The following is a 70999-nucleotide window of genomic DNA, read 5'->3' as shown; positions in this document are numbered from 1 at the left end:
AAGGAAGGAAGGAAGGAAGGAAGGAAGGAAGGAAGGAAGGAAGGAAGGAAGAGTCTTAGCTCCTCCACAAATTGGCAGTCCAAGAAGAACTCACCAGTGAGAAGGGAAGGGACAGGCCTTGAGGCCTTGTTCAGGTTACCCATGGGGAATGGGCCAAAGGGATGGGAGATTATTCCAGGGCTTTTGATCCAAGAGCAGGAGTCTTTGCAGGGTCCTTATGGGGGTTTCTCATACTTGCCTAGGAAGGTCCTCTTCTATATGTTTGCTTAGACTCATAGGATTCTAGGTTTGGAGCTGGGATGGGTCTTATGGGGTCACTGAGTCCAGCCACCCAAGATAAGACAATAGAGGCCTCCACAGCTGCAGGAATTTTCCTAAGACTTCAGGAGTTATAGAGAGCAGAGCCAGACTCCAAAGTATGTCTTCTATTCTATATGCTACCTCAAAGAAGGGAGACCATGACAGAGAGGCAAGGTGCAGCAAATGTGGACTCTCACACATCTGACTTTCACTTTGTCATTATCTGCCTGGGCATATCTATAGGGGATACAAAATGGCACTTTTATGAAGAGTCAAGAGAATGAATCCTATTGTGCTAGAAGGCCTTTCTGGCCAACACAGCCTAGCTTGGTAGGAAGAGCATAGGACTTGAATTGGAAAGTTCTGGCTTCAAATCCTGCTTCAGACCCATAACAGCTATGTAATCCCAGGCAAGTCAAAATCTCTCAGAGCCTCAGTTCCTTTCTCTGTAAAATGGGGATGACAAAATGTTTCTGACTGTTTGGGGGTAGTTGTGGGGCTCGAACAGGCAGGAGGAAGCACTTTACAGACCTGAAGGTGTCATACATGCCAGCTCTGATGCCTTGTTACCATCATCTCCTTTTGCTTCTCTTTTTAGATGGAGGCTATGCAGGACTGGTCCCAGGCCAATCCCTCCCCTGCTAGTATCCTTTAATATTTCATGTTCTGCAGAGTACCGCCTGGGTGGAAAAAAATGAGTGCTTTTTACAAGTGGATAAAGAAGAACAGGAAAAGAAAAATTATTACTATCTATCAGTCACCCTTTGGCCATTTTATGGAGAAAGGAACTGAGTCTGGAAAGATGAAGAGACTTGCCTAGAGTCACACAGCCTGCAGCTTAAGAGATCATCAGAGCCATAATAAACAGGGGAGACAATCTCCATCTTCCTGTTTCCACCCTGGTTAGGACAGGAAGGAGCAGCCCAGTGCCCTGGGGGAACCTGGGTCATGTTCCCATTTTACCCAGGGACAAAGACTGGGGCTGAATGATCCCTACAGATTAAGTGTTCCTTGTTGTGAAAAGCTGGCCTGAAGCCAAGAACAGAGAGCCAGAGAAGGAAGGATGGGGCTGCTCGGGCTCAGAGGCTCCATGCAGCCAGCATGCCCACCAAAAGCCCAGGAGGAGATTCATGGGAGGATGACATTTCTGTTGAACCACATCTGGCCCAGGACCACAAGGAGGCCGGAGAAAGAAGCCAAGGGGCTGTCTATCCAGGGAAGAAGAGTTGGTATCGCCAGCCCTTACCCACCTGCCTGGCCCACCTGCCCAGCCTGCTGAGGAGGGTTTGGGCCCCATGAGCCTCTGCCTTTGTTTGCCCTGAAAAATTAGAGAAGAAAAGTAGGTGGGGAGGAGAGTGTGCTGAGAACACTTAATCCCCCACCCGAGGCCTCCATATGGCACTTCCAGGCCTCAGCAGGCTCATAGATAATTCATGTGAGCTACCTGGAAAGGGCTGCCCATCTTTTCCAGCCAGATGCTGCCCTGCTGGATTTTCCATGAAAGGCTAACAGTTAAGTGGGTGACTGGGTGCTGGGTGCTCTGCATCAATGCTACCCAGGGATGGAGCAGAGCCCCGAGAGGGGACAGTCCTTCAGGCTGATGCTGGCCTAAGGCAGCCTCATCCAAAGACCAGGGCCGGAGCCCAGCTCCGTGCCATGGGGCAGGCACTGCCCCTCGGGAGGTCTGCAGAGGACCAACAAGGCCTCAGTGTCTCCCTGGGCGGCTCTTGGTATCAACGGTCTCTCTTTCCACTCCCTTTCCTTGGCTGTGCTGCTAGCTCTGCCTTGGGTCAAGAGCTGACCTGCTCCAGGACCCCAGCGACACGGAAGGCCTTCCATCATCCCCGACCTCCCAGCCCTGGCCTGGCAGTTCTCTTCTCCCCCCGATTGGGCTGTTCAATTCCAGGTTCTTGGCTGGCATCTAGAGAAAGTTCTTGTGAACAGGGAGGCTGGAAACCTCCACTCATGCATCACCGAGATGGAAAATGGGCCAGAAGCCATCCTGCGTGAAAACCGGCAGCCGTGCCTCCCTCTGAGGAGGCTTAAGACGACCTCCGTCATGGCTGCCTGCTAGTCACGGGGAGGGGAGGTCTGAGCACAGACTGGCCCACTGAAGATGCCCACAGTAGAAGCAATGCTGGTGTAAAGCCCTGACTCTGTGACCAGGGGGGAGCCACCTGACCTAGCCATGCCTCAGTTTCCTCATCTGTCAGATGGAAGGGGTGACCTGACAGCCTCCGAGGTTCCTTCCCACTCTAGAGCTCGGATCCTTCTTGGACAATCTGCCTTTTAAAGTTGTGAGATGGATGAAAGACAATTGCATAATTTTTGCCACAGACTCTGGGCAAGTTGACATCCACGAGCCTCAGTTTCCCTGACTGTACAATCAAGGGGTTGGGCCAGTGATCTCTCAGGTTTCTGCCACCTCTCCGACTCTGCCGTAGAGGACCAGAGGCCAGAGTCCGGGGTAGACACTCTCCCGAGGGATCATTCCAGTTGGTCAGGAAAAAAAAAAGATCCCAAAGTCTGGCTGCTGGTAGCCCCACTTGCACTGGAGAGGAGGAGCTTCGCCTAAGGGGAAGGAAAGCCCTTCTGGGCTGTCTGAGGCAGGAGTCCCGCCATTCAGACTCTCCACCTTTGGGCCATTTCACAGAGGTAGAAACTAAGCCCCGTAGGCCTGACAACTCCGATCTCCAGAGTTCCCTTCCTCCAAGGGAAAGTCTACCCAGAGAAGGAGGGTGCCTGCTCTGGGCAGCACCCAGCCTTGGGCTCCCGCTCAGACGGGTTCCCCAATCCTGAAAAGGAAGTTACCCAGGATGCCGTGCTGGCTGCCCCGGCTTCAGAGCCTGCCTCCGACACGACCCGTGTGCCCCTGGACCAGTCCCTTCCCTCAGAAAGCCCCGCAGACTCTCCGCTCATTCCCAGCGAGCTTCCCACCACCTGTCCAGGGGCAGATTCACACTGACCAAGCCCAAGGTCTGGACCGTCCAGAGAAAAGTCTGGCCACAAGGCCCAGTGGTCAGCCTTCTCCACAGCAGAGAGCTGGCCCAGGCAGTCCACCCGTGCGGCCCTGAGGGGTCAGCGTGGCGACGCCCCAGGATGGGAGCCGGTCGGCTGGAAGAGCCCTCAGACCTGGGCATCCAGAGAAGTAAGCTGAGGCCCAGGAAGGTTCCCCCAAGACAGGCAGGGAGCAGGAGGCAGGAAGTGCGAGCTCCGAAGCCCTGAGGAGCGGAGCCAGCTCGGGGAGCCTCCTCTTCCCAGAGGCATCGCTGTGGAGCGCTCCAAAGCCTCTGCCAGGATGAGGAGGCTTCAGCGCTGAAAGTGGGGATGGGAGGGGAGCCCCGGCCTGTCCTGCGTCCCCCCTCCCTGATCGGACAGGGACAGAGTGGATGGGATGGATTTCCCAAGCACCCAGGACCATCCCGCACAGAGGACGTGCCTGACAGAGCTTGCCGATGGCCCACTCGCTCCCCCTGTGGCCCCGCAGTGGCCAGGCCGTGCCTCTGGGCCCCTGGGCTCGGCCAGCTCCCCCGGGTCTGCTTCCTGTTCCGTGGCTGGGGGGCCCCCACTTATGTCACACCCGACTCCTCCAAAGGGCAGCAGAGCTCCGCCCTCCTGGACTCATCCCGGCCTCCACAGGCACAAGTGCCAGGTCTGCGGCGGAGGCTGGCATGTCCCGAGAGCTGGCCGGCCGGCCCGCTGCTGCTTTCTCTCCCTCAGATCGAAGGTGCTCATTAGGGTGTCATTGGAGCCCTCATTCACCCCATTCATCACAGAGTGCTCATGAGGGCTGCAGGGAGGGCTTGCAGGGCTAATGTGGGGGCTTCCGCAGAGCCGACATCCTCGTCCTCCAAGCAGTCACCAGGCCGGGGCTGGCACCGTCCCGAGCCACAAAAGGGCCCCACCTCGAGGCCGGGTCTCCGGGGGAGCCCTTGGGGCGCCCTCCAGCGGGCTAAGGAGGCCCTTAGCAGAAGTCTCTCCCTGCAAAGACGGTGGCCTCCGAGTCGGCTCGGAGCTAGAGGGTCGCGGCACATTCCACAGACATGAAGGAAGGAGGCGAAGCTCCAGCTCTGCAGGCTCCGGGGCTTGGGCAGCTCCGTTGGCCGGCCCATCGCTACAGGGCTTCCGGGGGAGGGTAGACCCTTCAGGGGTGCAGACAGCCCCCAGCCTGGGCCCCCTTGGCCACGGCCTCCTGTTTGGGTCTAGGGGCCTTCTCCAGGCCGGCGGGCCTTGGCCGTTTTGGGGTGTGGCCCCCCAGGCAGCCCGTGCTTCTCAGTGATGAGGCCAGGCCTCGGGTCCCCTTAATCACACGAAGATCAAGGCACCACAGATGTCTAGTTCCAAGTTCCCGGCCTTCGCTGCAGGCACCAGGCAGCCCCCAGCTGCCATCTGCGGCCCCTTGTCCTGGGGACCAGCCCGTTCCGCCGGCGGCCTCTGCTGGCCCCCCAGCTCCAGGCAGCTCGTCCCGAACGCCATTTTGTATTTCTCTGATGGGCAGCTCTGGGCCTTCTCCAGACTTAGCCACGCCGGTGGGTGCCCGTCGATTCTCTGAGCTTGGGCGCCGGCACACCAGGATGCATCAAGGAAAGGACACCATCAGGGCGGCCTGGTGGATGCAGAGCCAGACCAGAGAGCGGAGGTCCTGGGTTCCAGTCTGGCCTCAGATACTCCCTCGCTGAGTCACCCTGGGCAAGTCACCGACTCCCACTGGCCAGCCGCAGGGTTAAGAGAGCCAAGGCCCGGCCATCTGAGAGTCCACTACGCAGATTCGGGCCCCGCTTTTCCTTGTCTCTTTTTTAAGGGGGGAGCGAGGGCCGGAGAGACAAAAGAGAGGCCGGTTTGTTAAAGGAAATCATTGTTCTCCTTTGGTTGTTTTCCTGTTCTTGGCCCACTGGACCTGAAGGGAGAAGAGAAGCCAGCTGGGGCCCAGCCGCTGCCAATGGCCCGTCAGCACCCCCTGGCGGCGATTCTGGATAGTCATTTTTAGTCACATTTTATTGTATTTCTATTTTTTTAATTTAGTTAAGACGATTTCCCGGGTTCCTGGCCTTTCCTTCCCCTCCCCCCACCCGCCCCCATAGCCAAGGCGCAACTCCTCTGGGTCTTACATGTGTCTTCCATCCAGACCCATGGGGGGCAGCGCTTAGAATCTGCGCCCCCCATCACGTCCCATCGGCCACTGGCACGCTTTATTTTTATTTATTTATTTATTAAACTCTCCCCTTCCGCCTTGGAGTCAATACTGTGTACTGGCTCCAAGGCAGAACAGTGGTCAGGGCGAGGCCCCTCACCCTTCACCCAGCTGGGAAGTGTCTGGGGCCACATCTCTGGGCCTGGCTCTCCATCCACTGAGCTTCCCAGCTGCCCCCACGCTTTATTTTTAATGACACATTTGAGGACCCTCCCCGCCTCCTTCCCGCACGCACGCCCTGGTCCAGGCCATCTCCCGGCTTTCTTAGCAGACAGGACCAGACAAGTCCCAGCCCACCCCCAGGGGACGTAGGAGGAGCCCAGCCCAGCCCCCAGGGAGGGGCCCTCCCTTCAGTCCCCTGGTCCTTGGCTCCCTTCCGCGGCTCCTCCTCCCTTGCCCAGGCTGCTGCTCCCCGGGGCTCAAGGATCCGGCTCCGGTCGGCCTGGGCACTCCCCGGCCCTTACGGGTGACCCCAGAGAGGAGCCCGGACAGCCGGGGCCACAGAGGGCTCTCTGGAGGCCGATCGGTCACCAGCGTGGGGACTCCCGGGTCTCAAATGGTTCGCCCAGGACACCCGGCTCTCCTCTGGCCCAATGACTGCTTCAGGGTCCCTTCGCACTCCAGGCTTGCAAGTTCTCCGTTTCTGGCCCGGGCTTGTGAGCAGCACTCCCTCCCCCTCACTCCACCTCGCGGAGCCTCCGCCTCCCCAGGATCGATGCCACCCCACACCTTCCCTCCCCTCCCGGGGCTGCCATCTTTAGTCAGATCCTCGGCAGCCTCCCCTCGGGCCTCCCTGCCTCCAGCCTTTCCCCAGGCTGGCTGCCAAAAGCATGTCCCTTAAGTGCAGCTCTGACCCGGGACTGCCATGGCTCCCTATTGCCTCCGGGGTGAAGAACAAACTCCTTTACTGACTTTAAAATCCCCACAAGACCCGATCTCGCCTCATTGGACAAGACCCGGGTGCACCGGCCTCCTCCCTGGGCCCCACAACACCCCAAGACCCAACCGCCTCCGCGATGGTGGCCTCCTGGAACCCTTCGCTGCCCCCACACCCCACCGGCTCTCCCGTCCCTCCGGGCTGCCCGGATTCTCTCCCACGTGGGGAGGGAAGAGCCTCTCCGGCCGGGCTGGTCCTTCTTTTCTGGGCTGCTTCTTGACAGCGACCCCAAGAGATTAGCTTCCTGGCTGGCTGGCAGCGTCCTCCCGGCAGGCTCCGGGCCGAATGCCCTTCAGCAGTAAGTCGCGTCTGCCCCAGCGCTGTGCTGAGGGCGCGGCGATGGACAGCCAAGAGGCGGGCCTCCCTCGGGAAGCTGCCGGCCTGATGGGAGAGAGAAGATCCCCCGGGACACCCCGGCAAGTCTCTGGAAGGCGCCGGGATCCAGGAGGCCTGGGAGGGACCGAAAGGAAGCCAAGAGGCAGAGGCTTCCGCCATGGGGGAGGGAGGAACAGCTGGTGGCCGCTGGCCCTGGACCGCAGAGAATGTAGGGATACCAGAAAGATGGGGAGGCTCTGAAAAGCCAGAGAGGGGCTGAGGTTCTCCAGGGGCAATAGGGAGCCCTCGGAGCTTCTTGAGCAAGGAGAGGCACCATCGGGCGGAGCTTGAGGAAGATCGGGTTGGCAGCTGAACGGAGGCTCCAGATTGGTGTGGGGAGAGTCCGCAGCAGCCATGGCAGTGGTCCAGGTGGGACATGATGCTGGGCCAGGGATGGGCTGAGATACTGCAAAGGGAAAACCTCCGGTGGAGGCACAGCGGGGATACGCTGGGGGCTCCCTTGGCGCTGGCCATCCGTAGGGAGACCCTCCAATTGCAGGATTTGCTGGGGCGGGTGGGCTAGACCAGTGACTTCATTGCTGCGGGGACCCCGAGGGGACCCCGCTCTGCCCTGCGTGTCTGCCCAAACTGAAAAGCGAAATGACGCCAATGACTTGCCCAGGGTCAAGCAGATTTCTCGTGTTAGACATGTCTTCCTGCCTCCAAAGCTGGCTCTGTCCACCATTCCATGCTGCAACCCTGGGGAGGGATTTTCAAATGCAGAGAAAGACTCCAAAGGAGAAAGACCAAATTCTGTGTAGAAGAATGTGGAAGAAGGGAGGGAGCTGGGTGGCTCTGTGGATGGAGAGCCAGGCCTGGAGACAGGAGGTCCTGGGTTCCAATCTGGCCTCAGACACTTCCTCGATGTGTGATCCTGAGCAAGTCACCTAACTCCAATGGCTTTGTCCTGACTGCTCCTCTGCCTTCTGGCCAGTGCACAGGATTGATGCCAAGATGGAAGGTCAGGGGCTGCGAAAGCAAAGAATGGGAGCCTCTGGGGCATCTTCTACCAGCCAGCACTGCCCATCTGTGCCTCAGCTTAGAGGCTAACCAAGAGGATCTGGGAGATGCTTCTTGGGATCCCGTCCAATCCGTTCCTCGTCTACAAGATCAGCGTGTAACCCTTGGAGCCTACACGGGAAGGCAAAGGCAGCCCGACTGTAGCAGCAGCGATCCTTCCTGAAGGACTGCAAAGCCCTTTCGAAATGTTATCTTATCGGAGCCTCTCTCCTGCTCTCCCACTTTTCAGAGGAGGAAACTGAGGCAGAGAGATGGTGTCTTGGCCCAGGTCTCCCAGATGAGTCTGGCTAGAAACTCCTGATTTCCTGCCTCTGGGTGCAGTCATTTTCCAGTGCCACCTGGCGGCCTCCAGCCTCCAGACCTTTGACTCTTCAATTATGGAACAAGGAAGAGAAAATCAGTGCTTTCCCCAGCAGAATTTAGTGAGTCCTTTCATTTCATTTCTAAAGATATCCTAAATGCCCCACAGCAGACTGTCCGTGTGGAGCAGCTCCATGGCATCTCTCGGATTCAAGGAGAGAACTGAATATAGTCATTCTGAGTCTTCATTTGGGCTAAGTATGTATACACACATGTGTGCATGTGCACACATGTACACATGTGTAGATTCATGCATTGCTGTCTTCACGTGTGTGTGTGTGGACCCTGAGGCTGAGATGATGGCACTTTCTTTGTACACAATACTAAGGATAATCTCATCCCCAGATGGCTGCTCCTCCCCATCATCCTGGAGGCAGTGATGTGTCGGATGGAGCCCAGAGGGACCTTGCAGCCCTTTGGTTTTCCCCAGCTGTCCAGACTCATTCATTCTCTCAGGTTCTCCCCAACCCTTCAAGTCCAGATGGCTCGATGACCTGTTGGAGAACTATCCAAGTCATTTGCCTCAAAGGATGTTTCTCCTCCCCTTCCCAGGTGGGAGCAAGCCTGTAGGGGCAGGCCCTGCTTCCCTGAGCCCTGTGAGCCTCATGAGGGTGTGCACTGCAGAGGACTAGTGAGAGTTACCCTGACATGCTACAAAGAAGCTCAGACTGAACCTCTGGAAAGCTGGGCTTCAGTCCCAGCTCTGTGAGCTCTGCAAGGCCCTCATTGTGGGGGGCTTCCAGAACACTCAGTCCTCCCCCCTCCCCAACCTGCCTTCTTACTGCTTATTTCTCCCCACTGGTCAGTTAGTCACTAAGCATTTATTGAGCACCTACTGTGGGCCAGGTGCTCTCCCAAGCCTGGAAATAAAAAGAAAAGGCCTGAGAGTCCCTTGATCAAGGAGTTCACAATCTAATCAGGGGGTAGACAATACAGAAACAAGTTTCTACAGAATACAATAACATACAGGTCTGCTAGGAGGAAGAGGGACTGGGGAGGATTCCTGTCGAAAGCTGGAGGAAGCCAGTGAGGCCAGCAGTTGGGGCAGAGGAGGGAGGTCAGTCTGGATGTGGGATTGGCAGCAGCCAAGAGGCTGCTGTTGGACCCAAGAGGCCAAAGAGGCTGAGGAGTAAGGCCAAAGAAGCCTGGACAGCCGCTGGGTCGCCAGCTAATGAAGGGCCCTGAATGCCAAGAAGGGGATTTTGTCATTGGTCCTGGAGCCTTTAGCACCCATTGCCACCCACTCTGAATTCCACTCCCATTACTCTCTGTTCCCGTACATTGGCAGTCCCATCACCTATCTAGGCACAGGTTGGCTCCCCTGGCTGGAATCCTCTGACTCGGAATCCATGGTGCAATTCAAGACTTGGCTAGCACTCCCCCTCCTGCAGGAAGCCTTCCCTGATCTGCCTAGCTAGTAAAGCTGCCTTCTCCCCGCCCTTGCACCAAGGCACTCCGCCCGGGGGGATGTGTGGTCTGGCTACCCATGGAGATGGTTGGACTCATGGTCCCTGGGGTCCTGGGCAGAACAGCCAGATTTCCTCCCAGCAGGAAGGGAAAGTGTAAGAACCCCTGCCTGGCCGCCAGGGTTAGTATGAACCCTGCCTGGGGCTGCACTCCCCAAAGGACCACCCGAACCACGGCCTTGTTTGCTGTTGCGGAGGGCCAGCTGGAATCGGGTAGGGACAAGCTCCGGCGACGACCTACCCGGCTGGACACGCTTCCTGCAGGCTCTGGAAGTCCGACATTAAGAACTGTTGCTGAGTGGAGGGCAAGCAGCTGGTCGCTCAGTGGAGAGAGCAGCGGAGATGCTGGAGACGGGAACCACTCTGGCCTCAGACACTTCCTAGCTGGGTGACCCTGGCCAAGTCCCTTAATCCCCAACGCCTAGCCCTGACCTCTCTTCTGGCTTGCCACACTTGACAAAAGTCAAGGGTTTGTTGCTGGGGTGCCACGCTCAGCGCCTCCCTCGCCGACGAGCCCGTCTTCTCTGGCCATTCAAGACGGCTCCCCGACGCCATGTCCAGTCTGGGGAGACAAGCCATAGGCTGGGCTCCCTTTCCTCCTGTTCTTTGGCTCATTCAATCCAGGGCCTCAGGGACCCGGGGCTAAATGACCCCAGAAGGAAGCCATCGCTCGTCTCTGGGGTTTTCCCAACAAGGAGAGTCTACAAAAGCGCACACTAGGGGGGTTGAGTACAGAGCCCTAGACTTGGAGTCAGAAGGGCCTGCGTTTAAACTAAATCGCCAAGCTGAGCTGTTTACCCTGGCTAAGTCACTTGTCTCCTCTGGGCCACAATTTCCTCATCCTTCAAATGAGAACAATCATAGCATTCACTCCCGGGGGGTTGGGAGGACAAAATGCCCCAACCCGGAAAGGGCTTTGCAAACTTAAAGCATTCTATAAATGCAAACTGTTAAGATCATTAACAGATTTTTTAAAAAACCCACCTCTTGACTTAGATCTTTTTTTAAACGTTTACCTTCTATCTAATTTGTCATTTTAAAAATTAAAGATATTTTATTCATTTTCCCAATTACATGCAATCATTTTCCAATATGTTTTCTGAAGTTATAGGATCCCAGTTATCTCCCCCCCACCGCCCGCCTTCCCTCCCTGTTTCCCAAGAGGGTTAGTTAGCAATTGATTCGGGTTACACATGTATTGTCATATAAAACGAGTTCTTATTGATTATTGTTGTAAAAGAATACTAAAAAAATCAAAATTGCAAAATAAAATCCCAAATAATCTAAAGTGAAAATCATCTGCTCTGATCTGCACCGGACTCCCACGGTTCCTTCTCTGGAGGTGGAGAGAGAGCATCCTTTGGCCCAAGTCCCCCAGAATTGTTCGGGATCATTGTATTGCGAGAGTAGCCAAGTCTAGGACACTCTGTCATCCCACAGTATTGCTGTTGCTGGGTACAATGTTCTCCTGGTTCTGCTTATTTCCCTCTGCATCAGTCGGTGGAGGTCTTCCCAGCTTTCTGAAATCCTCCTGCTCATCATTTCTTGCAGCACAATAGTAATAGTTGATGAGTACTGCCTCGGTTTCCAATTCTTTGCCACCACAAAAAAGGCAGCTATAAATATTTTTATACAAGTAGGTCCCCCCCCTTTTATCTCTTTGGGATACAGAGTGCTCTACAGATCAAAGGGGATCCATAGTTTTATAGTCTTTGGGGCATAGTTCCAAAATTGCCTCCCAAAATGGTTGGACCAATTCACAACTCCACCAACAATGCATTAGTGTCCCAACTTTGCCACATCCCCTCCTGCATTCATCACTTTCCTTTGCTGTCATGTTAGCCAGTCTGCTAGGTGTGAGGTGATACCTCAGAGTTGTTTTAATTTGCAGTTCTCTAATCAGGAAGGATTTAGAGCATTTTTTCATGTGATTATTGATAGTTTTGATTTATTCATCTGAAAACTGCTTGTTCATATTCTTTGATCATTTGTCAACTGGGGAATGGCTTATATCATTCTTAGAAATCAGACTCAGTTCTCTAGAGAGTTGAGAAGTTCGATCTTTATCGGAGACATTTGTCATAAAAATGTTCCCCTTGTTTTTTCTTTCTAACCTCGGTTACATCCGTTTTGTTTGTACAGAAGCTTTTCAATTTAATATAATCAAAATGATTTCTTTTACATCTTGCAATGCTCTCTGCCTCTTGTTTGTTCATGAACTCTTCCCCTCTCCATAGACCTCACAGGTCAGCTAGTCTCTGGTCCCCCTAATTTACCCTCCTTTATGTCTAAATCATAGACCCATTTTGCGCTTAGCTTAGGAGAGGGTGTGAGATGTGGGTCCAGACCTAGCTTCTGCCATCCTGTTTTCCACTTTTCCCAGCAGTGCTTGTCTCAGAGTGAGTTCTTCTCCCCAAAGCTGGGCTCTCTGGCTTGCTGAGGCCATTCACCCCTAATCTAGTCCATCGACTCCCCCTTCTGTTTCTTAGCCAGTTATCAGCCGGTATCAGATGATCACTGCTCTGTAATACAGTTGAAGATCCGGTACTGGTGGGTTGCCTTCCTTCATTTGTGTTCACGAATTCCTCTGATAGTCCTGACCTTCTGTTCTAGAGGAATCTCCTTTTTTGCTAGCCCCACAAAATACTTTTGGGGTAGTTTGATTCCTTATCTTCCATCTTAAAACCCTCTTAAAATCAATACTGAGGATCATTTCCAAGGCAGAAGAGGGCTAGGCAACTGGGGTTAAGTGACTTGCCCAGAGTCACCTCAGCTAGGAATTGTCTGAGGCCCCACTCCAGGCCTGGTACTCTAACCATTGTGCTACCCAAGTTCTTTTATTATATTCATTATCATCATCAGATTTAGGGTAGGCCTTTCCTTCCTCCACTAATGGGCACATTGACCAAAAGTCTTATAAAGGGCTTCAATAGGCAATGGTGGGGGCTCCCTAAGGAGGGAGCTGGGGGGGGGGCTTTGACAAATCACTGAACCCAGGCTAAAGTGATTTCAGATGCAAGATGGGCAGGATAGCTTACGAGACTGATGCCCCCCCCCCCCTTAAATGCTGTGGCTTCTACTAAAAAATGTTGCCCATCTAAGAGAGTGAGGGAGACAGAGAGACAGAGACAGAAGGAAGGAGGGAGGGGGGAGAGAGACAGAGACACACCAAGACAGAGACAGGGAGAGAAGGAGGGAGGGAGGGAGGGAGGGGGGAGAGAGACAGAGACACAGAGAGAAAGAGAGAGAGAGAAAGAGAAACAGAGAGAGAGACAGAGACAGAGACAGAAGGAAGGAGGGAGGGGAGAGAGAGAGAGACATAGAGACACAGAGAGAGAGAGAGAGAGAGAGGGAGGGAGGGAGGGAGGGAGGGAGAGAGACAGACACAGAAAGAGAGATACAGAGACAGAGACAGGGAGAGAGCTGCTGCATAAGGGTGCTCTCCCTGCAGGGGCCAGTGGAATTGAACAAGCCTGGGGCTGCTTACCTTCTATTTATTCAAGGTGGAGTTTCTGACCACTCCCAGGCCCTCCCAGGTGCCTCAGGTGGCCAAGTCCTTCCTGGGGCCCCTCTGGCTTAAGGCTTATCTTGATCCTGGTATCTCTTCACTGTCTGGACCCATCCCAGGCCAATTCACCAATCACTAGTGCCCACTAAAGGGTTCCAGCCAGGAAATGAAGCTGAAGAGGGGAAGCCCATCCTGGCCTCTGATGAGCATGTTTAAGGAATTCCTCTACCCCACCTGAGTGACCAGGATGGCTTTCCCCGCACTGGGAAGGCCAGGCTCCCCACCCCCTGAATAAACAACCTCCGGAACAAGGCTGGCCCTACATTCTCAGGTTATTTTTCCTCCTTTGGTTGGGGGTGGGGAGAACATCTGCAGCAGCAGTCCAGGCCATTCAGCTGTATCAACCAGGAGAAACCTAAATTCCATGCGCCAACCAAGACAATAAGCATTCAGGAAGGTCCTGTGCCAGGTGTTGGGGACGCCAAGACCCTGCCTGAAGGAGCTTAGGTGCTCCTGGGAGGAAGAGCATGAAGAATAAATTCAAATTTGATACAGAATGAAAACAGAGTAACTGGGAGAGTGAAGTCCCTGGAGGAGGAGGCCATTGTTTCTAGAGGGTTTTCATTTAGGCCCCCAGCATTCTCTGCAGCTGGGGGTTCCAATATGAAAGGGCTGAAATGAGGCCTATGGAGCGTGGCCCCCTGTTGTACTGGGCCTCGGGGCACAGGGGGAGGCAGGCTTCTTTAGGCTTTCTGAAGGGAACCTCCTGGGAGCTCCACCAGAGGTGCCGCTTACAGGTGACCCATGCGGACAGGAGCTACACTTGGACTCAAACTCACGTTGCGGTCCGTTGGGGCATTCTGAACTTGCTTCTGTTTGCCCCAGTCAGCCTTTGGTCGGTCGGTTAGTTAGCACAGAGGTCGGGTCCCGGAGGAGAGGAATCCTTCACTTCCTCTGAGTCCAGGCCAGGCCTACCTTGTTCCTAAGAGCACGGGGTGCACAGGATACAAGGAGATGGGCCAGATGTGGCCAGACCTTTAAATGCTTTCAGAGCTGAGACTGCAGCAAAGCAGCCTGTCCAGAAGGCATTTAGGCATGAGACAGAATGGGTCCAGGCAGCAGAGGGTGTGCTCCAACATGCTTTGGGCTCTCTGAAATGGGCGAGGGCTCTTTGGGAAGGGGCCATAAAAGGAAGCTTTGTGGAGGGGTCATGTGAAGAGGGAAGCAAGAATCGTAGGATTTTGACCTTTGGCAGTGGAAGGTGAGGGCATTCCAAGTGGCAGGTACTGCCTAAAGCCATGGCTAGTGGTCAGGAACCAGAGTGCTTATTCAAGCAGCATTGAGGGGTCTGGAACAAAGGCAGAAGAGGGAAGGCCATGAACAATGCCTTTTTCCAGGGCTGGGAAGGGGTCCTTGGAAGCCAGCCAGCCCAGCCTTGACCCGAATTCCCTCTGTAAGGTGGCCAAGGAGATCCCTTCCAGCCTTTGCCTGAAGGGCTCCACTTAGGGACCCTCTAAGGTAAGGATGCCTTTCCCTCCCACTATCTGAAGCCAACCTCTCTCCCCCTCCAGGCCCAGAAGAACCAGGCTACTCCTCCACATGACGGCCCCTCCCATTCTTGGAAACAGCCATCCTGGTCATCAGTGGCCATGAGGGGCTGGTACACATGCTCAGCACCCAGGACAGGGAGAAGCGGAGGAGTGTGCTTCCAGGAGTGGTGATGAATGACCTGGAAGGGATGCACGTGTAGACACTGGGCAACTGGTTCCAGTCTCCTAGACCTGTAGTGAATGGGACATGTTCTGGGACCGGCAACAGACATATTCTACAGTGGCAGCCATCAATTTCTTCTCTTCCTTGTCCTCAGCTGCCTTCTGGTGTGGAGACACCCAGGGAAAAGCAGTGCTATAAGGGAAGAAGCCAGGGGTCCTGCCCCTCCTGAGGCCCGACATCCTTATAAATGGGCGTTGAGGGCTTTGTTTTCCCTTTTTAATGGAAAGAGATCGGAGCCTCTGACCTTGTCAATTCACAAAGTCAGGAAGGTTGTCCTCAGGTTCCAGAACTGCGATAGCATCATTGCTCCTCACAACAACCCTCGTAAGTGGACATTGTTATTATCCCCATTTTACAGATGGAAAAACTGAGGCAGGTCTTCCTGACTCCAGGTCCAGCAGTCTGTCCACTGTAGCACTTAGTTACTTCAAATTCACCCACATCTCTGACTCTGTGTGCTGTTCTCAGTTCTTTGAATCATTCCTTGTGTGGCCTTCACACTGTTGTAAGAGCCCTAACTCTCCAGGCAGAGGACCTGGGTTCCAATTCGACCTCTGATGGTTATGGCTTGCGCGACCTGATCTCTACAAAGAAGTCTTTTCCAAAATGAATAAGGAAACAGCGGAGCTGCCCATGTCTCTAGAGCCCAGCGGTCTCCGGGGGCAAGATCCCCAGGCCTCAGCAGCGGCACTTTCCTGCCCTTCTCCCGAAGACGCGAGCATTTTCAAGGGATTCAATGAATCTCCACTGGGCAGCTGCTGGCTCTGATTGCTGTCCAGGGAGAGGCCTGTCTCCTGTTCAGTGTGGTGTCCAGCTTCGGTGGGATCCGTGGCACTCGGACCTTCTCAGGACCTTCTGTCCCACTGAGGGGAGGGTGGAGTGAAGAGCTCCTCCCCAAACTCCCACTGATGGCATCTCTTTGCAGGGTCTCCCCCATCAGGCTGAAACCTTAGGCTGGCCCAAGGTAGATGCTTAGTAAATGTTCATTGACTGACTGACTGATGGCATGCACAGCAGATGTCCAAGGAATGGCGAGATGCTTCCCTGGGCCAGGAAGGAAGCGTCCGACTCCTCTGACCCCTGGAATGCCAGCGGGCTTTGGGGCAGGTCTAATGGCCTCTGGCACCCCTTGGTAGCAGGACCAAGAATAGTTCCTCCCAAAGTGCTAAGCACTTACCCAGGGTCTCTGTGAGGAGTCGAACTAGAGAGAGAAATGATGCAGGCCCTGATTTCAGTACCGGGACAGAAAGAGAGGACGCAGCGACCGGTCCAGCTCCTTAAACACCAGGGGCTTCGGCCCACCCGGAGGGCCTTTCCCAAGGCCAGCGCCGTCTCTCTTCAGGGGGCTTCCAGCTACAAGGGGTTGGCAGGGGCTCAAGCTCCAAAGGCCGGCCAGCTCCTCTCTCCCAGCCCTCATTTTCCACATCTCGGACAGGGAAGGACGGGGCCACCCATCCGACCCCTGGCGACTCACCCCAAGGAACATCATTGGCGAACCAGGACGGACTCTGAGCCGTCTAGCCCGGGCTGCTTGTCTTCTTGGGCAGGAGCCCGGGAGGAGGCAGATTTCTTCCTTTGGCGCCTGAGGCAGGCAGCTGCGGTCCGAGAGGCCAGCTCAGGCCGCTCTCGGTCCAGGGAGCAGAACAAATGTTTGCGAGAGGGACGGGGAGGCCGACAGAAGCCCCCCAGGAGGCGCGGCGACAGCAGGGGCAGCAGCTAGAGGAGCCCCGGGACAGGGAGGGCGCTGGAGGCAGAGACAATGAGGAGCCCCTTTGGGAGTCCAGGGGAGATGCTGAACCGGGAAGGAGGCCGCACCAGTGCAGAGAAGAAATGTCCGGAGCAGGCATCGACCCGTCCTGACAGCAGATCCAACATGGGGCCGGAGCCCAGGGTGGCATTCTGCCAGGACCCACACTCCGGACACAGGGAAATCTGAGGGGAAGGCGGGTCGGGCGAGGAGACGAAACATTTCTATGGCGTCCACTCGTGCCGAGTGCTTTTAAGAAGAGGACTTCGTCGCCTCCCAGGGAACCAGCCTGGGAGCTCAGTGATGGATCTCCATCTTCTAGCTGAGGAAACCAAAGCAGGGGGGAGAAGGGGCTTGCCCAGGGTCACCCAGCTGGCAAATATCGGGGGCCAGATTCGAACTCGAGTCTTCCCAGCTCCAGGCTCAAGCTGGTCTCCACTGTGCCTCCGGCGGTCTCTCGATAGAATTCTACCTGGGGAGTCGTGGATGTGGAGACAGAAGAGGGTCCCCAGGAGCAGCGGAGACACAGACAGGCTCCCAAGCAACGAGGACTTGGGCTGTGAAATGGGAGAGAGAGCTCGGAAGGTAGCTGGAGGGGAGGGACGGCCAAGGGAAGGGTTTTAAAGGAGGGCCGAGATGGAGCCCAGATGGGCGATAAGGAAGACGATGGACGCCAAGAGGAGCAGAAGAGGGGTTCTCAGAGCGCAGATCTAGAGCAAAGAGGGGACCTCAAAGGAAACCACAGAGGAGGGGGAACCAGAGGCCCCCAGGAGGTGAGCCCAGGTCCCGGGGCGCATCCTCGGCGCTCGCCGTGCCCGGGGGGTCCCACAAAGCTCCTGAAGGAGGTAAGACTTGAAGGATGGCTAAGCATCAAAGGAGGATGAAGAAAGGAGGCCCCCCCCTGCCCCGGGGGAAACTGTATCAGCCACGAAGGCAGGAATGTCGGGCGTGTGGAGGGCAGCTCGAATGGCGCCCAAAGAGAGGGGAAGGAGGGATGCCAGGACCCCAGAACATCCCGGGCAGCCCAGCCTGGCGATACGGTGGAGATGGGAGCGACCGCAGAGGCCGCAGGAAGACGCCGGGCGAGCGTTTTCCACGGGGCGTCCAGCTCAAGGTGGCTGGGAGGCGGCCGGAGATGGGGGTCAGCCGAGAGCTGAGGGCTGGGGAAGTCGATGGGAGAACAGGACGGGGAGAAGAGGAGAGGGCCCAGGCTTTGGGGGAGTGTCTTGGTTAACAATGACAGGGATGATAGTAATAGCAGCCACGACAACAACGACATTCGTATAGGGCTTAGCACAGGCCAGGTAAAGCACTGCACGCTTTACAATGATTATTGGATTTGATCCTTAGCCCCAGATTATTCTCATTTCTGACAGATGAAGAAACTGAGGCAAAGAGTGGTTAAGGGACTTGCCCAGGGTCACACAGCTGGTCAGTGGCTGAGGTTCGAGCTTTGAGCTCCGACCTGGCATTCTATCTAGGGGATCTGCCTTTGGATGTATATGAAGGTCCATCCAAGGAGCCCGAGGATGGAGGAGAATAATCCCTGGTTCTTCCATTGTCCCTCAGCAGGCTCAGTCCACAGCTGCCTTTGTACGGGGTTTCCCATCAGGGCATCCAGGGGCTTCCTTCCCTCTCGGATCAGGGAGCTCTGACGACGGACCGCTGGCTCCCTCTCCAGGTACAATATGTGAGTTGGGCCTGACTTCCAGGGGATCCAAGGAGAGATTTCTTCCCTTACCGAGGCGCAAGCCTTTCTCCTTCCCGGGAGTTCCCGGTCCCCCAAGCCGGGAGGCCCTTTCTGAAGTCGTCTTGTTTCCTTTCCTTTCAGTGGGCATCGAGCGTTGGGTTCCTTCACCAATAAGAAAGGATCCCCCCCACCCCCCCACCCACCCACCCATCCGAGGCATTGCTTTGGGAGGGAAACCTGATGCTGTCTCCTCTGCTGACTTCTCTGGGTTTCAGAATCAAGAAAAGAAAGACTCAGAAGAGGAAAAGCCATGCCTGAGGCCCTGGTCCACCCACCTGGGAGCTCCCTGAATCCTCCGGCCTGAAGGACTGGGAGGGAGCCTCCATTGTACTGGATCTTCCTGAAGACCAGAAGCCTCTTGGAAAGCTCTGCACACATACGGCCCCACAGAAGGCCCCAGGCTGCTCGGTAGGATGGAAGGAGGCCTTACTTGGGGCTTTGGCCCTCCAGGGGCCATCACGGTTCTGGGTTCATGACCAGCAAAGTGGTCTTCTTCGGGTGCACGCCACTTGGAAGCTGGCCGCCGCCGCCCTCTGGAGCCCCAGGTCTCGGTTCCCTGGGCCAAGGGTGACATGAACTCATCAAAGACCGTTCTGACCTCCTCTCCTCTCCCTGCTTCCCTTGGCTGTCTGCTCCGGAGGGACCACTTTGCTTCTGTCCTTTCCGGCGCAGACAGCCTTCTCCTTGGCTTGGGAATACGCACTGAGTTCCTCATTCACACCACCAACAGATGGATGGCTTCTTTCGTGTCTTCCGGGCAAAAGGTTCCCAGGTATTCCAAGCAGGCGTGATGCAGCGCCCTTCCCGGTTCCCACGTTGTCCTAGCAGGAGCTGACGCAGCTAATCCGAGCAATTAGCCACCCTCTGGGCCCCGCTGCCTCTTTGGGTGGGAACACATCTTGGATGGGAGCAGGAAGCCGAGCTATGAGCTATGAGCTCGGCTTGAACACAGCCCAGCTGCACACGGAGGTCTCTTTGAAGTAGCTGATGGACTTGGCCATGCCTGGGATCCTGTGTGCAATCAGAGATTTGGACAAGAAGATACCAGGCCTTACCAGCAGGTCGTAAAGAAAGAGAGCGCAGGCGCACTGGGCAAGAGGAGAAAGAGAGAAAGGAAGCCCTGAGCAGTAGGCGGGGAGACCGAGATCCAGGAAGGCCACTGGTCTGACAGGCGAGTCAGGGTAGGAAAATGGAGCCGCGGGTTGTGCCCCCTCCTCAAGGACTGAGGGAAATTCCAAGAAAGGTTCAGTTCTTAACAGACACGGCGAGACAGGCTGCTCTCTTCTTTACTGAAGGGTTTCTAGTAGCCAAAAGTTCCCCCCAATAATAAGGAAGCTTGGGGCTGGCTGGAGGGGATTAGAAATGGGAGAGGGGTATGCCTTGACCTTCTCCAGATCCAGGCTGTTACATCTGCTCATCAAGATACACTGGCAAAGACGAGAGCCTTCCTTCATACGGCAAAGGAGATAAGAGCCAGGCCTAGAGACGGAAGGTCCTGGGTTCAAATCTGCCCTCAGACACGTCCCAGCGGAGTGACCCTGAGGAAGTCACTTGACTCCATTGCCTAGCCCTTACCAGTCTTCTGTCTTGGAACCAGTACCCAGTATTGATGCCAAGATGGAAGGCAAAGGTTAGAAAAATAAGGCAAAGGAGAGTAAGTCGAACGTTCTGCTATTTCTCAGTCTCAGAAATGAAGGGGACTAGAACGCCGACGACTGTCTGGACGATCTTTGGCTGAATTCTTATATCCAGCAGCCTTTGTGGCCACTTCACAGCTTCTAGTTCAGCTCCTGTCCAGGTGTCCACCTCTGCAGCAATGTCCGGGGCCATGTGGCGAGCTGCCGCCAGGGGGCAGTGTTCCCGAAGTTCAAAGGCAACCTGGAAGGTCTCTTCTGACTTGTCTTGGGGCGGGTGAGCATCAGCCATCGGTCTCAGGCAGGGCCCGTTGCCTGGGGACTGAGCGGGGGGTCCCCAAAGTGGACGTGATCATCCCAGGGCACCGGCACCGGTGGTGTGGTGTGGCTGGCTGTGGCGGCCCCTACGAATCAGGGCTCTCCCCCAACGATAAACGGGCAAAAGCTGTGAACCGACAATCTTCAGGCGAAGAAACCAAAGGCCCAGGTAGGGCTGCGAAGCAAACCACGCTGACGGGAAAGCCACGCAGAACAAGTCTGAGAACCTCCCCCTCCCCCAGCAGAGAGGCTACCCTGACCATGTAGGGAAATGGGGGGCCGCAGATGCAGAGGGGGGACCGAGCGGCCATGGGAGCTCCAGAAGCGTGCCGAGCCCCCGTGCCGGCAATCGGGGAAAGGAAAAGAAGGCCCAGGCTCCAAAGGAGTTCCAGCAGCTCTCATTGTGGTGGCGAAGATCGGGGACGGGGGGATGGCCGGCAGGCGGGGAGTGACTGGACAAATGGCAGATGCCAGAAGAAATGAAAACGCCTCGGAAAGAGCGCCGTGAGAGAGCGAGCGTAGAAATGGGGAGAACCTAGAGGATGCCGTATGCGGCCAGACGTAGTACTGGAAGAGTAACTTGTGCACGTCCCCTCCAGAGAAAGCACCAAAAACGCAACCCAGAAGGACGTCATCTCTGTCCGTGTGTGGGGAGGGGAGGGCACGAACGAAACTTGCAAATAAATCCCATTAATAAAAAAGCAGAAGGCATTTGGCCACCCCCTCACAGGCTCTAGGGCCAGTGCTGGCCATGATCCAAAGGCACTCAAAACTCCACGAAGAAGTCCTAAAAACTGACCTTGCTTCGGAGCATGACATCTGCAAAGCAGCTGACATGCTCTCCCACTGGTTCTTCTCCCAGAAGCGATGACCCAAGCGCTTCTAGTCCAAGTATCTTCATTTTACAGATAAGGAAACTGAGGCACAATGTGATGACTTGTTCAGCAAGGTCCCACTACCGATAAATATCAGAGGCAGGATTTGCACCCAGGTCCCTCCTGAGACTAAAACTCCAGCAGCCCTGTGTCTTGAAGTTCAACAGAGGCCCAAGGCTTTGCTCTTCCTCAGAATCTGGGATGGAACAGATCACTCAATTATGCCACAAAAGGAGGATTTATTTTCTGGCATTTAAAGTGTAAATGGACGCATAACAAATCAGATTTCCACCTGATTGACTTTGGCAGATACGACTTTTTAAAGAAGCCCCAGAGCTCCCTTTCGTCCTTCCTCTCCTTCAGGTGAAAAGTGACTTCGTCTGCCTTCTTCTAACACATTTTCTTGGCCGTGTCCATCCCCACAGACAGAACATGTTAGGACCAAAGGGGGCCTCTGGGTTTGGATTTTGCCAACCTGAGGGCTGCCTGACAGGCAGGCGCTTCCTCCTTCCATGAGGAGCTGAGGATGGATAGACGACCAAGAGTCAGCTAGGGAATAGGGGGCCAGAGAACCCCTGAAGTCCTTTCTGAATCTCCATCTGGATCCCTGTGACCGGCAGGTGCAAAACCTGAGCTGGCCCTTGGACACCTTTGACCAGGGAGAATGTTTGTCAGACAGCCGGCTTCCTGTCCAAAAGAGGAGGTCATTGGATACAGGAAAACCTTCCTCCATGACCTTTGAACTCAGATCCCCCGCATCTCTCATGGGCTCAGGGTCACTCTGGACTCATCTCTCCTTATATATCATGAACACAAGGCAGGCACAGGGCCCCCATTCCTCTCTCTGGCTGGTGGGCCAGACCTGCTTCAGGACTGTGTGGCTGGAGGGGAGAGGGATGAGGGCCACCAATGTGACTGGAGGAGCCCGGCCAGGGCAGGCAAGGGGAGCACAGTTTCAAGTGAAGTGGGGCCTGGATGAGTCCATCCCCTTCTACAGATAAGGGCTCTGAGGCCTAGACAGGCTGGATTTGAACCTTCCACATCCACATCTAGCCACTGAAGCAATCAGCTTCTCCTTAACTCCTTCCTCCTGAAACTTGGTAACATGGAACTAGAATTCTCCATGCCTATGAAGCCATCTCTCGTTCCAGGAAAATGGAGACCAGAGAGGCCTAACAAGAGGCATCAGACTCAGTCAGAGGCCCCAGCGTGCTCTCCCGTTTTGCAGTCACTTCCTTCCCCAAAAAGGAAAGAGGGGAAAAGGCAAGATTCCCAGCATCACTGACTGGCCAGAGCTGACCCTTAGGAGCCCGGATCAATGACCGATGGCTCTCCTGTTGGATCAGAAGCCAGTGGAGATTTTAGAGGTCACTGGGAGTGAAAAAGAGGAGCTTTTGGGGCGGGGTGAGGGGTTCTGGGCATAAAGAACAGGGACCTGCAGTCACAGCAGCTCTGAAGACTCCCTTGGCTGAGGCGGGCCGCCCTGCCCGAGGGGCTCCCTGGGCTTTGAACACATAGATTTTCCACTCCTGTCAACAGGAATGGTGATTTCAGGAGCCTGAGCTGCCGGCGTGCTGAAAAAGGGAAGTGTTCCCCTCTGCAGCCAGCTCTCGGGCATCTCCTAGCCCGGATCTCCGGCTCAGCCCGATGTCTCTTCTTAGATCTGCGGAGGGCCAGGCTTGGTGATGGGGAACGGCTGAGCCCGAGAGAGGATCCATGGCTGCTGGAGAGTCTGGTTCCAGTGTGATCCGGCCATCCTCCCTCTGCCTCTGCAGAGGAGGAAAAGAGGTGTGCCTCAATGGGGCAAAGATGCTCTAATTGTCACCCCTGGACTCTCCCCAACAGAGCAGCTGCAGCAGAAGCGAGGCTCGGCCACCGGCCTGTAGTAGATCTGTTTGGAAAAGGAGACGGGCAGAGAGTCCTCCCGGACGTGTCCTGGGGAGTTCCAGGAAAGCCTGCAGCCTGCCTCTTCTCCCCACTTAACCTGGGGCTTCCTGGGGGCACAGATGGAGGCAGGAGCATGGAAGTAGGGAGGGAGGGGGGCTGCAGGTCGGGGATTGGGGGGGCTTCCTCCACCCGGAACCCACAGCCCTGGCCCCGGGCTCGCCACAGCCATCAATGCCAAGCCCTCACCTGGGGCGTCCGGGCAGTGCTGTGGGGGGCATCTGCCCCCTGCCAAATGGGCCAACAGCCTGAAGGCAGCTGAGGTGGCTCTTGGACCAGGTGCCCAACGTGTCCTGTCGCTGGACTTCCACGGCCGGGACGTGGTGCAACTGCCTCTCTGAAGCCCGAGTTCTGCATGAGTCCAAAGCCAGCACCAGCACATCCCGGGGCCTCCTGTGCGCCCCACCGTCGCCCTGCAGACGCAGAGAATAACCCTAACCCGACACAGCCGTCCCCATCCATCGCTTTCCAGGACGCCGTGCCGCTGTAGCCCTTCCTGGCAGAGGGGGCTTCCAGCCGATGTCCGCACGGCTCAAATAGCAGAGAAGCACCGAAAGCCTGGTCAGGGGACCCAACCTGGCAGAGCGCAGGCTCGGGAAGTGGCTCGTCGAATGGGGGCAGTTAGGGGGGTCCAGCAAGGCTGAGATATGGCAGACAGCCACCATGCAGCACGTCACTGTGTATGACATCCAACCAAGGGAGCCTTTGGGGAAAAGAGGCGACCCTCAATGCTTGATAAGGGGGACCCCCCCCAGTTACTGCGCGGCTCACACTGTCCTCAACGTTCGTATTTACACCAAAACCTCAAACTGATTTCAGTGCTCAGAGGCTGCTCCATGCCTAAGAAGCAGGGGGCGGCCTTTCCTATTTCTGTGGGCTGGGCTGGAGTGCTAAAGATGGCGGCTTTTTTTCTTGAACCCTCTAGTCCAAAGGTCTGAAGCTCTGGCTTGAACAGGGTGGGAGCTTTAAAAATAAAGGCAGTGGGATGGGGTTTCCATAGTTCATCCGCAGCTGTCAACCCGACTCAATTCAAGCTCCATTTCATCTGCCCCAAGAAATCTCCGCCGGAAGCCTGACTTTCAGTCCCTGTTAGAAAGGACTCAGATGCCTTTGAGGAAGCTGGAGGCTCCCTCTTCTGGGGGAGAAAAAGGGGCTTGATGATGGGTCCCACTGAACTCTGGGGGAAACATGGAAGGGCCTGCAGAGAACAGAAGATGACAGTGGCTACTCCCCTCCTCAGCCTGAGGGCAGCATCTGACTTTCTTTGTATGCGTAGTGCTTGGCACAGTGCTCAGCACACAGTGTGACTGCCTGGACTTCCTCCTTCCCTCTGTCCTTCCTTCCTTCCTTCCTGCCACCCTACCCTCTCTCTCTCTCTCCTTCCCTCCTTTTTCCTCTCTTCCCTCTTCTCTCTTTCCCTTCCTTACTCCCTGCCACCCTTCCTTCTCTCTCTCTCTCTCTCTCTCTCTCTCTCTCTCTCTCTCTCTCTCTCTCTCTCTCTCTCTCTCTCTCCTTCCCTCCTTTCCTTCCTTTTTCCTCTCTTCCCTCCTCTCTCTTTCCCTTCCTCCCTCCCTCCCAGCCTTTTCCCTTTCTCCTTTCCTTTGTCATCTCTTCTTTCCCCTCCCTCGTCCCTTCCCTCTCTTTCCCACCCTCCCTTTGCTCCTTCTTTCCCTTAGCACTCCTCCACAGTCTCCAGAACGCAGGCTCTGGGAGCGCAGATCCTCATGGAGTCCCTTTTGTCTCAATGACACAAGATGAGGAGCTGCACCCCTGCTCACCCGCTGAGGAACCTCCCCCACCTGTGGAGAAGGGTCGCTTCTTTGCAGGTTACTGGGTTGTCCCTGATAGCGCTGTGCTTGGCAATCGCCAGCATTTAGGAAGTCCTCTGGGGGACGGCAGTGGCCGCAGGGGAAGGGGAATGATGGGAAGTTTTCTGGAAAGGGTTTAGAGAAATAAACTTGTGAGCAGTGGAACCGAATCCGTTTTTATTTTCTTTTTTAAGAGAGGATTTCTTAGGTAGGGGAGGTGGCACAATCCAGGGTAATGGAGGCAAACCCAGAGGATCTGGGTTCAAATGCGACCTTCGAGGTTTGCCGCCGGGCTAGCTTTAGCGCTTCCTTTTGTAAATATTCACCAGCCACCGTTTGGTAAGAATTTTGCCAGGAATCCATGTTCAACCCTTGGCCCAAAATGGGAAGACCTCTGTGTCTGTTCTGGGGCGCTTTACCCTAGCTCTGATGAACTGAAGGGGAAACACTGAAATGCAGGAAGTAGCACCGCCCCCCTCCCATGATCCCCAGCGGCTATTTTCCTAATAACCTGCTCCATGCAGCAATGGCTCTTTGAAAGTCGAACACACCAGGGAATCTTACAAGGTTAGCCTTGAGCGGAATTAAGGAAATGGAAAACCGAGGGGAGAGGGGGAGGCGGATAGGTGCCCCCCCCACCCTCTGTTAAATCTTGTAGCTACGCTTCTGTCTCACCATGTCGAGAATGTGGAAACCTTCCTCCCACTCCAGTGCAGCCAAAGTGGGGCCGTGGCCAAAGTGAGGAGTGAGCCATTAATGGGGGATGGGTTGGCGGCCCCTCCGCCCTGGGTGTGGAGGATGACCGATCCCGGTTCCTCCCCCAGAAACCACAGCCAGGCTTCGTCCCTGGCTCCCACCTGCCCCCGCCCATTCTGGGAGTCAGGCCCGCCATTGGGGACGCAGGGGGAATGCTGGGTCCCGGGGATGGGGGTGCTCCATGGCTAATGACCTCATCCTATGATTTCCCCTCGAAGGAACCATGTCTGGGCGGGCTCTTCCCGCAGAGTGGCCAGGCAGAAGGGACATCTTTGCTCTGTAATGCAGAGGCTTGTTGAAACGGGAATGGCAAGCGGTCAGACTGTCAGTCAATAAACATCTGCGGGATACAGAGCTGAAAGGCGGGCTGTCCTCAAGGCTGCCACCGAAGCCTGGAGAGCAGCTTCCTGGGCCTTACTCAGCCCCCTGGGGACGGGCATGGCTAGGAGCCCCCCCACCCCACCCCACCCCCAGCAGCCTGCGTGAGGCGGCTCTCAACAAGCCTGGGACACCCCGAGGGAACCCGACCCTTGCATGCAGCCAACAGCTTCATGGGGCTGGCAGCAGGGTTTGGGCTGTAGCCGCTGGGAGGGGGGGGGGGGGCGGGGCGCCTCCTGAAAAGCTCTCACAAACAGGAAAGGTGAAGGACGGGCAAGGCGGCGGGCTGAGCCCGTGGGTACCCTGGAGGATCGCCCGCGTGGGCCCAGGATTGCCTCGAACCCAGAAGAGCTCTTCCTGGCGGTGGACTCTTCCACTGGTCGCCTGGCCACACGCTCCGCAGTCCTGCAGTGGCCCCTCCGCCTTTGCTCCCTGGGTCTCAGGGAGATTCTTGAGGAGCCCACGAGGGTCCAGAGTGGGGAGAGGTGTCAGGCTCTTCTGGTCCCGAACTCCTTTTTAACCCCTCACCTTCCGTCTTAGGATCGACACCATGTATTGGCTCCAAGGCAGAAGAGGGGAAGGGCCAGGCAATGGGGTGAAGGGCCGTGCCCAGGGTCACATGGCTGGGAGGTGTCTGATTGGAACTCGGGACCTCCCGTCTGCAGGCCGGGCGCTCCATCCCCTGCCCCACCCCCGAACTCTTCCACTCCTCCCGTCACTCTTGTGGAAGGCCTCCAAGAGGCCACAGGACGTCTGACTCTAGGAATCCCTGCGCCAAGGGAGAGGGAGGACAAGCACCATTTCTGAGCACTTGAGGATGGGCAAAGGCAAAGGGGGGCTGCTGGCTGCCTCCTCCGGCTGCCTCTAAGCCTGGAGACAAGAGGCGGCAGCAGACAAGGGCTGCAGAGAGAGCGGCTTCCCGCCACGCTGGATCCCTCCAGTCCAGGCATTCTGGGAGGTCCCGAGGGCAGCAGTGGCCTCTGGGGCACAGCCGGGCGCTCGTGTACTGGCTTCAGTCTGTGCTTCTCCTGCAGACAGGAAATCTGCGCGGGGCTTCCTCTGATGGGCAGAAGCTTCTCGTACACACGACCTGTGGCTCGGGTGACCTAGAAGTTAGACACTCCTGTGCCTGCCCCAGAGCAGCGGGGCTCCGGCAGAGCCCCAGAAGGGGGAGAGGGCTGCGAAGGCCCCCCCCCCCCCCCCAGTGCGAGGCCACCTCGTGCCCAGGAAGCAGAGGAGCCGCCAGTCAGAGACCCCTGACTGGAAGGGCGGAGTCTACTGACTCCAGGGCGGGAAGTTGGGTCCCGCTAATGGCATTCCCGTTAAACGTGGCTGATCCACTTGAGTCCAACAGGAAACGAGGCAGTGGCTGGATTCACGTGATTTCGCTCTGGAGATGTACAACATGGCTGTTGCACGTCAGCCATGTCGGACTCTGTGTGACCCCATTTGGGGTTTTTGTGGCAAGATGCTAGAGGTCCGCCATTTCCTTCTCCTGTGCGCTGGGCAGACGAAGGCGCTGAAGCAAACAGGGTTAGACACTTGCCCAGGTCCCCAGCTAGAAGAGGCTGGACGGGAGTCTCCCGATTCCACGCCCAGCCCTCCATGCAGCGCCCCAGAGCTGCCCGGGTGCTGCCGGGAGTCTTTTCCTGGCTTCCGGTGGGGCTCCTGTATTAGGGCAGAAATACTGGTTTCTCCTGTCCTTCATGATGGAGCAGGCTCGGGAAGGGAGGCATCCTTGGCTCTTCCGTGCCTTGGGGAAGCGACACGAGGGCAGACTAAATGACGGCTGGGGACAGACGAGGAAAGGAGAACTGGGGGAAGAGAGAGCCCCACCACACCGCCCGCCCCCTCCAAGGGATAGGGAGGTCATGGGGCAGGCGCAATGGGCAAACCTTGACAAGTCCTCCCGGCAAAGCTTTGTGCTGGGGATACACAGAAGGTAATCCCTGCCCTCCGGGGACGGATGTTCTAGGAGACACCCGACAAGCGAACAGCTAGACTTAAACAACGGAGCAACAGACCCAGGGGAGAGAATGCCTGTGGTAAGGCTGGAAGGGCAAAAAGAAGGCTTGGAAAGGCCTCTTCCCACAGAGGAGTTTTAGCTGAAGTTCTCAGGAGGCCAAGAAATGGTGACAAGAAGGGAGCGAATTCTGGGATGGAGCGAGCCAGGCGCAGCTGTGTGCGGAACAGCCAGGAGGGCAGCAACACCGAGTCACTGAGGAGGTCCAAGGCCAGGGATGAGGAGAAAACTGGAAGGAGGGGGAGGGCGGCTGAAGGGCCTTAAAAGTCAGTGGGAAGGTTTCACTTTTGAACCTGGAGGCAAGAGGGAGTCAGTTTACTGAACAGAGATGAGGGGGGAAGACCTGGCCGGACCTGGCCTTTGGGAAGATCAGTTCAACAGATGGATTGGAGAGGGGAGAAACGGGTGACCAGCAGACTCAGCCGGGACTATTACGATGGTCCCAGAACGAGCTGGTGACCCAGGGTGGTGACCGTGTCTGTCTGTAACATATTGCCAACGGTAGGGAGGGCAGGACTCGGCAATGACTGACTAGAAAGCGAGTGAGGAGTGGTGAATGGCTCTCCAGGCTGGGAGCCCCAGAGACTGGGAGGAAGGTGGTGCCCTGGATGGAGGGCTTTGAGCACATTGAATGTAGATGCTCATGGGACACCCGGGATGAGATGTCCAATAGGCAGCCGAATGGAGGCGAGAGGAGAGGTTAGGCCTGGATGAGATCCGAGGACCCTTCACAGAGACGGTGACCAAGTCCATTGGAGCTGACAAGACCAACAGCTGGGGCATGAGAGAGGCCCCAGGAGACACCTATGGTTAAGGCATGATCTGGAGGAGGAGGCAGCAAAGGAGACAGAGGACGGGAGGTCTGTCATATGGGAAGGAGGGCCAAGAGAGACAGATGTCCCGAAAGCCTGGGGAGAAGAGACCTAAACAGGAGGAGAGGCTAAGGGGCCATGCCAGAGGCTGCAGAGGATTGAGAAAAGGTCTCCCAAAGTCCATCACTGAGCACTTTTCTCCTGTAAGTTCCCCAGCGATGGGAAGGATGACAGGTCCAAGTACTCCATTCTACTCTCTCTGTAATGTCACGAGAAAGTGAGGAAGGCTTCCTCCACCCTGGAGGGACCTGGTGGGATGAACTTTGGGGATGACCTCAATGAAAATGACACAGAACAGGCTGTGATCTGCATTGCTGGGGAGAACGTCCAAATCTAGGATATCACAGATCCACCTGAGCATTTGAAATGAAATAAAGCCAACGCTTAGTAGGATGCAACTGCCTTGATGAGCCCACCTTGGATAAATGCTGGGTCTCTCTCTTTTGTCCTTCACAGTGGCTGAGATGACCTTCCCTCTCTGCCGCCCATTCTCTAAATCTTGTCATTCTTGAGCCACTTGTATGCTGCTTCCTTTCTTGGCCTTGAGCGTGGGCACTGGTTTTGCCCTTTTGGGGCCCCGGTGTTCGGTCCCTGGCCTATGACCCATGGTGCTTACTAAGCCTTTGTTGACTGATCTCTGAAGAGGAGAGGAAGGATAGAAAGGGGGTTTGGGTCATTATGCATTGAGATAACTCAAATATTTTTACACCCTCGGGTCAGCAGGGCCTTCAGATCGCCTGGGAGCAATTTGGCGACTCCTGACCATTTGTCTGGTTTATTTGCAACTTTGCTCCTTGGCATCCCACCAATGGTATTATGAGTACAAAAGGCAATAAAGCACTTTGCAAATCTTAGAGTATTGTATAAATGCCGCCTACTATTGGGAAAGCGTTGGACGATAGTTGCCTAACCATTGAAATCTCCATTCCCGAATTGTCATTGATCTCCTCCATCTCCCAATGCTCAAGGGACGTCCTTTCCCCGAGTCAGCACACCTCTGTAGCATTTCGGGGAAAAACGTTCGCTCTCACCCTTTCTTCTTCGGCTTGTCTGCCTTCCATCATGCTTCAAGGCAGCTGGGCAAGGTTAGGGAAGCCACTTGGAGCTGCTTCCTGAAGATGGAAGGGGGCAGAGAAGCCCAGTGGCTGCTGCTAATTTCCTTACAGAAGAGGAGGGGTGAAGGTTCATGCTGGCGGCACCTTCCTAAAGCTGGAACGTCTCTCAAAATCAAAACTCTTAAGAAGAAAAGTTCCGTTGCTCGGAGCTCAGAATCGGCACTCAGTGGACGACTCCACCTATGAAGCACAACATGTCCAGGCAGCAGACAGTGGTCAGAGCTTTGCAAATTTCTCCATAGAGAATCAACTCGGGTTTCTCACTCTGGAAATAGTTTTGGATGAAGTACACCCGAAAGGCATGATGGGGCAGGAAGCAAACGACGATCACCACCAGGAAAAAGAAGCTGTTGATCTGAGCTCGGAACTCTTGGTGGCTCAGCAGGCCAGGCCAGAGCGTTTTGGCGAGGCGGGTGATGACGACCAACTGGACCAGGGAGAGGCCCAAGACTGTGGCCATGATGAGGCCGATCATGCAGTAGTTCACGATGACCATCGACGTGTGGCCGAGCTCTTTGTAGAACTGAAAACAGTGATGCTGAGAGGACTCCATATGGGTGCCGTACTGGAACAGGAAAATCAGGGAAAAAATGAGCATTCCCAACAGCCAGATGGTAACACTCAAGGCAACAGCGTGGCACATCTTCAATTCCTGCAACTGGAGCTTTTTAAAATAAATGAGGAGGCGTATAACAACAATGGCCACGTAGAAAAGGAAGGTGAAGTACATGTGGAAATGCACCATGCTGCTGACGATCCGGCACGTGAACCAGCCAAACTTCCACTCTGCTAGGAAGTAATAACTGAGGCGGAATGGAAGACTGACCAGGAGGATGGAATGTAGCACAATGATGTTGGCAATGATGACAGTAATGATGGACTGGGACTTCCTCTGGAACAAGACAAGGGACATCATGACGGTGCCAGCTGTACCTCCCAGCAGGACCAGGCTGTAGAGAGGGACCAGAATCTTCCTCGAACAGTCAGCATTCTCCATGGTTCCATTGGACTGGATGGTCATATTGCACACCTCCATATTTTCTCCTAAAGAAACAACAAAAACATATTTCAGAATACTAAATGTCACATTTTGGGAGAAAAGTATAAAATTGTAAGGTTGGTGCTCTTAGGACAAATCGAATTTCAGTTGATTCCATTTTCTGGTATATCTGAAGGGACCAAAAGCCTGGATCCTCAAGGAAGAAGCTTAGTTGTGGGTGTGAACACAGACATGTCTATGCGGAAAGACAGCAGAATGGATGTCTCTGACTTTCTAAGTCAACCCACCCCGTCTCCTAATTTTATTTTTGTCCCGGCACCTTTTCTGATCACCCTCACTGTATAAAGAAGACGCTTAAGTCACACATACTTGTTTCTCGAATTTTTTTTTCCAACCCAAAGTGGGATTCCATCACTATAAGGAAATTCCGATCTGCAAATTCCTGTATTTGATCCTGGTCTCCTGATTGAGAGCCAGTCCTCGCTTCCTACCACATGACCTCTTTTTCCATGCAACTGCCATAGAAATGATATCATGCATCAAATAATGTATCGCAGAAAAAGACCAGTTTAGACTGAGAAGCAATTCTGTGGCCTAGTTCCATGGCCTAGTTATCTGAGATAACCGAGGGAACAGAGGTCTGAGCTTCTGAGCATATCATGTTATTAAGCAATGCATGCCAAGGGCATAACAAATCAGGACCAGACCTCTTCAACTTGAAAACGGACCCCAAATATAAGGGAAAACAGACTTTTAAGCACTAAAGGCAAATAATTAACAGACTATAAAATAGGATCTGATATTAGATCATCTGATATCTAATTAGAGAAAAGGTTAGGGGCTTTCTGAGGTATGAGAGAGAAAGCAAGCAGGTACAAGTCCCTGGAATCAGAAGAAGAGACTGTGTCCCCCAGTATATGTATTCAGTCAAAGGAACATGGAAACAAGTTGGTACGGGACCAGTTTTCACATAAGACATATGTGTTCCTTGAGATGTAGAATTGTTTCTTTACATCATTTGGAAAATTTTATTTAATTAATTAATTTAGAATATTTTTCCATTGTTACAAGATTCATGTTCTTTCCCTGCCCTCCCCCCACCCCCTCCTGTAGCCAGTGCTCAATTCCACTGGGCTTTACATGTGTCATTGATCAAGACCTATTTCCATATTATTGATAATTGTACCAGGGTGATCGCTTAGAGTCTACATCCCCAATCATATCCCCTCGACCCATGTGACCAAGCAGTTGTTTTTTTTCTGTTTCTATCCCCACAGTTTTTCCTCTGAATGTGGATAGTGGTTTTTCTCACAGATCCCTTCGGGTTGTTCAGGATCACTGCATTGCCACTAATGGAGAAGTCCATTACATTCAATTGTGCTACAATGTATCCATCTCTGTACAGTCTTCTCCTGGTTCTGCTCCTCTCACTCTGCATCACTTCCTGGAGGTCGTCCCAGTTCACATGGAGTCCCTCCAGTTCATCATTCCTTTGAGCACAATAGTATTCCATCACCAACATATACCACAATTTGTTCAGCCATTCCCCAGTTGAAGGGCAGCCCCTCATTTTCCAATTTTTGGCCACCACAAAGAGCGCAGCTATGAATATTCTTGTACAAGTCTTTCCCCCTATTATTGAGATGTGTAATTGTGAGAAAACTTGCATTAATCTTTGTTTTGGACTGGGTTACTGGTCAGTATAATGTAAGTTCATAGTTAAGGGTTTCTAAACAGCAGGCCCAGATGGTCCAGCTGCCCAGCCATGCCCAGATAGGTTCAAACAATTCAACAGAATCCTCTCATAATTAAATAAAGTTTTCTCATGAGCAAAAATGGTCTAGACCCTTTGAATAGAAAGGGAACTGAGCTAGATCCAGAATTGAGTCCCAACAAGATGGAGTCAGTGTGGTTCCCTCAATTCCCAACTTTGACTCATAGGGGGTGCCACCTTGGATCAACTGTTAGCCAAATCTGTAAGGTTATTTTTGAGCTCATGCTTAACATCAACATTTTGTATCCAAAAACAAAACAAAACAAAACAAAAACAAAACCAACAAAAAAATGACCACTGAGAAGCATCCTCTCACAGAGCTTTGCTCAACAGCTAATAAAAATCCCAAGAATAAGAATGATGATATATAAACCTTGTTAAATAAATGTATTGGTAAACTGAGTCAGGCTATAGCTCAATCAATTTAGAGGGCTCATAAGGGGCTAATTTGGAGAAGGAAGATTAACATGTCACCAAGCTAACCAAGAAAACGTCAAGATAACCACTGTGAAACAGAAGGCCAAATCAGTGCATTAATGATCAATATTAACATCAAGTCTCCTTCTATCTCAGTAAGCTATTTCCAGTATCCATTTAATCATCACATTTTGTCTTGAGTTCCAGATGTCTCATGTGGTCATCTGGTTCCTGGAAGCATCTTCTCTTGGACATTCTGGAATAGGTCTCCTCCTCAGGGCAACTCTCAAGGGGGTTCCTCTTCTTGGGTTCAGTCAGTTGTAGATTCCCTAAATAATGCTGCTAAAATTTGCCAGCAACAAGTCTTAACACAATTGATTAGAACCCCTGAAATTTGGTTTTCCAAACCTGAAACATCAGAGAATTTTTATATACCCCTTTTAGTTTTTGTCTTGACCTGCCAGGAGTTTAATTTATAAAATGAATCCTCCTCTCTTTAAAAATTATCAGATACTTTAAAATAAGAAAATAATTTCAATTTTCAATTATTGATGCAATTTAATATGTGAAATCCTTAATCCAATCTTGAGAACGTTGGATACATTTGGAAGTTAATAATGTGCAGAATTCTTAATGAAAAGTCTAATTAATGGTGCTTTCTCAAAATTTTACTATTCTATTTAGTTAGAAAACTTTTCCATTGCATCTTTGTCTTATTATTGTCTAATTCTCCCTGTCGGGAAGATACCATCCTGTACTGGAATTTGGCCATAGATAGAGTATAATTGTAAGATTTTTCATACTTGTATCCTATTATAACCATTCAGTATTAATCTATTAATTAATAGATTTACTACTGTATTTACAAAACTTCTACTACTCATCTACCCTGATCATAGAAATTTATTGTGAAAAGAAAAAGGAGGAACCTAGTTATAACTAGGTCAAGCCTCGTCTCCTTGAGGGCATAGACTGACCTGACATTTCATAAGAGGGGCTGTTAGCTCCCTTAGTTCTATATGATTCCCGGCTCAAATCACATCTGATAGCATGTCATGTAATAAAGCTCCACAGTCCTGGGGCATCAAGAGCCAGGCTTAGGATTAACCAAGTGGGAAAATTCCCTGTTTAGAAAGCAAACAGTGCAAAAAGGGAAACTGGGTTAAGAGCATCCTGTCTTAGGCTGCACCAAAGTCTTCTCCTTGACTGTTCCTAGGGATGTAGCAGTTCTCAGACTGCAGCACAAGCCTTTTTCTATGATTAGCTTCATGACAAATCGAACATCCCTGTTATCGAAACCCAAAGCAGTATACATTTATAGTCTAAGACTTTTTAACCCCAAATAGCCAAACTTATTAACCACAACTTAGGGTTTGAATATTGTTTTCTTCTCGCATTTCCCTAACAGTTTCAGGTGTCATTTATCCTTTACGTGTAAATTAAATCTCACCACATTCTGGGGTTTCAGGCACACAGAGAATACCTGAGAGTTTGCTCATATTAATATATTGAAGTTGTGTCTTTACACCGCTTGATGCATTTTCATCATTTTTATCAGTGACTTGCCAAAAATCTGCAAGTGAGAACTCAGTTTTGATGACTTTGCATGTATAGATTTCCTCCCCTTGGACAAGGAGTGGGTGAAGGGATTCCATGTTCTCAGTTCTTGGCTCTCAAATGCCAGTGTTTTAGATTTGACCACCTGAGGTCAGTGGGACTGAGATTTTCTGACCTTGACTGAATACACAGTCTCAAGAAACCTCACAGACAAAGATATCTTAAAGGGTCTGTGCAACTTTTCCCCTAAACAGCAACTTAGAGTAAGTATTATTATTTGTTGTAAAACTGTGGTGCTTCAGGTATGAATGAATCGTGAAGATATTAAAGATGTATTCAAAAGCTGACTCTTAGGAGCAAAGTGTTCACGGACCAGATTAGGGATAGATTTCTAATATTTCACATGATTGATTTCTGAATCATTAAATTAGATGGGGCTCAAATCCTGTGGAGCTCAAACCTCTATTATCCAGTCTGGAAGGCTGGCAAGCAATTTCCATAGCTTCTTTGTAATGTCAAAGACATACACTCACCATCTGAATGAGATGGTGCCAGTGTTTGGGAGGAAGAAGGACATTCAAATGAGCTTCTTTTCTGGCCATTGGCTACACCATTGTCTTGGGATCTATTTCTTTATCTTCTCATTGATTGCCAATATTATGTGGATATTTCCATCTAGCCACCTGTTTGATGAACATCTCACAACCCTCATTCCTCCTAGCCTCAATAAAAATCAGTTCAACCCACTGACTCTGTCTGACCATCTGAGGAGAAGCTGACAGGCTGACCTGAAGACACCACGCTAATGCCTTGTCTCTGTTTCTTGTTTCTCCCATCCTTCTAGATCTCATCTCATTCTCTCTAGCCTCTAGTTCTAACCCATTGCTTTCCAGCTTCCAATCTCCCTCCACAGGTGATTCAAACCCACAGGAGAACTATATGTATGAGCTGGTTCTCTACAAAAACAAAATATGCTTTATTAATCATTTAAGTTTTCAAATATCTATTTTTATCATGTTCTTGTAACAGTTCATTTCATAATCTAACAGCATCCAGATTAAAAGGGAAGTTATTTTTCCTACAGCATTTTTATTTACTTATTCATTTCTTTCTATTTTTAAATTTTATTTAATTAAGAATATTTTTCCATGGTTACATGATTCATGTTCTCCCCCCCTCCCTTTATCCAACACACAATTCCACTGGGTTTTACATATATCATTGATCAAGACCTATTTCCATATTATTGATAATTGCACTGGGGTGGTCATTTAGAGCCTACATCTCCAATCATATCCCCATCAACCCATGTGATCAATCCTATGTTTTTATTCTGTTTCCGCTCCCACAGTTCTTTCTCGGAATATGGATACATTCTTTCTCCTAAATCCCTCAGAATTGTCCTGGATCACTGCATTGCTGCTAGTAGAGAAGTCAGTTATATTCTCTAACAGCATTTTTTTAAACCCTCACCTTCTGTCTTGGAATCAATACTGTGTATTAGTTCCAAGGCAGAAGAGTGATAAGGGCTAGGCAGTGGGGGTCAGTCAAGGGACTTGCCCAGGGTCACACAGCTTCTAACAGCATTTTTTAAAATGGTGCTTAGAGTATTTAACAATATAAGGAAAAAAAATAGAAACACAACAATTATCTACAACACACCATCTATTTATAACACGAAATAAAACTTATTACCAGTCGGATGGTGTCAATTCAGCAGAATACATTTCCAAATGATCCTACATTCAAAAAACTATCCCTTCCCCCCCCCCACTTTTAGCATTTTATACCCATCACATCTAAAACCTGCTGTAGAGTTTATCAGGGAGGGAACAATTAATTCTGAAACATCAGAATCTTGCTAGATAAAAATCTTTTATATCCTCTTTCTATGACACTTTTTGGGAGTAAAATGCAAACCTTTTTCAGCATCAGAAAGTGTATACTGAGAAACTGCATGTAGTGTAATGGCACGTGGTTTAATTGGGCTGTGTGACTGTTGCTGAATATATTTCTAGTAAACAAGACGTCTTCTTTCATTCTGTAACTCATAGTCAAAGAACAGAAGCAGTTTTCAGAGGGCTGTTTCGTTTTCCTTCTGTCCCGCATTCCTCATTTCCTATGGGCTGGCTGGTCGTCTTTATCTTGCTGTCTTTCACATTTCCATCTCGGTAGTGATTTCCAGTTTGAATGGCATTTTCTCCAAATTGGAAGTTCTGTGTGATGACAGGTCCTGATTTGTAGAATAATCACGGTCTGAAAACTAGACATTTCTGTTGATGTAGCTCAGGGGATTGGAAAATCGGACGCAGGCCATTTCTTTTTCTCAAGTCTACATTCTATATTTAGGAAATAGAATCTCACCTTGTTTTCAGAAGAGAGCACGGGTGATGCGTTAAAGTAATGAGGACCAAAGGCACTGTTGCTATTGGGCTTACCGTGTGCCCAGTCACGATACCATTTGGCTCACACGAGAACCAGGGAGACGGGGATTCGTATTCTTTTCCTCTTTACAAATCGGGAAACTGAGGGAAACCGAGCTGAGATGACGTGCTTCAGATCACCCTGTCCGAGCCCGGGGTGTAACTCAGTTTTCCTCCATTCGTGGCTTGTCTTTGCATTTGATGCCACAATTAAGAGGAGAATGCATTGCAGTACATCCTAATTTAGCTACAGGACAATGTCCACCAAATGCAGTATGAAACGTGGATCGACAACCACAAAACCAGTTTCCATTTCTCAAGGACATCCATCTTAAAGGCTAGAGTCCAGAGCGAACAAGTAGCTCGCGTTCCTTTGATTTCTTTGCTTTCAAGCAACACCCAAGGAGCAAGCCAAAGGAATTGTGTGCTCACAGCCGAGCCCCATCCTTTCCCCCCGGATTTTCAGTTTCTAAATGGGGGGTGGGAGAGAGCTAGAGCCTCCCGGGCAGCCTCCATCATTCCTAACCCTTTGCTTTGGAATTCACAAAGGTCTTCCAGGGGCCAAGGACGGTGTTTCCTAATCCTGTCCCGAAGTGCCTACAAAACTGCTTCTCCTTTGTCATTTAGCAGAAAATTTGCTGCAAGCCCGAATGATTGCAATCCGGCCACCTTCGGAGGTTAGAATTTAGGGCTTCCGAATGGTTTCTGTCTCATTTCCTTCGGTGACTTGCTTCGAATTTCCTTCCATAATTAATTGTGCTCTAAAGCTCTGAAGCTTCTACTCAGGCCTTCCCCAGAGACACTGGCAGTTCCCCGGCACTTCCTCCTTTCCCTTCCGTAATTAAAGTTCACTCATTTATCCGTTGCTCCCTCATTGAAACAAGCTTTGCTCCTTTCACAGTCAAGGAAAGGTTCCGAGGAAGCCAAGAGGAAGCCAAGAGCCGTTCATCCCGGAAACCTTTACAGACTTTAATCCTTAGTTTACCTTAAAACAAAGGGTCCCCCCAACTCTCTAATATACATGAAGCAATTCTGTCGATGCTCAGGAAAATATCGGCCCCTCCAGCCCCAGGACAGCCATGTCCTCCTTGTGGTCCTTGGACGAGTCTCTTGACCTCTCCAGGCCCTCACCAAGTTCCCTCATCTATAAAACGTGGAGGTTGAACCCAGTGATTTCCCGGGTCTCTTCCGCCTCCACAGGGCTACAACTTGTGCAAGGAAGAGAAAACGCCAGCCAGCAGAATGTCATTGGCATAAAGTCTCCAACACAGCCCAACTGTCCGATGGAAATTCAACGTGGAGGAAAGGAGTCTCTATTTTCCATGATGCCCTGGGCCCTCGGGGCAGAGGGCCAAACAGAGCTGAGGCAGGCCTCTCAGGAAGTAGAGGGTGCCTCATCTTCTCCCTTTCTCCAGTACTCCCTTTGACCATGTCACCCCCTTATTCACCAAACTCCAGCGACTCCCCATGGCCTCTTGGAGCAAATGTAAAATTCTTGGTTTGGCCTTCCAAGTCCTCCATAGCCTCCCCTCTACCCATCCCAGCCTTCTTATCCTGACACGTAGCCCTCCTTCGGGTGCCATTGGCCTCCTGGATATTCCCCAAACAAGAGCCTCCATCGCTCTGCTCTGAGCCCTTTTTCTGGCTGTCCCCCCCACCCGCTCCCCTCCACCTCTGCCTCCTGACCTCCCTGGCCTCGCTCCTTTCAGATCCAGATAGTCCCTCTTTCTAAGGGAAGCCCTCCCTGCCCCTCTTGATTCTCGAATCCTTCCCTCTCTTGGGTTGGGTTTCCCATTTGTCTTGGAGAGCCTGCATTCTTGGTCCTGCTGTGGCTGCTGGTCTCCCTGCTGGATGCGAGCTCCATGAGGGCAGGGACTCTGCTGGCCTTTTTCTTCCTCCAGTGCTTATTCCAGAGCCCACCGCAGGGGCCTAATCAAACAGTATTTACTGCCCACCCAGACCCTGTCCAGAGTGTTTCGCTCCACACGCACAGACACCCTTCTCCCTCGTGATTTACTTACAGCAAGAGATTTGGGTCCTCTCCATTCGGAAGGCCCCAAGGGGACCAGGGCAGGGGCTTCTGCGGGTCAGCAGCCACCAAGCATCCCCTCTGTGGGCAAGCGGGCACTGCCCTGCTGGGCTCCAAGGAGGCTGGCGCTGAACGACAGTTACCAAATGGGGGAAACCTGGCTTTGAAAACTTCAATAAAAACCATCCAGACAGAAGAAACAAACTCAGCAGATGCTGGGGCAGATATGCAAGCAGGTGAGCAACACTTGGGTTTGGTTTGTGGGCTGGGATTTCTGCAGAAATCTACCCAGAGCCGTCACAAAGACAGGAAGAAAGAGCCTCAACGCATCCATGAGCCTTTGCTCTTCAGTCAAGCCAACAAGCATTTCATGTTCTTGTCTTCTTTGGAATTTTATTATTCTGAGTCAACAAACAACAAAAAAAGAAGATATTTCCTTATATTAGGGAGGGAGGGAGGGAAGGAAGGAAGGAGGAAGGGAGGGAGGAAGGAAGGAAGAAAGGAAGGAAGGGAAAGAGGGAGGGAGGGAGGAGGGAAAGGAGGGAGGGAGGGAGGGAGAGAGGGAGGGAGGAAATAAGGGATGAAGGAAGGAAAGAAAGGAGGGAGGAAGGGGGGGAGGAAGGAAGGAAGGAAGGAAGAAGGGAAGGGAGGGAAGGAAGGAAGGAAGGAAGGAAGGAAGGAAGGAAGGAAGGAAGGAAGGAAGGAAGGAAGGAAGGAAGGAAGAAGGGAAGGGAGGAAGGGAGGAAGGAAGGAAGGAAGGAAGGAAGGGAGGGAGAGAGGGAGGGAGGAAAGAAGGGATGAAGGAAGGAAAGAAAGGAGGGAGGAAGGGGGAGGAAGGAAGGAAGGAAGGAAGAAGGGAAGGGAGGGAAGGAAGGAAGGAAGGAAGGAAGGAAGGAAGGAAGGAAGGAAGGAAGAAGGGAAGGGAGGAAGGGAGGAAGGAAGGAAGGAAGGAAGGAAGGAAGGAAGGAAGGGAGGGAGAGAGGGAGGGAGGAAAGAAGGGATGAAGGAAGGAAAGAAAGGAGGGAGGAAGGGGGGAGGAAGGAAGGAAGGAAGGAAGAAGGGAAGGGAGGGAAGGAAGGAAAGAAGGAAGGAAGGAAGGAAGAAGGGAAGGGAGGAAGGGAGGAAGGAAGGAAGGAAGGAAGGAAGGAAGGAAGGAAGGAAGGAAGGAAGGAAGGAAGGAAGGAAGGAAGGAAGGAAGGAAGGAAGGAAGGAAGGAAGGAAGGAAGGAAGGAAGGAAGGAAGGAGGGAAGGGAGGAAGGAAGGAAGTTAAATGATTTGTCCAAGATCCTATCCAGCTTCAGTGAGCATTTATTAAGTTCTACAACTCTCTCTGTTCCAGGTGATTTCTCTGGCTATCCATCCTCTCTGCCCAGGATGTGCCCAATCCTCACCTCCACCTCCTGGCTTCCCTCAAGTCTCTGCTAAAATGTCACCTCCTACACGAAGTCTTTGCCGGTCCCTCTAAATTGTAGCATCTTCCCCTATTCCTAGTTACCTCGTGTGCAGCTTGCCTGTACTGAATTGTTTGCGTGTTGGCTCCCCCATTAGTTGGGGAGCTTTTCAGAGGCAGGGGCTAGCCTGGTCTTTCTTTGATCCTCCATGCTTCACCAAAGATCCTGACACATGGCAGGAACTTAATACATGAATACTGATCGATGACTACGTACCAGGCACTGGGGACACTCTGAAAAGAAGAAGAGAAAGCCCAGGGTCTTGGTGGCCAGGGAGGCCACCTTCTAGTATAGGGGAGGCCATATATAAACATGAGGTTTCTATGGGGTAGAGAGTAGAGAAAAGAGAGGAGGGGAGGGGAGGGGAGGTCTCAGCAGCATGAGGGCCCCCTAATGGTTCTTCTCCATTCACCACAGGGAAGATGGCGTGGCGCTTTCTTTTCAGCTCCTGGATCGGTCCAGATGTCTGGCTTCCAGTTTCCCTCCCTCCCCAAGTCGGCCAAAGCCAGGGTTCTCCAGGAGGCTTTAGACTTTCCCCCAGGATCCCTCTGGACACGGGACCAAGCTCCCACGTCATTGTCCTTCCCTAAGGGAGTCCCTTCTTTTCTAACTCTCCACTCTCTCGTGGCTTAGACTCCTGGCTAGACTTCCTGAGAGCAGCTCTTCTCTGAGTGGAGCAGAGGGGCTCCGATTCTTCCTGGGTGTCCTCTAAGGTGTTGGCAGCACTGTGGAAGAGCCGCTCCCCAGAGTGGGCATTCGCAGCATGGGCCATCAGGAAGGCTCTAGGCTTGACTTGAGCTGGTGAGCCGAGCAGTCGCTGAGCTCCTGGTGGATCACTCATCCCGGCTCTGTGAGGAGCCCCCAGTCACAGGCTTCCTGTCTATTGGAAATGGGAACCTGCTGGAGGGCTCTCACAGGCTACCAGTCCTCTGCTCTTGCTAAAGTTGGAGAACTGAGACCAGGAAGGCCGACTGCAGAAGGTGGGCCCCAGCTGCCCACGAGCCTCTCCGAAGACGTCTCCTCCACCCAGCGAGGGCTTTTCACAGCTGGGCTGGGGACTGTTAGGACTGGAAAGCTGGGGCCATTGGAAGAGGAAGAACTCAAGGTTGGGTCATCCACCTAATTCAAAGCACTACAACAAAGAACTATAAAGCACCGACTGGGAATGCAGAGAAAAAGCAGCATGTCCCTTGGCCTGTTGGCCTTTGTGGGCTTGCTGGGAAGTCTGATAACCAGAGCAGACATTCTGACTTACGCCTCCAAAAATCCAAATGGTTTGCAGATGTCGTCCGCAGCACCCCCACCCACGGTGCAGATGCAGCCCGTCCTGTCTGTCTCTTCCATGTCCTTCTCATTAGTTCACCTCTGGACGTTCACTCCAAACCCTTTGGGCCCACTCATATTCCCTCGGTATGGCCAGGATACTAACGGAGCTCAGACTGTTGACCGATTCCTTCTCCTCCTTCTGGCCCACAGTGGCCCCTCAGACATTGGATGACGTCCTTTCCAAGGTTTCTTCCCATCATTCCTCATCGATCACATGTTACAAATGCTCACCCCCCCCCCACACTCCCTCATGGCCCTTCTGGTGACCAACGCCAGGCCTTCTGACCCTGTGATGATCCACGAGTTACAATTACGCAATAAGAGAAGGAGAACGTTCGGGACTGAAAAAAGGACATGGGGAGGGCTTGGCAATCGCTCAAGAGCAGTCCAGCCTGCCACCCCTCCTGTCCAGTTCTGCTCCCCAAGAGAGGTCGCATGCCATGATGGGCCATGAGCAGTCATGCTGCAGGAAGGGAAGCTTAGTGTTCATGACATTCTCACTCTACAGGAGGCCAGAAGAAAGCTGAGACACCCTCTGGACTGCAGGTTCTCCTGAAAAAGAAAACTTCAGAGCTCGGTGAAGTGGGTTTTATCTCACACCCAAAGGTGAGCGCAGCATCCATTCATGGCAATTGCAAACTGGCCCCACTGGCGACCACAGAAATGGGCCTCCTCCCCTGTCGTAGTGGCAAAGAACCGCATTCATTCGTGTAGCAAATGTTTGCTGAGCATCTACAGGACAATAATGCCATCAACAATGCCCTGTACCAGCTTTTCTGAGGTGTCCTTAATGGTCACTGAGACAAAAGATCTGTCCTCAGCAAGCTTACTGATGTAGGCAGGCCCCTAGGACAACAGCTAAAGGGCCTTCTGCCTTGAACCCAGGGTCTCGGACTCCAAATCAAGCGCCCAATTCAGATGGTCCAGAAGTTAACTCAGAGTCAAAAACAGGAAGAAGTTTCATGTAGTCGAGTCCCACTTCAATGACCTCCCCTCAGGGAGGCCAGGCCCAAGCCCCACACGGTTCCTTCACCTTCTCCAAATCCCACTTCAGAGGCCATCGGAACCTTCCGACGTTCCAGCAGATTGTTAGTCAAGTCCCAAGATTCAGAGAATTTCAGAGCTGGAGGTCAGCTATGACCTCTTCTGTAGCAGCTCAAACTGGGCAAGACTCCCCGTCCCTCTCCCCTTCCCAACCAGGGGTGCTGCAGTCCTGGCTGGAATCGTGACGGTGACCTCATTCCATCTGGATGCAGCCCTCCTAGTTAGGAAACGTTTCTGAACCTCAGAATAATAAGCTTGTCTTTCCACCACTCTGCACTGTGGCTCCTAGCTTTCAGTCAGTCAATAAACACTGATTAAGTACCTCCTGGGTGCCCAGCACCGTGCCAAAGAGAGGCCTTGCCCTCAAGGAGCTTCTAGCTGTGGAGATCAGAAGCAAACAAGCTGGATCCATTGGAAGGGAAGAAGAGAGGGAAGGCTCTTTGGGGCCAGGCAGGACAAGGCTTGTCCCTCCGCTTCGGCCCAAGTGCTTGGAGACATGGAATAGGGTGGCCGGCGCATCTTCGGCTTCCTGGACGCAGCACAGCCAGCTCCTTTACAGACGCTCCACAAAGCCTGAGGGTCTTCAGGACCCTGCGCCATTCTTCTGCCTACTTCCTGCCAGACCACATCACCCAGGACTGGTCACTGTACCAGCTGCGCTCCCGCCGTGGCCAAGTGCCGGGGAATGGCCATCTGCCCGCTCTGCCCCTCTCTGGAGGCAGCCCAGGAGTGAGTCACCTTTATGGGTCTCAGATGGTGCCATTTCCCCAGAACAGGCCCCGGAGTCTTCTGGATCTGCCAGAGCCTACTTAGGTTCAACTCTGTTATTCAGCCGCATCTCCCTCACCTTGTGCTTTGGAGGTTGCCTTTTGGGATCCAAATGCCGGACTTTACATTGAACCCATTAAGTGTATCTTATTGGTTACAGAGCGGCATTCCAACCTGTTTGTGTGCTCTGGGATCTTGGCTCTTTCGCCAAAGATGGCGGCCCTCCCTCCCAGCGCTGGGCTGCTTTCAAGTTTAAAAGTTGGACACTGATGCGTCATCCAGCCGAGTGATCAATAAAGTTAGGCAGAACAGGGTCAGCCGGATTCACTTCCCCACGCTAGAGGGAGCCATTCCAAACCCATCCAGCCCGGCCATGCTCCAGCCCCATCTCGCCATTTTGCTCCCCAGAATCACACGAGAGCCTTGATCAAACGTTCTGCCCAAGCCCAAGCGTAATGATGCCCACCGGAGCCTCCACTATGCCAGGCTCTGTACCTCCCGCAACGAGGGCACAAGACCAGTCTGAGACCCGGGAGTCGCCGTCCTCACTCTTCTCTCCAGCCAGCCCTCTAACGGCACCTTTTGTACTTCTGCAAGTAACCGTCTCCCAAGTCTTCAGTTGGAAGATTCTATTGCCTTTCCTTTGGTCATTCACACTGGCCTCGAGTGATTCTTAAATATAATGCACAAAAGCCAGCACTTCACTTTTATTAATGCCCCCAAGAAATCAGGGAGAGGCATAAGCAGAGTGAAAGATCTGGGTTCGGGTCTAACCTTTGACACTTGCCGAACGAATCACTTCTTCTCTAAGTGCCCCAGATTCAAGGGCTTTCTACCTCCCCCCTCCCCACCCTTTCTCTCTCTCTTCCTCTTTTTCCCTCTGTCTTTCTCTCCCTCCCTCACTCCCTCTCTCTCCCTCCCTCTCTCTCTGTCTCTCCCTCCTTCTCCCTCCCTCCCTCTCCTGCCCTCTCCCTCCCTCCCTCTCTCTCTTCCTCTTTTCCCTCCCTGTCTTCCTCTTTTTTCCTCTCTCTCTCTCTCCCTCCCTCTCTCTCCCTTCCTCTCTCCCTCTCTCTCTCTATCTCCCTCTCTCTCTTTCCCTCTCTCTCCTTCTTTTTCCCTCCCTCCCTCTCTCCTTCTCTCTCTCTCTGTCTCTGTCTCTCTCCCTCCCTCTCTCTCTGTCTCTCTCTCTCTGAGCAATTACTAACCCGCGTTGATAGAGGAAGCTCCTAGGGAGGTTTCCTCTAGGCAGATGAAAGGACAGGCCAAAAGTACATTGGGTAGCCTGAAATCTACACCCTGGTGAAAGGCATAGCAGTCGACAACGATTCAAACCAGGACTCCTGAGCCCCCATCACTATTCTCATTTGCTAGACCAAACCAGAACCAGCATGGAGTGGCCCACAGAGCACTGGACTTTGAGGTGTGATTTGAACTCATGTCTTTCCAATGTCAACTCTTACTTGGTGTCAAGCTACTTCCCCTCTGTGGCTCCTCACCTGTAAAATGAAGGGGTCGGGCTCAGAGACCTGTATGGTCCCTTCCAAGTCAAAATCAAGGATCCCAAGTCTACACTTCCCCATTTGGACCCCAAGGGGGCGGAGTACGATGACCACTGAGATCCCTGAGGACTTCAGTTCTTTCTCAGGAGAAGGTGCCCCATTCCATTATGTCATAAGGAGGATAAAAAGGAATTCCCCAGGGGTTTGCTTCACACCCTGGCTCAGAGGTGGGAGAAGGAATGCCTGTAGGGAATGTGAGGCCATATGGAGTGAGTCAGAGGGTCTAGGTGGAACCCCACTTGGCTCTTCGGACTGCTATTTACTGGGTCCTCACAGAGCTCACTTCCTGGTCTCCTTCTACAAAGCCAGGACTTGTCTTCTCTACTGGGCTACAAAGGGTTAATGTCCCTGAGCTACTTCTCTAATTGAAATGCCTCTCCATTCTCTGCTGAGCGGCTGCCATCTTGCGGTCTCTTGCTGAACTGCAGCTGTTACATGGTCCTTTCCCCACAGGAGCATCTCTATCCATAGGCTCAGAATTGTTCCAATTCTTTTTCTTTCAAACCCTTTCCTTCCGTCTTAGAGTCAATACTGTGTATTGGTTCCAAGACAGAAGAGCCGGAAGACCAGGCAATGGAGGATAAGTGACTCACTCAGGGTCACACGACTATCCAAATTTGAACCCAGGACCTTCCATCCCCAGGCCGGGCTCTCTGTCCCCTAAAACACCAAGCTGCCCTGTTTCAATACTTCTTATAGCCACAGCTAGCCAGCCAGCCAAAGTCAAAGTCTTTTGTTCGACTGCCATGGTTCCTCCCTGTGATAGCTCCTTCAGGTCAGCCTGTGCTCACTTCCCTTCCCTTCCTCCCACCCTGGCCATCACATTGGCTCAGTGTGAGTTTGGCGAGACAGGAGGGCTGAGACGGAGCCTTCCTGCCAGCACCAGAATCGTCGCTTCCCCTGTGCATGGCTCGTTTGTTCAGTGATATCTGCTATGTAGCTTTCACTTGGACCAAAAGCCAGCACTGGTCCATTTGCCATCACACAATTGCGAGCGGACCTCCAAGCCAGCAATATCATCGCTGTAGCAGAGACCGAAGAAAGGAGCCACCTGGCCCAAGCCAGGACACACTCACCTTCGGCTGAAGACTCCTCAGAGGCAGAGCCCAGCCTCTCTTGTCCTGCCAAGGCACGGGGAGGGAACCTTCCCAGGCTGGGCTCACCGTGAGGACAGTTTGATGTCACTGTGAAGACAGGTTGTAATGACAGAAGCCCCGGAGTGCAGTCCTCGGGTCCTAGGCTGGGCCATCCCTGGGCCCTAGGCTGGGCCATCCTTGGGACCTAGGCTGGGTCATCCTGGGGTCTAGGATAGCAGAGCCTCAAAGGACAACTTGTCCGTTTCTACCGATGACCCTGTGTCAGGAAGACAAGGCTGAGGCATTCAGATCAGATAAAATCTCAACTGGACATGAGGGCCTTGAGTCATTTCCTTCCTCTTTAGATGGTTTACATCAGATTGCGGTCCTGGTAAACTGCCCCTGCTTGAGCTTCACCTGAGCCTGGCATCGCTCAAGGCCCCTGAGCACTTGAGGAACACCCCCTCCTCTGCCTGGCATCTTTTCTAACCAAGCCCCTTCTCAGGGTATATAATGAGGCCACTTGGATCCCAGCGTTGAGCGGGTCTCCTCCCCGGCCCATCTTCATTCCCCCTCATGATGGATGAGTTTCTTCTATCTCTGAGAATTGGCAGCTTAGATTGCCGTGTGCTATAATGGTGTGTGTGTCTGTGCTGGCTGTGCCATGTAACGAGGAAGCATCTTCCAAAGTGCCAATTCTCTAGAAAGTCCTGAACCCAAGTATTCCCTTAGGTGCATCTGTGAGGAGAAACAGAGCAGAAGAGTTTTAGGATGGCTCTAGGAGCTGTAGAATTGAAAATCTGTTACCCTAAGAAAGAACTACATTTCCCAGGAGCCCACTGACTTCCTGTCCTTACATACTTCCTATAGACTGGGGATATCAGGCAGGCACATGGAGGGTCCCACTTTCTTTTTGGCCCTGTCAGTGAGCATGGTGGTGGTGAGTGGGGATTTTGAAATGGCTAATCAGTCATGGGCACGTGGTCTTTATTTTGTATCCTCTTTATTCCTTGATTTCTAATGATCATTAATAAATCCCTTAAAATATAACATTTTTATTATTGAGATTTAATTTTAATTTTACATAGCCTTCAGTTGAGCTGGGTTTCTGAACAAAGCCGAAGAGTGAGAGGGACAAAGACAAGGCTCTTCTAGCTCAAAGATATTCCCAAGCCCAGTCTTGAGATCAAGGAATGGAAAAGAGTCACAGAACCTAAGAATCTCAGAGTTGAAATGACCCTCACAGGTCAGATAACCCCCTGCATACCCAGGCAAGAATTCCCCTGATAGCATGGAAATGTCAGTTCCTGGTTAGCAGAGCCTGGTTTACTTCTTGGCCTTGTATCCCCAAAACCAACCTAGCCCCTGGGGTGTGGACTGTAGGATCTTCCCCAGGCTGGATGCCCTGCTCATCATTCTTTCTCAAAGATTGGTCCAAACCCCAACTACTCCTCTATATCCTCTTCTCTCCCTCACCCCCTTCACTTGTCCCAGGCATCATTCATTCATTCATTCATTCATTCATTCATTCATTCATTCTACAAGCATGGATGAAGTGCTTGATACAGTACCATTAGTACCTTAGCCTGAGAAGGGAACCACTATTGATAGCATTGGGTAGTTGATGGCACAGTGGATAGAGGAACAAAGACAGGGTCAGAAAGACTCCTCTTTCTGAGTTCATAGCAGATTGACCAAGTCACTTCCTCCTGTTTGCCTCAGTTTCATCGTCTGTCAAATGAGCTGGAGAAGAAAATGGCAAACCACTCCAGGATCTTTGCCAAGAAAACCCCAAATTGGATCATGAAATGTCGGACATGACTAAAAAGGACTGAACAACAACAAAACTGATAATGTTGCTGCTTTGGGAGACTGCCTACTAAATGTCAAACAATCACCGTATAAATTAATTTTTGCAATACATAATTTAGAGCTGTGATTAGACTGGACAATGGAAACATACATGGTGGGTGGAAGCAGATTGCAGGAAATCCAGTATGATGTCTTTGTGAGCAAGACTGGGCCCAAAACATGTCAGTCTGAACATATGGAAATGAAAAAATTGAACCACAGGGGTGGAGGTCAAAAGGACCTTCAATATCCAAAACAGATAATAAACACATACATGAAATAAATGTGTGTGTATGTGCATATGACTAGCAGCCATTTCCCAATAGATAAAGGGTCAAAGCATATGACCAAACACTTCTTAAATGAGAATCACATGAAAGAAATGAGTCAAATCACTAATTAGAGAAATGCACATCAAAATGACACTTCCACCTCTGCAAAATGGCAAATTGACCAAAAATGTCAACAGTCTTTGTTGGAGGATTGGCACACTGGTGCATTGTTGGTGAAGTTGTGAACAGATGCAACCATTCTAGAATTGTAATTCTACAAATAAAGTGACTAAAATGTCCTCACCCTTTGAAGCAGAGACTCCATACTAGGCTTGGGACCCCAGTATGCCACTCATAAAAGTACTTTTGAGCTGATGCAGAATGAAGTGAGTAGAGCCAAGAATACATTAGAGAGAGTGACTACGATAATGGAAGAGGAAAGATAACCAGGCAACCCAAAATTCCAAAGTAAATGTAATAAAATTATCAAGATCACCCAGGGAGAACTTGAATGAAGAGGTAGGAGGAGCCATCCCCAACTACTCCTTCGTGGAGGAGGAAGGGCCACAGGGTTTACACATTACACAGCTTTGGGAGCATTTTCAGTGTAATACTTTATTTTCTGACTTCTTTTTTCCTTTCCAAAAAGATCCCATTTGTTACATTTAATGGCTCTCTGGGAGAAGGAAGCCTCTTTAATGACATTTCCGCTAATAAAACCTTGTGAGTTCCTGATGGCCAATGAACCAGGCCTGAGACTCTAGTGACCAGGGCTTCCTTTTCCTGGTCTTCAGTGGCTGTGGCTGCATGTCTCCATGGGCAGCTTCCTGGAAGGATGGGGGAGGGCATTGGGCTGGGAGCCTGACCCTTCTGGAGGCTCGGGGTCTGGGGCTATATCCCTCAGGACCTGAAGGGAGCTAGGGATCCAGGGATGCTGATGCTATGACTTGTTCTTGGGCTGCTCCATTGCTTCAGCTAGATTGACCTGCCCAGTGAGTAGCAGTTGGTGGAATGTTTGGCTTCTCTATGGGAACACCCTCTCCAGATGATGGCTGTGAGAGCTAGAAGAAAGATGGCAGTTGAGGGCAGGATGAGCTCATTCTGGATCAGACAAGAACAAAAAGAATCAGAATATTGTTTCTAAGTGGGCTTTGGAATTGAGGTATGGTTTGAGTCTGCTTTTGCTGTACCGGGAGAGACCATCAGTCTACTGGAGAGACAGAAAAACAGAATGGTTTTTGGTGACTTTGGATTGCAGAGAGCTCAGATACCCCCCTCCCCCCACTTGACCATGCCAAAGCTCTCCTTCCTTTCACAGCCACTCTCTCAGAAAAAGCAGTCGACATTCACTGCCTTCACTTCCTGACCCTCCCTTGTGATCTAACATTTTCCAGCCTCATGATTCAGCTGAGCTGGTTTCCAGAGTAACTAGTGATCTTGTAATTGCAGAATCTGGTCAGTGCCTATTCTCAGACCTCATTCTTATTTCTTTTTTTAAAATTATGTTTATTATTTAATTAACTAATTTAGAATATTATTCCTTGGCTACATGATTCATGTTCTTTCTCTCCCCTTCCCCCACCCTCTCCTATAGCCGATGAGTAATTCCACTGGGTTTTACATGATTACATATGTAATCAAGACCGACTTCCATATTATTAATATTTGCACTAGGGTGATCGTTTAGAGTCTACACCCCCAATCATATCCCCATTAACCCATGTGATCAAGCAGTTGTTTTTCTTTTGTGTTTCTGCTCCCACAGTTCTTTCTCAGGATGTGGAGAGCTTCTTTCTCATGAGTCTCTCAGAATTGTTCTGGGTCATTACATTGCTGCTAGTATCAAAGTCAGTTACATTCAATCGTGCTACAATGTATCAGTCTCTGTGTACATTGCTCTCCTGGTTCTGCTCCTTTTGCTTTGCATCAGTTCATTGAGGTCTTTCCAGTTCACATGGAATTCCTCCAGTTCATCATTTCTTTCAACACAATAGTATTCCATCACCAACAGATATCACAATTGGTTCAGTCATTCCCCAATCAAAGGGCATCCCCTAATTTTCCATTTTTTTTGCCACTACAAAGAACACAGCTATAAATATTTTTGTACAAGTCTTTTTTCTTATTATCTCTTTGGGGTACAAACCCAGCTGGATCAAAAGACAGAGAGGCAGACCTCATTCTTCTTGACCTCTTTGGAGCACTGGGTCACTGCTGACCACCCCTTTCCTCCAGCTACTCTCTCCTTTCTGAATTTTTGTAACACTGCCCTGCCTTTGATTAAATAAATAATCAAAGCTTTTATTAGGTCCCTACCACAATCCAAGCAGATAGCTGGGCACCAGCAATTTAAATCATCATCATTACCCAAAATATAATAATAAAAACTCACCCTCAAAAGGTATACATTCTATAGGGTGAAGTTCTATGTAACTGTGTAAAATTTTTATTACTTTATAACATGTCTTTTTCTGCAGAATAAATGATAAGAAAATAGATACAAAATAGGTATCAGGTAATCTGAGGGGAAGATATGAGGAGCCAGGGGAAAAGGGGGTGGAGGAGGAGTGATATCATATAGAGCTTGTCCTGGAGCTGAACAGGTCTAGAGGCAAAATGGAGGCATGCTTTTTGTGTTTTGGTTTGTGAAATGGAATCATATGTAATCAGGAAGGAAAGCAGGTTTGGAACAAAGTGCTGAAGAACTCTGAATATAAACAGGTATTTGTATTTGGTCCTTTGGGTTAACAGGGAGTCCTTAGTAAGGATTTAGGGCAATTCAATGGAACTGTGGATAAAGTGCCTTGTCAAGAAAACTGAGTTCAAATCTGGCCTCAGACATTTATCATCTGTGTGACTGTGGACAAGTCACTTAACCCTGTTGGCCTTAGTTACCTCATCTGTAAAATAAGTTGGGCAATGAAATGGCAAACCATTCTCGTGTCTTTGCCAAGAAAACCCCAAAAAGGGACAGGTAGAGTGTTAGGTGACTGAACAACAACAAATAGGGATTTAAGGGGGTAACATTCACTTTTCATTTGCCTTTCTGCCTCCCACCTCCTTTGGAGAAAATTGGGCCAGGTTACAATGGAAATGGCCTTTGGTTACTCTGAGGACAGAGCTAATAGGGTCAGTCCTACTATTCCACTTTGAAATCTGCACACCAAACAAAGTGGATGCCTTTGGACAAAACTACAAAATGGCAGCAGCCCCAACGATGAACTCAGTGGACCACTCCTCTTATGAAACACAACATGTCCAGGCAGCAGAGGGTCGTTACAGCCACACAGATTTCATTGTAGAGAATTAACTGAGATGTTTCATTCTGGGAATAGTTTTGGATGAAGTACACCCGAAAGGCATGATGGGGCAGGAAGCAAACGATGATCACCACCAGGAAAAAGAAGCTGTTGATCTGAGCTCGGAACTCTTGGTGGCTCAGCAGGCCAGGCCAGAGCGTTTTGGCGAGGCGGGTGATGACGACCAACTGGACCAGGGAGAGGCCCAAGACTGTGGCCATGATGAGGCCGATCATGCAGTAGTTCACGATGACCACCGACGTGTGGCTGAGCTCTTTGTAGAACTGAAAACAGTGATGCTGAGAGGACTCCATATGGGTGCCGTACTGGAACAGGAAAATCAGGGAAAAAATGAGCATTCCCAACAGCCAGATGGTAACACTCAAGGCAACAGCGTGGCACATCTTCAATTCCTGCAACCGAAGCTTTTTAAAATAAATGAGGAGGCGTATAACAACAATGGCCACGTAGAAAAAGAAGGTGAAGTACATGTGGGCATACACCATGCTGCTGATGATCCGGCACGTGAACCAGCCAAACTTCCACTCTGCTAGGAAGTAATAACTGAGGCGGAACAGAAGACTGACCAGGAGGATGGAATGTAGCACAATGATGTTGGCAATGATGACAGTAATGACGGACTGGGACTTCCTCTGGAACAAGACAAGGGACATCATGACGGTGCCAGCTGTACCTCCCAGCAGGACCAGGCTGTAGAGGGTGACCAGAATCTTCTCACAGAGGTCATCGCAATGGGCTGGGCTTCCCGTGGTTTTATTGGACCCATTGAGATGGATGTTTATATTGGCCACCTCCATGTTTTATCCTGAAGAAATGATCAAGTAAAAAATATATAGTTACAAGTTGGAAAATATATAGTTATGTGTAGATATATGGCCATCTTTTGCCTTAAAGTTCCACCTTATGGACCACATGGACCTTCTCATCTATCCTCTTGCTCTACCCTCCACCCTAAGCACTGCCATCTGCCCTGCCACCCACTTCCACCCTCAGGTCTCTTGGACCTTGCAAGCCCTTTGGCCTCACTTCCCTCTTCGTATGTGTTCTAACTTCCTGGCATACAGTAAGTACATAACCAATGGGTTTTTTCCTTTATTTCTCCATACAAAGGTAGTCTTGAATTCCGTTATCACATACAGTGGTAGCCAGCCCTCAATTGATCACGTTGGCACAGGGGAACAGAGGTGGGGCTCACTCAATGACAGATGTTCCAGAAGATGACTTGTGGGTAAACCAAATATGAGTTTTATTTCACTGAGATTGTCACTGTTTGGTACTAATTAAGTGCTGTTAAAATGAATATCTTTTAAAATCTCAATTCCAATTTTCAGCTCAAACAGAAGTGAGCCCCAGCTCTTAGGGCCAGACTAACCACTGAACAGAAATGCTTCAAATCCACTAGGGGAAGGGTGTAACCGCCATGCCCATGCAGGAGCCAAGGAATCTTCCTGGAGGCCTTTCTCTGCTCTTGGACAATGGAAGACCCATTCTTGGAAATAGAAATAAAAGGTCCTTCCCTCCAAGAGCTCACAATCAGTTGGAGGAGCTAGAATCCACCCCTCACTAATATTGACTACAATTAGGTGCTCCTAGTTAAGCCCAAATTTTGTATCCTGGACCTGTTAACACCTGCTGACTTTTGGAGTCTCCGATAGAGTATGACCAGAATATACTGGAGTCCTTTCGGTGAGACTTCCCAAAGAAGATGGAGGAATAAATGAAGAGTGAGATGATAGGGCAGGAAAGAGTGTAGTCATCTCCAGGGAAGATGGGCCCACTCTTGGGGCTAGTGAGACCATCACAGGATGATGACTTGGGTTCCTGAGTCTTGAGCAATGGGATGGGGTCTCCTGAAAGAGGATGGAAAAGCCTGGGGAGATGCTGCTCTGGGAGCCATGAGGAAGCCACTGCACATACACAGAATTAGCTCAAAGTAGGAAATAATACCCCCACACACTCAGCCAGTTTTAGAAACCTCCCTTAACCTATAGGAATGCTCCTGTCAGAAATTTCAGTAGAACCTAAAGAGAGTGACTTGCCTTCTTTATTATTTCTTTATTGGGCTAGATAAATGCTCACTATAGACCTAATGTGGTCAGTATATGAAGTATAAAAGTTTTCCTTATTTGAGAGTAATTTTAGGATAAGAAATTTGCTACCTCCAAGAATCCAGGAAGTGAACTACTTGGAGAAGGTGCTGTGGAGATGCCTGCAGAAATCTCATACCACACAATTCAGAATGAACTTTGGGATGTAGTGAAATTGAACTGTGGGGGCTTGAACACATTGATTTTTTGTATGTATACTCGTATGTCAAAGGGGACTGTCCCCTAATTGGCTTTTTGTCAATGCACCTAGCAATCATTGGTTTTGCTCTCTTTCCCTTTTATCCCCAAATTATTGTAATTTATAAGTAAGTTATGTTTACATGATCCATTGGGGAGACGTCTCCCAAAGGATCCCAGGGGGATTGTGTAATTAGAATCTATCACCCTGAAAACTACGATCCCCAGCACCCTACTCACTTCTTGTCATTACGTGCTGACATAGACAGGATATAAATTGGGTGTATCCCTATCTCTTGCTCTCCTGTCTTCCTGCTGAGGGGCTTTGGTGGAACAGGCTTTTTGAGAAGGCAGAAAAACTTAGTCATATGGTTCTATTTTGTCAGATAATAAACTTTATAAAATAATACTTGAAATATTGGATATAAATTTAAATCTTACAATGGCCTTGATCCAAAGTTCATTTGCCTTTTTTGGCAGATTGTTGACAAAGTGGCCAAACTGAATATCAGAACATGAAAGCCATTAAAGAATCTAGAGAGCTTTTATGCAGTGGACCAGATGAGAGCTAGCTGCAGCTGATTAGTAACTGAAGAAAAAGAACTTGCTCAGATAATGATGTCCCTCATACTAGAAAAAACATCGTAATTTTTCTGCATAGCATCCATTCACCATCATCAAAAATGATTCCTTATATCATCATATGGCTATGTATTATTGGATCCTTTTAATGATGGATTAGACATGTAACATAACTTTTATAATTGATGTAAGGCCAACATAAAAAGGAGATTATTAAATGCTAATTGCAAAAGAGGATATCTCCAGTGTGTGTATTTGTTGAGGAAAGCTAAGATAGTTTTTGCTCATCTAAAATGGGCTTAAATATTATTTATTAGAGTTTCATGATTAAATTGGTAAAGGAAATCTACTTGACTTTAAGAAAAACATGCAGTCATTTTTTGCAATGTTGCCAGTTGGGTAGCTGGGTGGCTCAGTAGATTGAGAGCCAGGCTCAGAGTCAGGAGGTCCTGGGTTCAAATTTGACCTCAGACACTTTCTAGCTGTGTGTCCCTGGGCCAAGTCACTTCATCCCCACCGCTTAGCCCTTCCCACTCTTCTGCCTTAGAACTATTGATTTTAAGATGGAAGGTAAGGGGTTAAAAAAAGACCTATAAGAAATGATGAAAAGCAAAATGAGTAGAACCAAGAGAACACTGTGTATTAATACAGTTAGAATTTGAAGAATGACTTGTGAATATCCACCTCCAGAGAAAGATCTGTTAAATAAAAACTTGAAAGACATAGTTAAAGTGTACATATTTTTGTGAACTGATGCCTCCTCTAGTGTGGGGAGGGAAGGAAGGAGAGACCTGGGAATTTTGATGTAAATGACAAGAAAGAAGAATTTCCATATAATACACAAAATATAGCAATAAAGTAATGTTTTGAAAACAGAGAAAGGGGAAAGGGGAATAAGAGAAGGGGGTGGTAGGAACAGAAGATGTACCGAAGGAGGTAGTTGACAGAAGCAAAACACCTACTTCTAAAATGTCAAAGGAAAACATAAAATAGTCACAAGTCAAAAAGACTTTTTTTGAAGAGTCAAAAAATTCTTTTAGAAGCTAGGTAGTTCAGTGGGTAGTCAGGCCTAGAGAAAAGAGGTCCTGGGTTCAAATTTGGTCTCAGAGATTTCCTAGAAGTATGACCCTGGAAAAGGTACTTAATTCTCTAACCTTCAACACCCTTCTGCCTAAGAACCAATACACCATATTGCTTGTCAGATGAAAAATAAGGGCTTAAAAAACCAAATGAAAGAGGTTAAGGGAAAAAATTTAGAAGAGCAATGCAAGAAAATCAATAAAGTTATGAAAGAAGGCCAATGAACTGGAAAAAGATCCAAAAATCACTGAAGAAAATAACATTAAAAATTAGAATTGGGCAAAGGGGAATTATTGACTTCTTAAAAGTCAACAATAAACAACAAAATAATGAAAAAGAATAAAATATTAAATATCTTATTACAAAAAGTGACCTAGAAAACAGACTGAAGAGAGATAATATGAGAATTATCAGACTATCAGGAAGTTATGATTGAAAAAAGTTTAGACCCATATTTCAAGGAATTATTCAAGAAAAGTGTGCCAAAGTTCTAGAACTGAAGAGTAAAATAGAAATCCAAAGAGTCCAATGACTATCACCACAATAAGACCCAAAATTATTATTGCTAAGTTCTGTAGCTCCCAGGTTAAGGAGAAAATATAAAAAGCAACTCGGGGGGGTGGAGTGGGGGCAGGAATGAAATACTGTGGAGCTAAAGTCAGGGTAATCCAAAACTTGCAGCCTCAGCATTGAAAGAACAGAGGCCATGGAACAGAATATTTTGCAGATCAAAGGAGTTGGGTTATAGTCAAGAGTAACATGCCCAGCAAAGCTGAGCATAATTATACAAGGGTAAAAATGGCTCTTCAACACAATAAAGACTTGCTGCTGTTCTTGAAGAAAAGACCAGAATTGGGTAGAAAATGTGATCTACAAGACTCATAAGAAGGTAAACATGAAAGACCAATTCATTCAAGTAAGACCAAGTTGCTTACTTCTTATTTACTGTATCCCTTGTGAGGTCATGTTGGACATGAGTCCCCCCCAAACCTCCCAATATCAAAGTAAAAAGTGATGTGAGGAGAACTGTTAACAGTGAAGAGGAGGCAGGGGAAGGGCAGTAGAGCCCTACTCTCATCAGAGCTGAGTTAAAGAGGAAACAAGACACAACTAAAAGGGTAACTTTACTTACAAAGAAACAGGATCGTAAGAGGATGGGATAAGGGAGGTATTCTTAGAAGGGATGCTGATTAGAGAGATAATGGTCAGAAGAAATTAGATGTCTAAGGAAGGATATGGGCTAAAAGAGAGTGAGAAGAACAAACAACGAGGAAAATAGAATGGAGGGACACACAACTGGTCATTATCACTTTAAATGTAAATGGGATGAATTCACCATAAAATGGAAGTGGATAGCAGAATGGATCAAAAATCAAAGCCCAACAATCATCATTTACAAGAAGCACATTTAAAAATGAAAGACATATATAAGAGTAAAAATAAAGGTCTAAAGAAGAATTTACTGTTTTAGCAGATACAAAAAAAGTACTCATAGTAATCATGATCTCAAAGTTCAAGACAAAATAGGCAAATTAAGAGATAAATAAGAAAACTATATCATCTTAAAAGGTACCATAGATAATGAGGCATTAATAAAATTAAACTTATATACACCAAATGTTATAGCAGCCACATTTCTAAAGTGACAGCTAAATGATTATAGGTAAATATAGATAGCAGAACAATAATAGTTGGTGTATTCAACCTTCCCCTCTCAGAAACTAGCTAAATCTAACCCCCCCCCAAAAGAAAGAAAATTCAAGGAAAGAAATAGAATTTTAGGTAAACTATGATAGACATCTGGAGAAAATTGAACAAAAATAGAAATAATACCTTTTTCTCAGTGGTACATGATACGTTTACAAAAATTGACCATAGAATATTGCACAAAAGCCTTATGGTTAAATGCAAAAAAGCAGAAATATTAAATGCATCTTTTTTCAGACCAAAATGCAATATAAATTATATGTAATAAGGGACCATAGAAACACAAAGTAAAAATTAATTAGATATTAAGATTTCAATATCCATCCATTTTTATCTTCTGGAATGGTGGTGCTGATCTATTCTACTCCTTCCCCATCCTGAAGACTCCCATCAAGATTTTCCAGGAGCCATGATTCCATGCAGTATCCTGGGCTTTCCTGATGGTGGACACATTTCTTACATAACCCTGGAACAATCATGGGACGGTCTTACTGAGTACAAACCACAGAAACATTATATAGCAGAACTATGAATATGAAACTCATTCTGGGCTTAAAGAGATCTAGTCAAGCAAATGGCCTAACGAAGGGAATAGAGTTAAATGTGTGAAAAATTAATCAGAACAAGCCTAGCCAGATGAATGTCCAAAGGGAATGTAACTGTGAAGGCCTCAACCTTTCATGGCACTGAAGAGATCCAAGTATTTTGTTTTGTCCCTTTTTCTTCCCAAATGACCCTGAGAATAAATATCACGTACAAGTCCTACTTCCTAACTGCTCATGTAGTCAGTGGCTTAAAGCAGAGTTGTATTGTTGTAGAGTGAGTGTGTGTGTGTGTGTGTGTGTGTGAAAGGGGGTAGGGAGAGGAGAGAAGGAAGGAGACAGGGGAGAGAGAGGGAGGGAGGGAGGGATGGAGGAAAGAGAGGGGAGTGGGGTAGAGGGAGGAACAGAGAAATGGAAAGAGGGAGAGAGGGAGAGAAGGAGAGAGAAAAAGAGGGCAGAGAAAGAGAGAGAGAGGGAGAGAGAGACTGGGTGAGAGACTGAAAGAGGGAGAGAGAGACAGACAGAAAGAGAGGGAGGGAGAGAGAATATGTGACTATAAGATGGGGGCAGGTATGTGTGTGTTTATGGAGGAGAGTGTGTGTAAGTATAGGGTGGTGTACTTATGAATGTGTGTGTGTGTGAGTGTGAGTGGGTATGTTGGGAGAGGTTTCATGGGTTGCTCTGACCCTAACTCATTTACCCCCACACATCCCCTCAGCCTTGCTCCCAACTGGAGTGCTATTTCTAGACTGATGGCCCCTCTGATCTATACAACCCAGTACCAAGTGATGAAAAGAGCCCAGAACTTGCCCAGCCCTTGGGTCTTAACCCAGGCTTTTGCCTCAGCCTCCTTCTTGAGATTCTCACCTCCTGACTCACTTCTTGCAAGAGTGCCAAGCCTTAGTCCTGGTCCTGGTCCTGGTCCCAGCTGTACTCAGTGGAAATCAAAAGTGTGGCTCTCCTGAGATGGGCTATAAGAATCAATGACCTCTGAAGGAAGTATGTTCTAGGGCAAAAAACCTCAAAGCTGTTGAGCCAGGGTTAAACTGTCAAGATGAATGACCCAGATAAAGCTCAGCAAAGCTGCAGCGGATGTGGCCATATCTCAACTGGTCGTGTGGGCTGCGGTTTCAGCAAGATTCTCCATTATTTTGCTACAGCAGCCATCTTTCGCATCCCAATGAAGGAATGGCTCCTGTCATCACTCTGTATTCACCTTTACAAGGAGGTCTGGGAGGACTTCCCTCTTCTCCTGGGCTTCTTTTCTGCCTGCATTGTCTTCAAGGCTGGTTTTAGTTGGGAAAAGGTCTCTTCTCTAACTGAACATCTGATAAAGCTCCTATTGCAAAGCTCATTTCTTTTTTTTTTTTAAACCCTTACCTTCCGTCTTGGAGTCAATACTGTGTATTGGCTCCAAGGCAGAAGAGTGGTAAGGGTAGGCAATGGGGGTCAAGTGACTTGCCCAGGGTCACACAGCTGGGAAGTGTCTGAGGCCAGATTTGAACCTAGGACCTCCCGTCTCTAGGGCTAGCTCTCAATTCACTGAGCTACCCAGCTGCCCCCGCAAAGCTCATTTCTGACCAAACCTATAGCCCTACTGTGAGACAGCAGCCTGTGCCTTACTAGAGCAAAAATTCTCTGAGCCTTACTGAAAGTGTCAAGTCTTTTGCTGTTGAAAAGCTACAGGTAGAAGGCATTTTTCTACCGCAAAGCTGTTTTGAAAATTGTTTCCAGAGGATGGAAGGCCAAAGGTCAGCATAGAGGGGCCATAACTTACTTGGTCACCTTTCCTGGACTGCTGTGGGGTGGGCCAGCCTCCCACAGGTGATGGGGTCTTGGAGGTGGGACAGTGTCGGCGAAATGATGGATGGGACACAGCTTTCGCATTCAACCCACAGCACAGGTTTCACAGGATAAACTGCTCTGCCTTGGCTGAGGCCTGACTTTATTTATTTATTTTATGTATCCTCATGATCACACATCTACTTGGCACACAGTTTCGTTCTCAACATACATGTTTCCATGGAACCTAACAACAGACAGGAAGCCTAGGGAGATAGTCACTGAAAAACTGTTGCTAAGGGCAGGATCAGTAGGTAGAATCAACATGACCCAGATATAGGTTAGGGAATTCAGAGCACAGATTTTCCAGAAGTTTTTATGCCTAGAAAAGAGGATCCTATCTAAGTGGGTATATAAGAATCCTTAGGTTTAATTTTGTAAGTGGACTCTCCTGGTTATATCCTGAGGGGACAGAGTGGGACGTCTGTATTAACCCTGCAAGCATGTTGCTCTCATCTATTTTTCCTGGGGCTAAGTAAGAATAATAATCATGGCAATTCCAATAATAAAGGGATTTCAGTGCGTGCTTCCATCCTTCCTGGGGGCTGCTTTGTAGTCCTCGGTTTCCATGTGGACCATATCAAACAGCATGGTCTTTGATGGCTCCCGGCACTGGATCTTCTCTGGTGGGAATCTGGAGAAGTCTGTGGATTCATCAGAATGTTTTCTACACAATTGAGGGAAATGCTAAATCTCAGAGAGATTAATGGAAATAAAGATGTTTTCTTTTTTCTACTGAGTTCAAGGACCCTCTGAAATCTAGCCAGGAGCTTCTTAGGGCTCCAAGGACTCCAAATAAGCTCCAATCCCACAATACTCCTCAATGTCTACAATTCTCCTCTACCTTCTTACACCATGTCCATCTAAGGTAGAGACAGCCTTCCCGCCTAGGGACTTCAATAAGACTAAAACCAGTGGGGGTGGGGGGTGGAGGACACAATAATGAATCAAATACAACAGCTGCCCTCACTGATGCCTGTATTATAGTCTAGGAGGCTCAGTTATTTCAAAGTTACCTCTGAGTCAGAAAAAAGAAACCTCCCATTGCTGGTCACCTAGCATCAATCAATATACACCCTCAAATATCTACCTATTACAGATTGGCACACCTAAAATGACTGAACTACACAATCCCTTAGGAAAAAAATGTTTAAGCAAATTGTCTCTGGAGCTGTTGTTATGGCAGCTGTTGCTGGATTCTGGGTTTACAATATATTGTGAAGATTGGTTTTAGCTATCTCCTGATTGTGAATTTTAAATTACTCCACCCTATTTAGATCTTACTTCATGATGAAGAAAAAATTATAATCCCTGATTGAACAATGAAGGTACTTAGCTCTTACTTTATAGTGAAGCTGGAACTTTAAGCTACAATCTATTTTTAGATCTTACTACAAAAAGGTTAAGTACCTATAAAAGGTAAATTAATCACAAAAAGGTTAAGTAATTAATAAAAGGTGAACTTAACAAAGAACTGTTCAGTAACTCAAAAAAAGATATAATCTAATCAAAGAAGATGAGAACTAAAGAATGGACAGTCCTGGAGAAAAGTGTCTGATGTGATTGGTAGATGTGAAAATTTAGAGAAGGGGACACAAGAGTAAAAGGTCTATATATTTCATGTCACTTCCTCTCTCTGGTACCTTTGGCGGCGGAGAGGTGGCTGGTGGCAGCATGTTGGGCCTTTCATCATCTTGGTGTGGCTACAGCTATTGTCCGGTTCGATGGTGAGTATTCTGGCTGAGTTTTCCTCCTTTACTTTCCAAACTTTATCCTCTTAGAAGCCTCTAATCTTCTTCAGAGACCTAGTGGAGGAGATCTTGAACTCCACCTGGCACAGGCCAGGTGGGAGAACTCCTATACCCTCTTCCCTCTTTCTCCTTAAAACCCTTCCCTCTATATTAATGAAAGTTACCTTAAAATTCCAGACTGACTTGGGTATTTTATTTGGGATTTTTCCCTGGTGACCAATTAATTTAGATTTTAAGTCACATTATGCTTATTGATCCTATAAGTATTTGCTCTCATATTATTTCTCCTGTAAATTGTGGGGAGAATAATAATCATAACAAGTTCATTAGTGGGGAAAATTTGGGGAGAGAAGTCACAGAGGGGGATCAGCAGGGGGCCCTCATTCTGGGGGCTGCTTTGCTGACCTTCCTTCCTCGGATCGTGACCTTGTCAACCAGTCGGGGTATGATGTCCTTCTGACACTTTCTCAAAACATTTTTATCACCATCACTCCTTTTCTCCCCCTTTCCTCTACTCCCCTCACCCCGCCCCCCAAGGCTATCTCACTACTCTCTCCCATCTCCAAGACCTTGGTCCAGGAATCATCCCTTGCTCCCAATGCATATTTTCTCTCCTTTTTTGGAAACTCTTACGTTTTGTCATAGAATCCATCCTAAATATCAGTTCCAAGTCAGAAGACTGGCAAGAGCTAGGCAATTGGGTTAAGTGACTTTCCCCAGAATCACAGAGCTGGGAAGTATCCAAGGCCTGATTTAACCCAGGACCTCCTATCTCTAGGCTTGGCTCTATCCATTGAGCCACTTAACTGTCCCTAAGGCCAGATTTGAACCCAAGATCTCCCATCTCCAGACTTGGAGCTCTATCCACTGAACCACTTATCTGACCCCTCCAATGAATTTTTAACATCTCTCTTCTCTGCCCATGTTCTAATAAACATACTGCTCGGATCTCCATAGTCCTAAAAAGTCTTTCCTTGACCCTTTGCCTAACTTTCATGATCTTTCACTTTCCTGTCAAACTTGAAAAAGTGGCCCGCCTACCCACAATGGCTCCACTTCCTCCTCTCCCTCTCATCTCTCAAAAGTCATATATAACCTCCTCTTTGCTGAGTCCAGTGGTCAATTTTGATTGTCTGTGGCTGTTCTGAAGTGTTCCAAATTCACTAGTTTTTTCTTATGAACCTTCTCTCTGCCCTAAGGAGTGCCTTGGTCCTGGTTGTTCTCCTAACAGATGTTCAGACTTCTTCCTCTGAAGACTACTCCCATCACTCCATGGTTGGTTTCTCATCCCTAAGCGTCCATCCCAGAACTTCTGTTCTTTCTCAAATGCTGTCTCCTTGCTCTAGTAACTTGTGTTTGGCAAACCCAAAGATCCCAGCTTCTGGAAGAAGTCACTATTTGACAAAGACTGCTGGGAAAACTGGAAAACAGTGTGGCAGAAACTAGACCAATAACCTCACAAAATCTATGAAGGTAAAGTCGAAATGAGATTTAAAGGGTGATACCATAAAAAATGAGAGGAACATGGAATAGATTATCTATCAGACCTAGGGATCAGGGAAGAATTTAAGTCCAAACAAAACAGAGGGAACATTATGAGATGTAAAATAGATAACTTTGACTACATTAAATTAAAAAGGTTTTGCACAAACAAAACCAATGCAAACACAATGATTAGGAAACAACAAAATGTGTGTGTGTGTGGGGGGGGGGGATTTATAGCAAATATCTCTGACAAATAGTCATATGGGAAAATGCTCCAAATCACTATCAGAGAAATGCAAATTAAAACAACTTTGACACTGGCTAATTTGATTTTAAAAAGGAAAGAAGAGAATCAAATTACCAGTATCAAAAATGAAAATGGTGATTTCACCTCTAATGAAGAGGAAATAAAAGCAATCATCATGAGCTATTAGCCCAATTAAATAACAATAAATCTGATAACTTAGCTGAAATGTATGAATATTTACAAAAAATATAAACTGTCTAGATTAACAAAAAAGGAAATAGAGTAACCCCATCTCAGAAAAGGAAATTGAGCAAGCCATCAATGAACTCCCCAAGAAAAAACGCCCAGGGCCAGATGAATTCTATGAATTCTATCAAACATTTAAAGCACAATTAATCCCAATGCTAAACAAACTATTGGGCAAAATAAGCAAAGAAGGGGTCTTACTAAAGTCTTATGACACAATTATATATGATGCTCCTAACCTAAGCCAGGAAGACCAAAAATAGAGAAAGAAAATTACAGACTAATTTCCCTAATGAACATTGATGCAAAAAAAACAAAACAAACCAAAAGAAAAATAAAATAAAATACTAGCAAAGAGATTATAGCAATATATTACAGGGATCATTCATTATGGGATTTATACCAGGAATGCAAGGCTGGTTTAAAATCAGGAAATCTATCAGCATAATTGACAATATCCAAACTAACAGAAATTATATGATTATCTCAATAGATACAGAAAAAGCCTTTGACAATATACAGCACCGATTCCTATTTAAAACACCAGAAAGCATATAAGGGACTTTCATCAACAAGTACCATCTGCAATGGGGATAAGTTAGAAGCCTTCCCAATAAGATCAGGAATAAAGCAAGGATGCCCATTATCTCCACTGTTATTGTCTATGTTCTAGAAATGCTAACTTTAGCCATGAGAGAAGAAAAAGAAATTGAAGGAATCAAAGTGGGGAAACTAAAGTCTCACTTTTTTGTGTGTGAGATGAGGCATTCTCAGAGAATCAATTAAAAACTGACTGAAATAACTAATAGCTTTAGCAAAGTTGCAGAATACAAAAGAAACCTACATAAATCATCAGCATTTCGATATATTTCCAACCAAGCTCAGAAGCAAGAGTTGGAAAGAGAAACTCCATTTAAATTCATTCTAGACAATATAAAATACCTTGGAATCTATTTGTCAAGGCAAACACAGCAGTTGTATGAACACTACGAAATACCTTTCACACAAATAAAGTTAGCTCAAAAAAAATTTAGAAAAAGCATTCATTGCTCCTGGGTACAAGTTAATATAATAAAAATATCAATCCTACCTCAATTAATCTACTTATTCAGTGCCATGCCTATCAAGCTACCAAAAAACTATTTTATGGAACTAGAAAAAATAATAACAAAATTCACCTAGAAGAACAAAATGTCAAGAATATCCATCCAGGGAACTAGTGGAAAAAATGTGAAGGATGGGGGCCGAGCAATACCATCGTACTTACAGGACCACTTAAACTGTACTATACCACAGTGACCATCAAAACAGTCTGATGCTGGCTAAGAGACAGAAGGGAGGATGAATGGAATAGACTTGGCGTAAGTGACCTCAGCAAGACAGTCTATGATAAGCTCAAAGATCCCAGTTTTGGGACAAAAATCCACTATTTGATAAAAACTGCTGGAAAAAATTGAGAAAGAGTATGGCAAAAATTAGGTTTGGATCGATTATTTCACATCCTATATCAAGATACGGTCAAAATAGGTAGACGAGTTAAACATAGAGTGATATTATATTAGGGGAACGTAGACTAGTTTTCTTGTCGGATCTATGGAGAAGGGAAGAGGTTCCGGGCAAACGAGGGATAGAGAGCATTACAAAATGCAAAATGAGTAATTTCGATTACAGTAAACTGACAAGATTTTGTAAAAACAAAACCAACGTAGCCAAGATTAGAAGGTGATTATGGGGGATCGTTATTGCTGTCGATCAGGAGAGATCCTTTGTTGATGTTCCCCAAAGTCTCTTTCAGCCGTCTCCTCAGAAGGAAAGCCAAGGGTGGCTTCCTTTCACCAGGCCAGTATGTAAGTTTCTTGGCGACTAAGGCTATTTATTTCTATTCAGCCATATGAATGTAAGGATGGATAACAAGGAAAGCCTCAACACTAAAGGGGAACTAACTTTTCACCCACCTACTACGGTAGCCTCATGGCAAACTCTTCTTTGTCTTCCAGCTCCTCTGAACTTGCCTAGCACTTACTAAAAACCCCCAAACACTATGTGACTATAATCTAACTATAGTCCTTATTAAAATTAACTTAACATTATTAAAGATGTCTCCAAGTACAACCTAGTCAGGCAGCCCCGTATGGCACCGGCTGGCTGACCAAAGTCCAGGCAAACGGCCTTTGGCCTTTCTTCTCTCAAAACCGTTCTCCACCAAAGCAGATCTGCCAACTTCTTTCTCCAAGATGAATTCTCTCGGTAAAGAGGGTAGAAACACCTCTTCCGATGGTTTAGGGCTCGCTCCCTCTTCTATATACAGCAAAGAGCAAGAGCTGGGGAGTCTGTCTTCACCAGAAGTCAGAGAGAGAGTCCCCTCTAAGGGAAGCCAGTGAGTGAGTGTCAGTAACTCTCCCAGCTCAGTCATCGACTGTCTGAATTTTATCTGCTTTTCGCCTTCCAAATTCTGATCTCATGCACGGCTCTCTGCCTTGCCTGAACCCTCACAGACCCTTTTCTTAAAGTTCTTATCTAATCAATTTTTAATCAAGAAATTTCCTAATTTCCTTGCTACAAAGGGAAGTAACAAATGGGGGTAAAATATATAACAAATTTCTCTGATAAAGGTCTAATTTCTCAAATAAACGAAGAACTAAGTCAAATTTCTAAGAATCCAAGCCGTTCCCCAACTGATAAATGGTCAAAGGTTATGAACAAGCAGTTTTCAGATGAAGAAATCAAAGCTATCAATAATCATATGAAAAAAATCACTAAATCACTCTTGATTGGAAAGATGCAAATTGAAACAACTCTGAGCTACCATCAGGGAATGGCTGAAAGAATTGGGATACGCGGTTGTAATGTAGTACTGTTGAGCCACAAAATATAACAAAGAAGATGCTCCCCCAAACCTGGAAAGACTTGTATGAACTGATGCAAAGTGAAGTGATCAGAACCAGGAGAGTTTTACACACGAACTACAATAAAGTATGATGGTCAACTAGGAATGACAACTATTATCAACAAGGCAAGGATTCAGGACAGCCTGAGACTCATCACGAAAGAGGCTCTCCATCGCCACAGAAGGAACAGAAGAACAGTCTGAATGCAGACTGAAGCAGTCCCTTCTTCACTTTATTTCTTCCACGACTTTTTCTTTAGTGTGAGCGAATGCATCTTCTTTCGCAACATGAAGAACAGGGAAATATGCACTGGATGACAAATGCACAACCTAGATTGTAACTCCTGCTGTCTTGGGAAGAGGGGAGCTATGGGAGAGGAGAGAGCATGGCTGGCAAAACTGAAATATAACTCCATGGTGGACCTCCATGAAGATGACTTCCCAGTCAATGCCTCTAACTGTGAACTTCAGGCCCTCAGCAGCAGCCACCTGAGGGCATCTTTACCTGAATAGTTTAGCAGTTTAGCAACTCTTTGACTCCCTCCCCAACTCTGCCTCCTAGAGAGCTTCCGGGGCTTTATTCAAGTCTCATCACATACAGTCCCACCTTCTACGGGAAGTCTTCTCCAGCCCCTCAATTCTGTGGAAAGCCTCCTATTTACCCTGTCCCTAGTTTGGTTATGCATAGCTGTCAGTGTGTTGTCTCCCCATCAGACTGTGGATTCTCAGGATCGAAGACTCTCTTCTGCCTTTCTCGATATCACCGACAATGAGAATGGCACCCGGTGCTCTTTGATTCCTTACGTTTATACAGTCCACTCGAATCCAAGCAGGTGCCATGCTGGACCGATTCATTATGCAATATCTCTCCCATACAGGGTCTCTTTTCATTCTCCTGGATGTCACCTAATTCAGCCCATCATTAACTAATACTTGCTTGGATGAGTCCAATAGTATCCCAGCAAGTCCGGTTGCCTCAGGATAGGCTAAAAAGTCGCATATTTAGAGCAACATGGGAACTTAGTGGTCATCAAAACCACTGCTTCCATTTTGCAGATGAGGAACCCGAGGCCCAAAGAGCCATGAAGAAGTGACCAAAGTCATACAGATAACAAATGCCCAACAGGGATTCAAACCCAGGCTGTCATTTGTCCCATTTCAGATTTCCATATCTTTAAATCAAGAGAGCAGCTGCCTTGTCCTGAGCCTGCGAGGGGGAGGGAATTCTAATAAATCTCTGCCTTTATCTACCACTGTGTCTTACCAAGCCCCCAGTCCTTTGGCGGCAAGATCTTCTAGGCACTGACAGCTGAATCCCACCAATTAAAGACATATTTAAGAGGGGAGTAGAAATGAGAATCGCCAGGCAAACCAAGGAGAAATCCATTGTTCAGTGATGACCACCCAAACCCGACAGAAATTGAGGCATTGATCTATCTCCTAAGGAAAATTCAACTTCCAAACCACAAAATGACTTTTATGTAAGGCCCAGAATGAGCCCTTGAGGGCAGGAAGATTGAGGAGGATAATCAAGTGACAGCTGCCCCTACCTCAGGGGGAACCACCGGGCTAGGAGGTGCGAAGAGGCTGGGAGTTCTAATCTGAACTCAGATACTTCCCAGCTGGGTGACCCTGGGCAAGTCACTTAACCCCCATTGCCTAGCCCTTACCACTCTTCTGCCTTGGAACCAATACCCAGTATTGATTCTAAGATGGAAGGTGAGGGTTTAAAAATATGAGGGGGGATAGAGAAGGTATTTAGTGGGGAGTAACCATGTGGCCTTCTCCAAGATGGAAGCTAGTCTCTGAGGAAACTAGGAAAGGAGTCAGTCTTTCACTCACCCACTGAAGTAGTCCAGGAGTCAGAGTCTAAGTTGAAGCCCAGTGACCTAGCCTTTACTGGTCTTCTGCCTTGGAACCAATATACAGTATTGATTCCAAGGTGGAAGGTAAAGGTTAAAAAAATAGGTGTCTAGTACCCATGACCCATAACAAGCACCAGCTCCATGGGTTAAGATGTGACATGATATGACCATGGCTATCTCTGTCTAGCAACTCATACTTGAATAAGAAACTTGACAAGGGGACGGTCAACCTCTGTTTGAAGACCTCCAAAGAGGAGAAGTCCTCCACCCACATCCACTCTGGGACAGCTCTCAGTGTCAGCAAGATTCCCCTGACATCCCCACCAAAATCTACTTCTCAGAAACTATTCCTTGAGAATCCTCTCACTTCCCCCTCAACTCCACTAGGGAACTGTTCTTATTTCTCCCCTCTGGGGATAAGCAGAACAAGGCCAACTGCTTTTCCATTGGACAGCCCTTTGAATACTTGGAAGTCAGCCCTGGAGCCTTCTAGAGTCTTCTCTTCTCCAGGAGGAACATCTGCAGTTCCTTTAAGAGACCCTTATAAAGTATGCCTAACAGTTACTAATTCACTCTTCTAATTATCGTCCTCTGATCACTGTTTGGCTTATAGGCAACTTGAGCTCTGGTATGACCCGGACCATGGACAGTGGGGATGATTGCCTCCTTATGTCTGGAAGCTGTGACATCCCTCTTAACTGGGTCACTGAGATAGGTCCAACTTACAGTCCACCAAGACCCTCAGGTCTTTTTTCAGATGAGTTTTTGCCTGGTTATATAGCTCACATTCTGTAACCTGTGAATTTGACTTGTCTTCCCCAGAGCATAGGGTTGAACCATAATTCCCATTGAGTCTCTTCTCATCTGATTCTGAATGACATCCCATCATGTTGAAATAGATGGCCAGTAAGAGGGTCACACACACATACACCAGGGAGCTGGAGAGAGGGATAGAAAGAGTTGAGAGAATGAAGAGAGGGAAGAGATTGATCTTCCTATCTCTTCCCTTTGGGGAAAGTAACCCGGCTTTATCTCCCTGAGGGACAGAGTATATCTCCTCAGAGAGTGGTTCTAAAAGGTGGAGGTTAAAACTAGAGGCAAGAGCTTTACTGAAATGGCACACAGCTTCCCTTCTTGGTCTCAACTATAGTTGAGAGACCAGATGGACCTTCTTGTCTTTGGGTCCTTCAAGAATACCAACGGCCACGTCTCCTTCCCCCCAAAACCTGAAGTTTCTCCTCTGCCCAGAGGAGAGGATTACTCCTTTGGATCTAGTTATTTGGATCCTTAGGATACTGAGTTAACCCTTCTTTTTGGGAAGCGGTATGGTTTTCCCCAAACCTTCAGCCCCCTTCCCGCTTCCTTAGTGTCAGGAACTAAACAGACCTGACCTAAGTAGCAAAACTTTTTTTGGGATCACTCAGGAAAAGGAGAGATGAAGGTATTAGGTGAGGAAACTGGGTAGCAGAAATCCCTATTGAATGGCAGACTGACCCCCCCCCAAATCTTGGGGGTCCAGGTTCTCGGCCTTGACCCCTCTTCAAGTCAATTGCTGGTTTGGTCCCTACTCCTGAGCTAATCTAGTTAGAGTAATGAAGTTCAGGACAAGTTGGGGAGAGAGGTGGAGAAGAATCTTTGGAGTTTCTCAGTAGACAGCTTTCTTCAAAGTCCCAGTTTACAATGTCTTAAGCTGAGTGAGAGATTTCAGGGGAAGCAGTTGATAGCCAGAGGGACCCCCAGCCTCAGAGGTCCACTTCTCAGGCTCTCAGCTGGAGGAGTCAGGTGAGCTGGCAGTTTTGAGTTCTCTCAGCTTCTGTTCTCTCACTGGAATCTTGAATTTTTTCCTTTGCACTTCCCCTGCCCCCCTCCCCTGCTTTCTGTTTGTAGGTGATTTCTGCCAAAGGTTTCTCTCCTATAGCTTCCTCTCTTACAATGTCTGGATCCTGGATCCTGCCTTCCAACACTGGAGAGATCCGCCAGCTTTGGGGCATTTGCAACCTTGGGGAACATGCCTTTTAGGTCTCCATTCAAGTCATTGCTAAAATGGCAGGCAGTACAGGTTACAAGGACGAATCTCCATTGGAGACTTTCCTCCAAGTTTTCCCAGTAGCACTGACCACTATCCTTTGGACCACATATTCTCACAGTTCTAAGTGTAGCTCAGGCCCACATCTATTTGTTCCCACACAGCTGTCAAGAGAGATTTTTAAATTGCTTCCTTCAGATCTAGGTAAATGCTACCTGTATCATTTTCATGGTCTACTAGCTTAATTCATCTGCCCAAGAAGCAAATAAGGCTCTGTCTGACACCAGGTTTTCTCAACCAAAACAAATAGGCTTTGGTGGTCGCCACTTCCTCTTCTAGGCAGTCACCAACCATTGAATGACACATTCTAGTCTCCCTAGGAACTGACCTCAAGTTCTCTGATCTATGTCTAATAGTCTCCACTCTCCCCTTCCCCC

At 49.2% G+C, this 70999-nt stretch overlaps 2 protein-coding genes across 2 annotated transcripts; both read right to left on the bottom strand.

Annotated features, from left to right (window-relative positions):
- Positions 1–29294: 29294 nt before the first annotated feature.
- Positions 29295–31226, bottom strand: LOC100030820 (probable G-protein coupled receptor 141). The gene has a single exon (XM_001380197.3). The coding sequence runs from the start codon at positions 31184–31186 to the stop codon at positions 30314–30316; it is 873 nt and encodes a 290-aa protein (XP_001380234.2). The 5' UTR covers positions 31187–31226; the 3' UTR covers positions 29295–30313.
- An 18070-nt stretch (positions 31227–49296) lies between these two features.
- Positions 49297–52814, bottom strand: LOC100030815 (probable G-protein coupled receptor 141). The gene has a single exon (XM_056804751.1). The coding sequence runs from the start codon at positions 52812–52814 to the stop codon at positions 51921–51923; it is 894 nt and encodes a 297-aa protein (XP_056660729.1). The 3' UTR covers positions 49297–51920.
- Between the last annotated feature and the right edge of the window lie 18185 nt (positions 52815–70999).

Source organism: Monodelphis domestica, chromosome 7, assembly GCF_027887165.1.
Source record: "Monodelphis domestica isolate mMonDom1 chromosome 7, mMonDom1.pri, whole genome shotgun sequence".
Taxonomy (NCBI): Eukaryota; Metazoa; Chordata; class Mammalia; order Didelphimorphia; family Didelphidae; genus Monodelphis; species Monodelphis domestica.
This window is presented reverse-complemented; position numbering and strand designations above follow the sequence as displayed.

Coding starts and splice junctions, on each gene's coding strand:
- LOC100030820 (XM_001380197.3), bottom strand. CDS start 31,186: ATGGAGGTGTGCAATATGACCATCCAGTCCAATGGAACCATGGAGAAT.
- LOC100030815 (XM_056804751.1), bottom strand. CDS start 52,814: ATGGAGGTGGCCAATATAAACATCCATCTCAATGGGTCCAATAAAACC.